The sequence below is a fragment of the Elgaria multicarinata genome, chromosome 5 (genome assembly GCF_023053635.1).
Source record: "Elgaria multicarinata webbii isolate HBS135686 ecotype San Diego chromosome 5, rElgMul1.1.pri, whole genome shotgun sequence".
Lineage (NCBI taxonomy): Eukaryota > Metazoa > Chordata > Lepidosauria > Squamata > Anguidae > Elgaria > Elgaria multicarinata.
Genome location: NC_086175.1, coordinates 65,343,946 through 65,416,034, shown reverse-complemented (window position 1 = coordinate 65,416,034; position 72,089 = coordinate 65,343,946). Strand labels below are relative to the sequence as shown.

The window sequence follows — 72,089 nt, the reverse complement described above, 5'->3', positions numbered from 1 at the left end:
CCATTCTTTCCTTTATGGGGAGAGAAATGCTTATTGCAGGACACCACACTTTACTAGCCAGTCTTTCCTTTATGGGTAGAGAAATGCTTATTGCAGGACACCACACTTTACTAGCCAGTCTTCCCTTCAAGGGGAGAGAAATGCTTACTGCAGGACACCACACTTTACTAGCCATTCTTTCCTTTATGGTAAGAGAAATGCTTATTGCAGGACACCACACTTTACTAGCCATTCTTTCCTTTATGGGGAGAGAAGTGCTTATTGCAGGACACCGCACTTTACTATTCATTCTTCCCTTCAAGGGGAGAGAAGTGCTTATTGTAGGACACCACACTTTACTAGCCATTCTTTCCTTTATGGGGAGAGAAGTGCTTATTGCAGGACACCGCACTTTACCAGCCATTCTTCCCTTCAAGGGGAGAGAAGTGCTTATTGCAGGACACCACACTTTACTAGCCTTTCTTCCCTTCAAGGGGAGAGAAATGCTTACTGCAGGACACCACACTTTACTAGCCATTCTTTCCTTTATGGGGAGAGAAATGCTTATTGCAGGACACCACACTTTACTAGCCATTCTTCCCTTCAAGGGGAGAGAAATGCTTACTGCAGGACACCACACTTTACTAGCCATTCTTCCCTTCAAGGGGAGAGAAATGCTTACTGCAGGACACCACACTTTACTAGCCATTCTTTCCTTTATGGGGAGAGAAATGCTTATTGTAGGACACCACACTTTACTAGCCATTCTTTCCTTTATGGGGAGAGAAGTGCTTATTGCAGGACACCGCACTTTACTAGCCATTCTTCCCTTCAAGGGGAGAGAAGTGCTTATTGTAGGACACCACACTTTACTAGCCATTCTTTCCTTTATGGGGAGAGAAGTGCTTATTGCAGGACACCACACTTTACTAGCCATTCTTCCCTTCAAGGGGAGAGAAGTGCTTATTGTAGGACACCACACTTTACTAGCCATTCTTTCCTTTATGGGGAGAGAAGTGCTTATTGCAGGACACCGCACTTTACTAGCCATTCTTCCCTTCAAGGGGAGAGAAATGCTTACTGCAGGACACCACACTTTACTAGCCATTCTTTCATTTATGGGGAGAGAAATGCTTATTGCAGGACACCACAGTTTACTAGGCAGTCTTCCCTTCAAGGGGTGAGAAATGCTTATTGCAGGACACCACACTTTACTAGCCATTCTTTCCTTCAAGGGGAGAGAAATGCTTATTGCAGGACACCACACTTTACTAGCCATTCTTCCCTTCAAGGGGAGAGAAGTGCTTATTGTAGGACACCACAGTTTACTAGCCATTCTTTCATTTATGGGGAGAGAAGTGCTTATTGTAGGACACCACACTTTACTAGCCATTCTTCCCTTTATGGGTAGAGAAATGCTTATTGCAGGACACCACACCTTACTAGCCATTCTTTCCTTTATGGGGAGAGAAATGCTTATTGCAGGACACCACAGTTTACTAGCCAGTCTTCCCTTCAAGGGGAGAGAAATGCTTACTGCAGGACACCACACTTTACTAGCCATTCTTTCCTTTATGGGGAGAGAAATGCTTATTGCAGGACACCGCACTTTACTAGCCATTCTTTCCTTTATGGGGAGAGAAATGCTTATTGCAGGACACCACACTTTACTAGCCATTCTTTCCTTTATGGGGAGAGAAGTGCTTATTGCAGGACACCGCACTTTACTAGCCATTCTTTCCTTTATGGGGAGAGAAATGCTTATTGCAGGACACCACACTTTACTAGCCATTCTTTCCTTTATGGGGAGAGAAGTGCTTATTGCAGGACACCACACTTTACTAGCCATTCTTTCCTTTATGGGGAGAGAAATGCTTATTGCAGGACACCACACTTTACTAGCCATTCTTTCCTTTATGGGGAGAGAAATGCTTATTGCAGGATACCACACTTTACTAGCCATTCTTTCCTTTATGGGGAGAGAAGTGCTTATTGCAGGACACCACACTTTACTAGCCATTCTTTCCTTTATGAGGAGAGAAATGCTTATTGCAGGACACCACACTTTACTAGCCATTCTTCCCTTCAAGGGGAGAGAAGTGCTTATTGCAGGACACCACAGTTTACTAGCCATTCTTTCCTTTATGGTGAGAGAAATGCTTATTGCAGGACACCGCACTTTACTAGCCATTCTTCCCTTCAAGGGGAGAGAAGTGCTTATTGTAGGACACCACAGTTTACTATCCATTCTTTCCTTTATGGGGAGAGAAGTGCTTATTGTAGGACACCACACTTTACTAGCCATTCTTCCCTTTATGGGTAGAGAAATGCTTATTGCAGGACACCACACTTTACTAGCCATTCTTTCCTTCAAGGGGAGAGAAGTGCTTATTGCAGGACATCACAGTTTACTAGCCAGTCTTCCCTTCAAGGGGAGAGAAATGCTTATTGCAGGTCACCACACTTTACTAGCCATTCTTCCCTTCAAGGGGAGAGAAATGCTTATTGCAGGACACCACACTTTACTAGCCATTCTTTCCTTTATGGGGAGAGAAATGCTTATTGCAGGACACCGCACTTTACTAGCCATTCTTCCCTTCAAGGGGAGAGAAGTACTTATTGCAGGACACCGCACTTTACTTGCCATTCTTCCCTTCAAGGGGAGAGAAATGCTTACTGCAGGACACCACACTTTACTAGCCATTCTTTCATTTATGGGGAGAGAAATGCTTATTGCAGGACACCACAGTTTACTAGGCAGTCTTCCCTTCAAGGGGTGAGAAATGCTTATTGCAGGACACCACACTTTACTAGCCATTCTTTCCTTCAAGGGGAGAGAAATGCTTATTGCAGGACACCACACTTTACTAGCCATTCTTCCCTTCAAGGGGAGAGAAGTGCTTATTGTAGGACACCACAGTTTACTAGCCATTCTTTCATTTATGGGGAGAGAAGTGCTTATTGTAGGACACCACACTTTACTAGCCATTCTTCCCTTTATGGGTAGAGAAATGCTTATTGCAGGACACCACACCTTACTAGCCATTCTTTCCTTTATGGGGAGAGAAATGCTTATTGCAGGACACCACAGTTTACTAGCCAGTCTTCCCTTCAAGGGGAGAGAAATGCTTACTGCAGGACACCACACTTTAATAGCCATTCTTTCCTTTATGGGGAGAGAAATGCTTATTGCAGGACACCGCACTTTACTAGCCATTCTTTCCTTTATGGGGAGAGAAATGCTTATTGCAGGACACCACACTTTACTAGCCATTCTTTCCTTTATGGGGAGAGAAGTGCTTATTGCAGGACACCGCACTTTACTAGCCATTCTTTCCTTTATGGGGAGAGAAATGCTTATTGCAGGACACCACACTTTACTAGCCATTCTTTCCTTTATGGGGAGAGAAGTGCTTATTGCAGGACACCACACTTTACTAGCCATTCTTTCCTTTATGGGGAGAGAAATGCTTATTGCAGGACACCACACTTTACTAGCCATTCTTTCCTTTATGGGGAGAGAAATGCTTATTGCAGGATACCACACTTTACTAGCCATTCTTTCCTTTATGGGGAGAGAAGTGCTTATTGCAGGACACCACACTTTACTAGCCATTCTTTCCTTTATGAGGAGAGAAATGCTTATTGCAGGACACCACACTTTACTAGCCATTCTTCCCTTCAAGGGGAGAGAAGTGCTTATTGCAGGACACCACAGTTTACTAGCCATTCTTTCCTTTATGGTGAGAGAAATGCTTATTGCAGGACACCGCACTTTACTAGCCATTCTTCCCTTCAAGGGGAGAGAAGTGCTTATTGTAGGACACCACAGTTTACTATCCATTCTTTCCTTTATGGGGAGAGAAGTGCTTATTGTAGGACACCACACTTTACTAGCCATTCTTCCCTTTATGGGTAGAGAAATGCTTATTGCAGGACACCACACTTTACTAGCCATTCTTTCCTTCAAGGGGAGAGAAGTGCTTATTGCAGGACACCACACTTTACTAGCCATTCTTCCCTTCAAGGGGAGAGAAATGCTTATTGCAGGTCACCACACTTTACTAGCCATTCTTCCCTTCAAGGGGAGAGAAATGCTTATTGCAGGACACCCCACTTTACTAGCCATTCTTTCCTTTATGGGGAGAGAAATGCTTATTGCAGGACACCGCACTTTACTAGCCATTCTTCCCTTCAAGGGGAGAGAAGTACTTATTGCAGGACACCGCACTTTACTTGCCATTCTTCCCTTCAAGGGGAGAGAAATGCTTACTGCAGGACACCACACTTTACTAGCCATTCTTTCCTTTATGGGGAGAGAAATGCTTACTGCAGGACACCACACTTTACTAGCCATTCTTCCCTTCAAGGGGAGAGAAGTGCTTATTGCAGGACACCACACTTTACTAGCCATTCTTTCCTTTATGGGGAGAGAAGTGCTTATTGCAGGACACCGCACTTTACCAACCATTCTTTCCTTCAAGGGGAGAGAAGTGCTTATTGTAGGACACCACACTTTACTAGCCATTCTTCCCTTCAAGGGGAGAGAAATGCTTACTGCAGGACACCACACTTTACCAACCATTCTTTCCTTTATGGTGAGAGAAATGCTTATTGCAGGACACCGCACTTTACTAGCCATTCTTCCCTTCAAGGGGAGAGAAATGCTTACTGCAGTACACCACACTTTACTAGCCATTCTTTCCTTTATGGGGAGAGAAATGCTTATTGCAGGACACCGCACTTTACTTGCCATTCTTCCCTTCAAGGGGAGAGAAATGCTTACTGCAGGACACCACACTTTACTAGCCATTCTTCCCTTCAAGGGGAGAGAAGTACTTATTGCAGGACACCACACTTTACTAGCCATTCTTTCCTTTATGGGGAGAGAAGTGCTTATTGCAGGACACCGCACTTTACCAACCATTCTTTCCTTTAAGGGGAGAGAAGTGCTTATTGTAGGACACCACACTTTACTAGCCATTCTTCCCTTCAAGGGGAGAGAAATGCTTACTGCAGGACACCACACTTTACTAGCCATTCTTTCCTTTATGGGGAGAGAAATGCTTACTGCAGGACACCACACTTTACTAGCCATTCTTCCCTTCAAGGGGAGAGAAATTCTTATTGCAGGACACCACACTTTACTAGCCATTCTTTCCTTTATGGGGAGAGAAATTCTTATTGCAGGACACCGCACTTTACTAGCCATTCTTTCCTTTATTGGGAGTGAAATGCTTATTGCAGGACACCACACTTTACTAGCCATTCTTCCCTTCAAGGGAAGAGAAGTGCTTATTGCAGGACACCACAGTTTACTAGCCATTCTTTCCTTTATGGTGAGAGAAATGCTTATTGCAGGACACCACACTTTACTAGCCATTCTTTCCTTTATGGGGAGAGAAGTGCTTATTGCAGGACACCGCACTTTACTAGCCATTCTTCCCTTCAAGGGGAGAGAAGTGCTTATTGTAGGCCACCACACTTTACTAGCCATTCTTTCTTTTATGGGGAGAGAAGTGCTTATTGCAGGACACCACACTTTACTAGCCTTCTTCCCTTCAAGGGGAGAGAAATGCTTACTGCAGGACAACACACTTTACTAGCCATTCTTTCCTTTATGGGGAGAGAAATGCTTATTGCAGGACACCACACTTTACTAGCCATTCTTCCCTTCAAGGGGAGAGAAATGCTTACTGCAGGACACCACACTTTACTAGCCATTCTTCCCTTCAAGGGGAGAGAAGTGCTTATTGCAGGACACCACAGTTTACTAGCCATTCTTTCCTTTATGGGGAGAGAAATGCTTATTGCAGGACACCACACTTTACTAGCCATTCTTTCCTTTATGGGGATAGAAGTGCTTATTGCAGGACACCACACTTTACTAGCCATTCTTCCCTTCAAGGGGAGAGAAGTGCTTATTGAAGGACACCACACTTTACTAGCCATTCTTTCCTTTATGGGGAGAGAAGTGCTTATTGAAGGACACCACACTTTACTAGCCATTCTTTCCTTTATGGGGAGAGAAGTGCTTATTGCAGGACACCACACTTTACTAGCCATTCTTCCCTTCAAGGGGAGAGAAGTGCTTATTGAAGGACACCACACTTTACTAGCCATTCTTTCCTTTATGGGGAGAGAAGTGCTTATTGCAGGACACCGCACTTTACTAGCCATTCTTCCCTTCAAGGGGAGAGAAGTGCTTATTGAAGGACACCACACTTTACTAGCCATTCTTTCCTTTATGGGGAGAGAAGTGCTTATTGCAGGACACCGCACTTTACTAGCCATTCTTCCCTTCAAGGGGAGAGAAATGCTTACTGCAGGACACCACACTTTACTAGCCATTCTTTCCTTTATGGCGAGAGAAATGCTTATTGCAGGACACCACACTTTACTAGGCAGTCTTCCCTTCAAGGGGTGAGAAATGCTTATTGCAGGACACCGCACTTTACTAGCCATTCTTTCCTTCAAGGGGAGAGAAATGCTTATTGCAGGACATCACACTTTACTAGCCATTCTTCCCTTCAAGGGGAGAGAAGGGCTTATTGTAGGACACCACAGTTTACTAGCCATTCTTTCCTTTATGGGGAGAGAAGTGCTTATTGCAGGACACCGCACTTTACTAGCCATTCTTCCCTTCAAGGGGAGAGAAGTGCTTATTGCAGGACACCACACTTTACTAGCCATTCTTCCCTTCAAGGGGAGAGAAATGCTTACTGCAGGACACCACACTTTACTAGCCATTCTTTCCTTTATGGGGAGAGAAATGCTTATTGCAGGACACCACACTTTACTAGGCAGTCTTCCCTTCAAGGGGTGAGAAATGCTTATTGCAGGACACCGCACTTTACTAGCCATTCTTTCCTTCAAGGGGAGAGAAATGCTTATTGCAGGACATCACATTTTACTAGCCATTCTTCCCTTCAAGGGGAGAGAAGGGCTTATTGTAGGACACCACAGTTTACTAGCCATTCTTTCCTTTATGTGGATAGAAGTGCTTATTGTAGGACACCACACTTTACTAGCCATTCTTCCCTTTATGGGTAGAGAAATGCTTATTGCAGGACACCACACTTTACTAGCCATTCTTTCCTTCAAGGGGAGAGAAGTGCTTATTGCAGGACACCACAGTTTACTAGCCAGTCTTCCCTTCAAGTGGAGAGAAATGCTTATTGCAGGACACCACACTTTACTAGCCATTCTTCCCTTCAAGGGGAGAGAAATGCTTATTGCAGGACACCACAGTTTACTAGCCATTCTTTCCTTTATGGTGAGAGAAATGCTTATTGCAGGACACCACACTTTACTAGCCATTCTTTCCTTTATGGGGAGAGAAGTGTTTATTGCAGGACACCACACTTTACTAGCCATTCTTCCCTTCAAGGGGAGAGAAGTGCTTATTGTAGGACACCACACTTTACTAGCCATTCTTTCCTTTATGGGGAGAGAAGTGCTTATTGCAGGACACCACACTTTACTAGCCATACTTTCCTTCAAGGGGAGAGAAATGCTTATTGCAGGACATCACACTTTACTAGCCATTCTTTCCTTTATGGGGAGAGAAATGCTTATTGCAGGACACCACACTTTACTAGCCATTCTTCCCTTCAAGGGGAGAGAAATGCTTACTGCAGGACACCACACTTTACTAGCCATTCTTCCCTTCAAGGGGAGAGAAGTGCTTATTGCAGGACACCACAGTTTACTAGCCATTCTTTCCTTTATGGGGAGAGAAATGCTTATTGCAGGACACCACACTTTACTAGCCATTCTTTCCTTTATGGGGATAGAAGTGCTTATTGCAGGACACCGCACTTTACTAGCCATTCTTCCCTTCAAGGGGAGAGAAGTGCTTATTGTAGGACACCACACTTTACTAGCCATTCTTTCCTTTATGGGGAGAGAAGTGCTTATTGCAGGACACCGCACTTTACTAGCCATTCTTCCCTTCAAGGGGAGAGAAGTGCTTATTGCAGGACACCACACTTTAATAGCCATTCTTCCCTTCAAGGGGAGAGAAATGCTTACTGCAGGACACCACACTTTACTAGCCATTCTTTCCTTTATGGGGAGAGAAATGCTTATTGCAGGACACCACACTTTACTAGGCAGTCTTCCCTTCAAGGGGTGAGAAATGCTTATTGCAGGACACCGCACATTACTAGCCATTCTTTCCTTCAAGGGGAGAGAAATGCTTATTGCAGGACATCACACTTTACTAGCCATTCTTCCCTTCAAGGGGAGAGAAGGGCTTATTGTAGGACACCACAGTTTACTAGCCATTCTTCCCTTCAAGGGGAGAGAAATGCTTCTTGAAGGACACCACACTTTACTAGCCAGTCTTCCCTTCAAGGTGAGAGAAATGCTTCTTGAAGGACACCACACTTTACTAGCCATTCTTCCCTTCAAGGGGAGAGAAATGCTTATTGCAGGACACCGCATTTTACTAGCCAGTCTTCCCTTCAAGGAGAGAGAAATGCTTCTTGAAGGACTCCACATTTTACTAGCCAGTCTTCCCTTCAAGGGGAGAGAAGTGCTTCTTGCAGGACTCCACATTTTACTAGCCAGTCTTCCCTTCAAGGGTTAGGGTTAGGGTTCCCAGAGAGGTCCGCCTGGCTCCTACACTGTACTCCTTTCGTCGCCAGCTGAAGACCTTTTTATTCACTCAGTATTTTAACACTTAAGTTTAACTTAAATTTAAATTATACTGTTTTAACTCTGTATTTTAACCTTATATCAATTTTGCTGTGTGGTTTTATCCTGGTTGTGCTTTTTATATTGTATTTTGTATTTGTGTTTTTAACTTGTTGGTTGTTTTATGATGGTTTTAATTTTTGTGAACTGCCCAGAGAGCTTCGGCTATTGGGCGGTATAAAAATGTAATAAATAAATAAATAAATAAATAAAGGGAGAGAGGTGATTTATTTCAGGACACAACACTTTACCAGCCAGTCTTCCCTTCACGGGGAGAGAAGTGCTTATTGCAGGACACCACACTTTACTAGCCGGTCTTGCCTTCAAGGGGAGAGAAGTTCTTATTGATAGCCTTCACACTTTACTGGCCAGATTCCTCTTTATATAGAGATCACTGTTTTATTGCCCATCTGCACACTTCAGTGGCCAGAGACCCCTTCAAAGGGAGAGCACTGTTTCTTGCCGGCCTTCACTCTTTAGGGGCCATTCTCCCCTCCTCTGTCTCCCCTTCATGTGGTGGGCTTTGATTTTTAACACTTCCACGGAATCTGAGGCATCTTACATCGTCATCTTCCTCTCCATCTCATCCTCGAAACAACCCTACAAGGTAGGTAGTCCAACCCTCTAAACATATTACACTGGCTTTGATTGCACTTGTTTTTGTGTTTTCTTTCCTTCTCGTTTGTTGATTGTAAATTTTCACTCCTCTATGCCAGGTTGATTGTCTGCTACACTTTTGAAATCAAGGCCCTCCTGGCTGTCCTGAATGAAGACTTCCCTGGCCATTTCTCTGCTTTCCACCTGCTGGATGGATTGAATGGAAAGGGAATGCAGCTGCCGAAGAAGGGATGCCTGGAAATTCTGCTGTAAAGATGTGAAAGGAAAGCACTGCCTTCAAAGGGAGGGGACCCCTTATTGCCGGACTTCACACTTTACTGGCCAGATGGCCCATCAAGGGGAGAGCAGGGAAGCCTTCGTTTTCAATTGCTTAATTCAGTTCTCCAATGAAAATGTGTATTTTATTATTGTAAGCCTCTGTCTGGGGTCTCTTGCCCTGAAATGTGGCCAATAGATGTTTTAAATAAAATGAAGAAAGAAATAAACATCTGCTTTTTTCCTTCAACCCCACTCACTTCTAGAACCTGGCTTCCAAGAGCTGCTCTGAAATTTAATTTGGGCTCCTGTGCTGAATCAGGTTTGGCACTCCCTTCCACCACAGCCTCAGTTTTGAGGTGTATAGGGGGAGGCCTTCCTTAGTTTTGGGCCCCCAAAACTCTGAGCAGTTGTGTTGACTTAGCCCAAAAAGTAGTGTGTTTTCTTCCAATAGGTCCCACAGTCTTTGCCAGTTGCCAATCACCAGAGAGGTCCCTCAAGTTGCTCACTTGCCGTAGTCCTACATGCATTTCCTGCACCTACCTGACTTTCAATAAGTGCGAGTGAATTAACCCGAACAACCCTTTTACTTGCAAAAATACCCTCTTCAATTATCAGGGTAGATTAAGCAATAACAATTAATAAATAAATTATGATAAATAATAACACCGTGTGTGTGTGTTTTGGGTTTTTATGGTTCTTACAGCCTTCACCCTCCCCACCATGCTAGTGTCCTTGGTGCATGGGAAAAGCCCACCCTAAGAGCTCCCCACCATCCTGACCGCAAGTCCAGCCCCACACCAAGGCAATGCCATTGCAGAAGAACTTCTATCCTGCTGTGCTGTGTTGCTGGGGGATGCAATCCGTCTGCAGCACTATGTTTTCCTTTTGCTACCCCCGTCTCAAGGTGACCAGATACCAAAGAGAACTGGGCTACTGGGCCTTTCACATGTGTGTAGAAAAGGGCATTTCACCAAGTGCCGCTTCTCACGCATTCACCCTCTTGGCAGCTCTCAAAGGTGCAGAACCCCTATCCTTCTTGGCCTCTGGCAACCCTGCTCTCAATTCAGTTCACCAGATCCCTTTAGCAAGAGGAAGTCAAAGTGACAGAAGTGGATTTTCATTCTGGGACTGGGGGCAACCAACCAACTCCCTGTTCACTGTTGTGTGGGAGTTCGGCCTGTTTTCCCCTGATCTCTCCTGGGTCGACGTCAGGAGCATGGGAGAGCAGTCTGGGTCCAACATGGGTGTTGCCGCCTGGCTTGAATGGCCCCCGAACAAGACACATGTCAGGGGGAGGTCACACGCATACTCCTGGGCAGTATTCTCTCCCCCCACCGGCATGTTCCCCACCCCGCCCCCCAGCATAGCTCTCTGTCTAGTCTTTCTCCCACACACACTTACTCTACCTCCTTATCAGGATCTTTTCTCTTTTTTAACTTTTAGAAGAGTTTGGGCACTGCAGAGCACAGCTGCAGTTGTGCTGCGAACCTCTGTCCATGTGGCAACGTGCCCCAACCTGTTTTAAAAGTTAAAAGGAAGTTTTAAAAGGGGAGGGGTAAGGGGGGAGATGGCACGGGGGAGAGTGAGCGCTGAGTGGCAGGGGCAGGGGGGGAGAGACTGTATTTTTGGTCCCGGACCTCTGCCCGGCCTTTCTGGCGTCACTGTTTGACATGTAGGGGAAAGAACTTCGGTTGTCAAAATATGCAGTCAAACCTCAGGTTCTAAATTCAGAAACTTTATGAAGCTCAAGGTTAGAGGGCAAGTTTAAGGGAAGGGGGGAAAGGTACAAGTAGCAGGAAAGCAACAAAACAGTTTACTCTGGTGTCCCACTGATAACTGCAGAGGACATATGTATACCAAAGAATTAAATTGGATCATTAGCTATTCCTTTTCCCTAGAAAATCCTGGGAACTGTAGTTCTACACCCTCACCACACTACTTTTTCCGGTATTCTTTGAGGGAAGCCATGACAATTCAGCATATAAAAATTAATAAAAAATCATGCCGCCTTACCATGGCTTTCTGCATTCGCTCTCTTTTGGGGTTATGACCGTCGCCATTACACAGGCAGCCACGTGGTTTCAAATTGAATATTCCTCCCTCTGCATGCTTCATTCAACTGCTTAATGAGGATGGCAAATTGATAACAGCGATATATGAAGGAAAAGTAACACTGAGCCCAGTTGGTGAATATATCCCCTTAGAAATCACTAAACCAAAGCCGTGTAGCATACTGAAACTGAGCCCTGGTGAAGATTGACAAGACCTAGATAAAAGTTGATGTAACAATCAAATTTCACCTCCTGATCTAACTAAAAGGTTCCATCTGGAAGTGCAAACAGAGTCGCTTAAACTACTGTCTTGGAATATCGCAGGGTTGGAGAACAAGCTGAATGATTTGGAGTTTGTACAATATCTGACCAACTTTCATATATTTAGTCTACAAGAAACCAGGGCACAAAAAATAGAACTACAGGGCTATCAAATATTCTCAGTACCAGCAAAAAAAAATTTTTTTTTCAAGAAAGGGAGGAGCTGTGGGGGCCTCGCTTTGGGTATATCTGCCAGTCTAAACGTTGTGACCCAGGAAATAGTTACTGACTCACCATTTTTGCAAGCCATTCAGTTGACTATCCAAAAGGGGGCAGACTAACATGTATAAACATATATATCCCCCCAGAGGATCCAATTACTATCCTGCTAACATCTGGGACACATTGGAGGCCCTTTTAGATACTGTTATCAACAGTATCTTTTATGCCCAATTATTGTAATGGGAGACTTTAATGCTAGGATATGAGACGAATATACTATTGCATTAAATAACCTATCTCTAAACATGGAAGATTTAGCATACTTGCCACCTAGGAAATCCAGGGATAAGACAATAAACAAGGCGGGTATTTGTCTAATTAGATTAATGTTCAAGTTTATAATGTTCATAACGAATGGTACTGGTTTAGATGAATCAGCCGGAAACTTCCAATTCCTACTTTGGCTCAGTCTTCTCCCAAAAGCGGGTCTATGCCCCCCCCCCTGGAAAAAGTGAAGTACAAGCTGATGGGGCAGAACTGCAGTTTGAGATTGATGAACAAATGGTCAAGTTCAAATGGTCAAATTTCTTTGAACAGGTTCAAATCTCTAGGGCCCGATGAACTGCATCCTAGAATAATAAAGAAGAATTCTCAGAACCACTGTCTATTATCTTTGTGAAATCATTGAAGATGGGTGAAGCACTGGACGACTAGAGGAAGGCTAATTTTATCCTTATCTTCAAAAAGGGCAAAAAGAAGGAACCTGGGAATTACAGACCAGTCAGTCTGACAGCAATCCCTGGGAAAAATTTTGAGCAGATTATAAAGAAGTCAATCTGTAAGCACCATGAAAATAATGCAGTGATTATTAGAAGCCAGCATGGATTTCTCAAGAACAAATCCTGTCAGACTAAACTGATTTCATTTTTTGATCAGGTAACCTCTGTTGTGGGAATGCTGTGGACATAACATATCTTGTCTTCAACAAAGCTTCTGACAAAGTGCCCCTGATATTCTGATTAACAAACTTGCTAATAGTGGGCTAGATGGAACAACTATTAGGTAGATACACAGTTGGCTGCAGAATCAGACTCAAAGAGTGCTTATCAATGGTATCTTCTCAAACCAGGGGGAGGTAACGAGCAGGGTACCACAGGGCTCAGCCCTGGACCCAGTGCTCTTCAACATTTTTATTAATGATTTGGACGAGGAGGTGCAGGGAATGCTTATCAAATTTGCAGATGACACAAAATTGCCTGGTATAAACTTTTTTTAAAGTCATTCATGTAATTTTAAATGGTGTCATGTCTACTTTAGCCTTTAGAGTAGTCTGTTACTCTGTGTGAATTTTTCCAGCATTGGAAGGGGTAGTTCCCATGAAAATACAACCATGTAATATTCTGTCTAGTTCGCATGTCCCTTTCATATGTTATTAGGCACAATCCATTGCTGAAGTACATCTCGGCCATGATCCCACACAGTTAATTAGGCATACTTATGCCCATTGATTTCAGGAGGGTTAAGAGTGCACTGGATTGTGGCATTGATATGTGTGTGTGTATGTGCTGATATTGTATTGTTCCTACTTCTTATATAATTTGCACATATATCTAGTTTATGTACTGAAGGGAGTGAAAAGTTCAAGGATTTTGCTTCCTGTACAAAGTGGTTCTTTTTGGCTTTCATATTTAGAAGTATGTCAACTTTTGACCAAATCCAGTTTGATGAAGAACATGACTGCTCAGAGAGACCTTTTATATTTCCAAGGGCTTTTGTAGCAGCTGTTAACAGGGAAAGAACACATCCAAAGAACACATCCAAAGCGCCAAAAATTGGCCCCAAACCACGTTCCGGGCAAAAACGCGTATTTTGCAAAATGGGCCATAACGGCAGCTTCTCAATGAGATAAGTGAACCAAACTCACCAGATGCACATTACTAGGTGGGACAAATACAGAAAACTCCAAAAGTTGCCCCAAAACCACGTTCAGATACCCGTTCCAGTCAAAAACGCGTATTGCCCAAAATGGGCCGTAATGGCAGCTTCCCAATGACATAAGTGAATCAAACTCATCAGACGCACATAACTAGGTGGGACAAATATAGAAAGCTCCAAAAGTTGCCCCGAAACCACGTTCAGATACCAGTTCTGGGCAAAAAAGTCAACCAAACTCACCAGATGCACATAACTAGGTGGGACAAATATAGAAAGCTCCAAAAGTTGCCCCGAAACCATATTCAGATACACGTTCCGGGCAAAAACTCATATTGCGCAAAACGGGCCGTGACCGCAGATTCCCAATGAGATAAGTGAACCAAACTCACCAGATGCACATGACAAGGTGGGACAAATATAGAAAGCTCCAAAAGTTGCCCTGAAACCACGTTCAGATACCCGTTCCGGGCAGAAACGCCTGTTGCGCAAAATGGGCCGTAATGGCAACTTCCCAATGAGGTGAGTCAACTAAACTCACCAGACACACAATACAAGGTGAGCCTGATGTAATAAGCTCCAAAAATTGCCCCAAAACCACGTTTAGAAACCCGTTCCGGGCAAAAGTCTGTGTTGCGCAAAATGGGCCGTAACAGCAGCTTCCCAATGAGATAAGTGAACCAAACTCACCAGATGCACATAACTAGGTGGGACAAATACAGAAAGCTCCAAAAGTTGCCCCGAAACCACATTCAGGTACCCGTTCTGGGCAAAAACGTGTATTGCGCAAAACTGGTCGTAACGGCAGCTTCCCAATGAGGAAAGTCAACCAAACTCACCAGATGCACATGCCACGGTGGGACAAATATAGAAAGCTCCAAAAGTTGCCCCGAAACCACGTTCAGGTACCCGTTCCGGGCAAAAACACGTATTGCGCAAAAGGGCCGTAACGGCAACTTCCCAAAGAGGTGAGTCAACCAAACTCACCAGACACACATTACTAGGTGAGCCTGATGTAATAACCTCTAAAAATTGGCCCCAAACCACGTTTAGATACCCGTTCGGGCAAAAACGCGTATTGCCCAAAATGGGCCGTAATGGCAGCTTCCCAATGACATAAGTGAACCAAACTCACCAGACGCACATGACAAGGTGGGACAAATATACAAAGCTCCAAAAGTTGCCCCAAAACCACGTTTAGAAACCCGTTCCGGGCAAAAGTCTGTGTTGCGCAAAATGGGCCGTAACAGCAGCTTCCCAATGAGGAAAGTCAACCAAACTCACCAGATGCACATAACTAGGTGGGACAAATATAGAAAGCTCCAAAAGTTGCCCTGAAACCACGTTCAGGTACCCGTTTCGGGCAAAAACACATATTGCACATCAGGCTCACCTAGTAATGTGTGTCTGGTGAGTTTGGTTGACTCACCTCATTGGGAAGTTGCCATTACGGCCCTTTCGTGCAATACGTGTTTTTGCCCGGTACGGGTACCTGAACGTGGTTTTGGGGCAACTTTTGGAGCTTTCTATATTTGTCCCACCGTGACATGTGCATCTGGTGAGTTTGGTTGACTTTCCTCATTGGGAAGCTGCCGTTACGGCCGGTTTTGCGCAATAAGCGTTTTGCCCGGAACGGGTACCTGAACGTGGTTTCGGGGCAACTTTTGGAGCTTTCTGTATTTGTCCCGCCTAGTTATGTGCATCTGGTGAGTTTGGTTCACTTATCTCATTGGGAAGCTGCCGTTACGGCCTGTTTTGCGCAATACAGACTTTTGCCCGGAACGGGTACCTGAACGTGGTTTCGGGGCAACTTTTGGAGCTTTCTATATTTGTCCCACCTAGTTATGTGCATCTGATGAGTTTGGTTGACTTTCCTCATTGGGAAGCTGCCGTTATGGCCCATTTTGTGCAATACGCGTTTTTGCCCGGAACGGGTATCAGAACGTGGTTTGGGGCCAATTTTTGGAGCTTATTACATCAGGCTCACCAAGTAATGTTTGTCTGGTGAGTTTGGTTGACTCACCTCTTTGGGAAGTTGCCGTTACGGCCCTTTTGCGCAATATGTGTTTTTGCCCAGAACGGGTACCTGAACGTGGTTTCGGGGCAACTTTTGGAGCTTTCTATATTTGTCGCATCTTGTCATGTGCATCTGGTGAATTTGGTTGACTTTCCTCATTGGGAAGCTGCCGTTACGGCCCATTTTGGGCAATACGCGTTTTTGCCCGGAACGGGTATCTGAACGTGGTTTGGGGCCAATTTTTGGAGCTTATTACATCAGGCTCACCAAGTAATGTTTGTCTGGTGAGTTTGGTTGACTCACCTCTTTGGGAAGTTGCCGTTACGGCCCTTTTGCGCAATATGTGTTTTTGCCCAGAACGGGTACCTGAACGTGGTTTCGGGGCAACTTTTGGAGCTTTCTATATTTGTCGCATCTTGTCATGTGCATCTGGTGAATTTGGTTGACTTTCCTCATTGGGAAGCTGCCGTTACGGCCCATTTTGGGCAATACACGTTTTTGCCCGGAACGAGTATCTGAACATGGTTTGGGGGCAATTTTTGGAGCTTATTACATCAGGCTCACCTAGTAATGTGTGTCTGGTGAGTTTGATTAACATATTTCACTTGGAAGCTGCTGTCCCTGTCCGTTCTGCGCAATATGCGCTTTGCACGGAACGGTTATCGCAACAGTTTCTTTGCACCTTTTGTGGCTTATTGCATCCCTGCCATGGAGTTATGCATGACTGGTGAGTTTGGTTGATATCGCTTGTTCAGTAGTGGCCGTTCTGGCCATCCCATTCTGTTCCGGACGTTGTTTTGGGAGTTCTGGGGTTAATAGTGATATAATATTGGCATAGTTTTAGTCCTAAAATATTGTTCCCAAGTGTTGCTAACACATGCCACTGTTTTTAGTATGGTTTTTTTTAATATAATGGGGTCGTTCCGGCCTGTTCCGTTCCGTTCCGGCTTTTACACCGTCCCCAGAAAACACATTTCTTGCCGTGGCTGTATTAGAATTTAAAATGGAAAATCTGCTTTAAAAGCAGCATCTAGGTCAAAGAACGACTGTGAGGGAGCAGCACAGCTTCCAGCCACCATGGGGCTTCCCTTCGATGCTGCAATATGAAAAAGTTGAGGATTTACCCCAACTTTTTCAAAGGGAGCAACGTCAACACAGGTCTTCCACTGTGTGACATCACTCTGGGGCCAATCCGGGGATGGATTCTGGTGGAAGGCGACCAAAGATTGGTTGCCTTCCACTAGGAAGGGGGGGACGGGCAGCTCCAGGACCCAGATGGCCACCCAGAAACCCTGCACTCCCTCCTCAGGGTTGGGATTACCCAATGCCACCCCAAGAGAGGGAAAGCGCAGGGTTGAAGAGGGAAGCGGTGCCAACCCGGAGCCGTGAAGTCAGCCCCTGGGAATAATGAAAAAGAGCGATTCAACGATTTGTCTCAATTAGTGAAGAATCCACAATTCTCTATTTTCCAAAGAAATACAAGGGAGACATCTGATGGCAGGATAAAGTAATGCTACTGAGAAGCACAAATGCATTTACAGTGCAATCCCATAGACGTCTACTCAGAAATAAGTCCTATTGAGTTCAGTTGTGTTTACTCTCAACTAAGGGGGCTTAGGATTGCAGTCCTAAACTACCTGAACATGCACACTCGTCTCCCCCCCCCCCAAACACTACACCCGAAATCAAGTCCCAGCTGGAAACCTACAGACCGGCTGGTAGCTCAAACTGAGGAGAGCAGGAGTCAACTGTATAAGAACAGGTGAAACCAGAACCCCGCTGGCTCCCTGGCTACTGGAGCTTTGCTAGGCTGAAAGGTGCAGTAACCTGTCGGCCATCTGCAGTGGTGGCACTTGTACTATCACATGGTTCAGACCAAAGATTCCCTCTGCTTGCAAGTTGCCCTGGTGGCTCAGGTAGCGAAGACACCTTTTACCAATGTGGTCCCCTCCAAGAAGTACTGGACTACAACTCCCATAATAGTTGGCTGGGAGTTATGGGAATTGTAGTCCAACACATCTAGATGATGCCAGGTTGGAAAAGTAAGGCATCTGGTACACCGACACCACCACCTTGTGCATTATATGCACTGATTTGAAATTAAAAGAGGTGTTTGTTTATCTGGACTCATCTGGCAAGGACCGAAAGGCGCAGGGAAGGGAAGCTAAACTTTAAATGGACTCTTTAAAACTGTGAAACAGGAGGGCAGAGTAACGAAATGGGAATATTATATTCTGGGCTGGAAAATGGAAAAGCTGAAAATGGAACAGATGCTCTTAGGTGACTTCATACCAAATTAAACATGGTTTGAAACATTCATAATGCTTGCATTAGACTGTTCTAACTTTCTATATACATACACAAAGTAATGTAAGCAGGTAAGAAATGGATGTGTTACAACTTCTGCTTACCAGTTCTTTCTTCAAAACATGATGCATGTTTTCCCCACTTTCAGGCATTTTTCAAAAATCTGCCTACCACAAGCATTTGCTTTCAGCCTTCGTTTTAGGAGTGTAAAACACACTTGAGTACCTCTATCTTAAAAACTTACTCTGACCTATTTTATTTCTATTCAAACTTTAAATATGTGACCAATGGCAAGGGAATAGAGACTATTACACAGACAGATAAAATGTGTCAGAGCCAAATAACTGATTCAAGAGTTCTGGTGATCTGAAGCTGGTTCACATAGTTGGCGTGGAACTTTTCAGATTTCATTTGAAACAAAGATATATGGGATAGTTTGCATTCAGTGAGTTATTTGAAATGCTTTCTTGTTTTGTGGCCTTGAACAATGGATTGGTTCTATTTCTGACTACTGCCCTATGTTTTGCTTCACTGCACTCTGTTTCCATGACATCCAGATTTTTCTTCAATGGCTATTTTGTGGATGGTTTTAGAAGGAGCACATGACTCCCTTGTACAGTTTTGGTAGGTACCAGTCTGTTTCTGGGCACAACTCAGAGTGCTGGTTATGACCAATAAAGCCCCTCTGCATCTCGGGACCAGGCTACTTGAAAGAATGCTTTCTTCTATATGAGACTGCCTGGTTTTTCAGCTTTTCGGGGGAGGCCCTTCTCTCAATACTGCAGCCATCAGACACATTTGGTGGTGATGCAAGAGAGCCTTCTCAGTGGCTGCTCAGAGGATCTGGAACTCCTTGCCAAAGGAAGTTGGCCCTTTCTGTTGTCCTTCAAATGCAGCCGGCAAAGACATTTTAATTTAGGAAAGCTTTCGGTATATTAGCTAGTCTGTTGTTGACAGGGTTTTTAATTGGTTGGCACCGTTTCTTTTATTGTTGTGTTTTAACTAAGAATTGCTTTTTAATCTGGATTTTATTTTTTGGCAGAAAGATTATATATATATATATATATATATATATATATATATATATATATATATATAGCTTTGTGCACTATGCTTGGGTACAAAATGCAGACAAGAACACCCTCTGCATCACTCTCATGGTGAGGTGCACAAGAAGTGGCAAGAAATTAACTTCCCAATGCATCCATTTCTGATCGTTTTCTGTAGTGCTAAGTCTGCTGTATTTGTTCTCAACTCTTTTCCTTTCAATAAGGAAATAGTGACTTGGAATTGGTTACAGGAGCATTTGAGGTATATAATATGCGTCGGATTTATGAACCTAGTTAGTGTTATTTCCTGTTACCTTATTCCAGCTAGAGAAGGCAAACCCTTTGAAGATCAAATGCATGATGGAATGAGAGATACGCATATAATAATTGACTGCCTTCTTTGAAGGATGTTAGGCTTCCCAAGGTCTCTCATGAGTTGCGATCCTTAGAAACTGAAGATCAAGCATTTAATAGCTACTGCAAAGTTAATTTTATTGTTTTAATCACAAGCCAAATAGTTACGTCTTTAAGAGAAAGCTATTGTAGTAAGCTGTTTTGTTTATTGTCATATTTTTCCTGCTCTTTCATGTAACACTAATTAGTGTGATAGCTGAAGGAGTTTCCATGATAACCAAGTTGTTTAGTGTTAGCCATATTCAGCATCACAATTCTTATGAACTTTTGAGGGCAATGCAGTATTTTCCATTTCTGACATATCCTTTGGTTAACAAATATGGCACAGTGAATTACACTGATACAGCCGACGTTTCTTACAGAGTTGTGCTTCTGCATTGATATACTGGGTCATGTGTTTATCACTTCAATGCACAACAGGAAGGGAAGCAATTCTTCACATATTTTGTTCATCCAAACTATGAAAAAAGTGGAACATCCGAATAATTCAGAGAAGTCAAAATAGAAAAGGTTCTGCAGAGGCTTTTAAACAAGAACGAGTGTCCAGTTTCCCTCACTTGGGATGTCAGCTGTTTCCAACCACAAACTCTTCCCAGACTTTTACCAACCTTCATTTTATTCCCTAGAAACACACTGCACAGTCTATCAAACACATTGTTGGCCATCAGACAACACAGTAAACCATGCCGCTTAACCACAAAATGGTTAACGGAGTGCATTAACCTTAATGCATTCCATTAACCATTTTGTGGTTAAGCGGCATGGTTTAGTGTGTTGTCTGAATGGGGCCATTGTCACTATATAAACAAATCTATGCACAAGAATTGTAATGTGGGAAGCAGCCCATGTGATTCTTTATGTGAAGATAATAGCAGATGGCAACAATGAAAGTCACAACTCCTCTTTGCACTGATGCAGCAGTCCTGATGAATTAAAAGCCATGACTCGTATCTCATGAGCTTCACTCATTTAAAAGGATATTATTTTTAGTAGTGACAGACAGTCTATTGTTTACAGGACAAATCCAGTTCATGATTCATTTTCAAACCTAGCTATTCTGACAATGGTCTTATGTGATTTGGGAACTGACACAAAAGGGTCAGATGGATTTGGTAGCTTGATGGTCGACAGAGGTGGAACATGTTTTTGTGCCCAAATAAGATCCCATACAATTCCAAAACAGCATCCAAACATGCCAGCAGCACATTAATATGTGTGTGCGTGTGCGTGTGTGTGTGTGTGTGAGAGAGAGAGAGAGAGAGAAAGAGAGAAAGAGAATACCCATTACAGCAGCCAAAAACTAGTTCTAAAGGGTTTTCTACAGCATATTTTAATGTGGTCTCTGTTTCATAAATTGCTCTCCATCTAAAATTGAAGTGTTATAACTCCTCAGGGTATAGTTGTTGTTATTAGTATCCCGCCTTTTGTCCAGTACTGGGCCTCAAGGCGGCCTATCCATTTTTTAAAAAGACCCTGGTTAGTTATTTCCACTGTAGACTCCCATGTAAACATTAAGATGATGTCAAATATTAATTGAAAATATATTGCCTCTGTGGATGTTACCTTTATTAGAAGTGACAAAAATCCAACATATGTATTTTGCTAGAAAATATATCCTCCTCCACCACTTTGAGATATACACAATGAATCAACCTCCGTTCATAAGAAAAAGATGACAATGGTGCCTAAGCTGGCTCCTCTCTACCTGAACTGTCATCTATCAGCAGCCACTTCACTTGGCTTCAGGAGGGATAGATGGGACAGAAAGGCCCATTCTATTGGCTCAGCTAAGATAGGGGTGGGCAGAAGGTAGATCTCCAGAAGTTTGGGACCTCAGCTCCCAGGTTCAGGAATGCTGGGAGTTGAAAACCAAAACATCTGGACCAAGGTTTGCTTCTTTTCCTCATCCCTTCCCAACTTTTTCCTTTTTATGTCATGTGGAAAAGAATTGTATTTTTTTAAACTTCTGTACAGGATCTAGAAAGAAAAAAAAAGGTTCTTTACACATTATAATAATGGTAAGTGACATCTTCGTTAGCACTTATATGATTGAATACAGCCTCTACAAAAACACACCATCTCAGATGGGAGAAAGATACACCAAGGACACATTTTCTTTCTCTGCCCAGTTAGCAGAAAAAGGAACAGATAAGAAAACCACTTCTGTTTAATTAGTCAAATACAAATCATGACAGACTTTTAAAGAATTAACATTATTTTCACACCCTTTTTGTCTTCAGACTCAGTTATCACCTTGGTTCCTTTATAAACCTGTAAAAACATAAGCCACTGTTTTCTCTGTATGGAATGTTATAATAGTAATTTCTAAACATTGTAATTGAAGTCACAACTCAGCAATTTCAGTCCTATAGCGACTATTCAAATACAGAACATATGTTTGCATAGCCAAAAGATCCAGCTAACAGAAGTTATTTCTTCTCGGAAAGGAAGATGAAATTATATATGAGTGTTTCCAGCTGTGCCTGTAAATGAAATTACCAATGAATAAAAAACACTTAAAAAAATATTGTGTTAAGTTGGCGTCTTATTAAGAGGGTGAGTTTCTGTTCATCTCAACTGCTACTTTTATATTCATTTCAGCAACAGTGTATTGTTCGCACTAAGTGTTAAACCAGAATTGAAGGAACAAGCCAATTCAGAGGAAATGGATGAATCTGAATTGTTATTCCCATTAGAAACATGTAAAAAAATTAAAACTTATGCTTGTGGTGGTGAACCAGAAGTTCCTTCTCATAGCACTGGAAGTATTACAGCTGATTGCAATCACCACCAGCATTGCTTGGGACTCAGAAGTCAGGAAGTGGTGCTTGGAGCTTTCCTTGTAATCCGCTAAATACTCAAGGAGGGATCACTTTATTCTGGATTCCCCTAGATCCTAATGAAGAGCTCTCCCCCCCCCCACTTCAATTTGCAACTTAGGCTGTAATCCTATGCATGTTAAAACAGAAAAAGGTCCTACCTGGCTGAGCAATGCTGGGAGCTGTAGGACCTTTTTCTGTCTAAGCATGCATAGCTTTGGACCCTGAAATGCTTAAATATCTTTACAAGTTGTTTTCTGCTTTCAACCAACAAAAGTGTAAGACTGGGTTCAAACAAGACAATAATCAATAGTGGTTTAAATAGTTGATGGTTGGTTATTTGGCCAAAATAACCAATGCTATGCAGAGATGGCTATTTGAACCACCGTTCGTTATCGTGTTGTGTGGAAGGCACCATTATTTATTTCCTTGGCCACCGTTGGTTATTTCATCAGCCACAGAGTCACAACGCAAGAGCGGTCAAAGCAGCAACTGCTCCTCTAGTCCAGCCGGCAGGATAGATTTTTGGCAGCAATGGCTCATGGTAGAGGGGGTGGAAGATGAGTGAGTCAACTCAATGATGATCCTAATCCACACCAGTTTGTTATTGTCATGTGTAGGGAGTACCCCCTAGATAAACAATTGTCGAGTTGATTATTACTCCACCAGTAACTACAGCCACTATCTTGAGCTTAGGGAAAATACACAATTAATACTAATATATACAAATGCTCCAGAAATTCTGCTTGATATAAGGTACTTTGTATGTAGTAGGATATGGTGTAACTTCTGTTTGATATAAGGTACTTCGTATGTTTGTATGTGATATCTATGTTTGTATGTGATACCTGCTTTGTATGTTTGTATGTGATATCTGCTTGATATAAGGTACTTTGTATGTAGTAGGATATGGTGTGAGTTAAGAATGTTCACATGGGAGTTTGGAAGGTGGTAGATGAGTATCCAACACAATACTGAACCTCAGTTTGCCCACAAAACATCTGACTCTCTTCCACATGACACATGAGGGTGATGGAAAGAGCCAGCACAGGCTTTCATGTCTACATTGGCAGTCTTTGAGAATAGTCTGGAAAATATGATCTGCCTTTTTAAAAGAAGTTTCCTACACTTCCAACACGCTGTGGTTCTGCAGATTGAAAACTAGTCTACTGGTTACATGCATTTAAGTATGTTGATTATAGCATGAGCATTCAGAGCAATAAACCATTGCTGCTGTTTTTAAAAGGTCAGTCAGTGCATTAGTTGAGTGGAAGAACGTACGACTTACTATTTGAGGGAAACAATGGAACACTGAAGAAGGAATATAATGATTTTGCATTCTTGAATTAAAATATACCAAACTTCAATTTTTTGTTGTCCATAGTTTCCTTTGACTACATCTTGAGAGGGGTTGGGGTATTGAGGAATATGTTGTTTAGGGATTGCAGTTTTCGGGCACATAAAACATAGAGGAAGATTCAATTGTCATGGACTCGATGGCCTTATAGGCCACTTCCAACTCTACTATTCCATGATTCTATGATTTCCCTGCTCCTGAACAGTTTTTTTCAGCTTTCAGAAGTTGGGAGAGATTAGGAAGAACCCCACCCCCCTCATCAGGATATGGCTTTGATGAAATAACTTCCTCCTGTCATAAATTAACAACTTGGAATATGGGTAATTTTCCCAATTTAATTTAGATACATCGATTCATGACATCCCTGTAAGTTCTTTGTATAAAAAGAACGTATTGGGTATACAATTTCTGTGGTGGTGCATAATGCAGTATAAAAATATAGAGTTCAAGTGACGGCTCCCAAAAGCCAATCACAGCCACATCTTTCCAGACTAAGAATGAATGATCTCAGGGGGATGTTATGAGAATAAAACAGCCTGCTCTGAAATCCCTGAAGTAAGGGTAGAGTAAAAAAAGTAATAAACAATGGCTTCCTAGTGTCCACATATATGGTTTACACATAGTGGATTAGTATACAGTACAGTAATTTTAAAAGGTGTGTCCCACACTTCCTCAAGCATGTTCTGTCTTTCACCCCTAAGAAATGTACTCCAAATGTGTTTTGCATTCTTGTCTGGACTCACAGGATTTGCCCAACTGAAACTGATAAATCAATAAATTGATGTAATTACTGGCTCAAGGTCCTGAAGCAATCTGAGATTAATGAAGGGACATTTTCTATGTTTCCGTCAAATAAGGTCTCTGGCTTCTGGGAAAGTTATAGTTAAGTAATGTTATCTGATAACTCTGGCCTTGCTGTGTCAGTGTTGTTTTTTTGGTGGTATTCTCAAATTCAACAAAGTATAATGTGCAGTCTAGTGAAAAGTTTAGTGCTATCTTGAAAAGCTGTTAAAATGGTGTAATTTAACATTACACACTAGAGCAAGTTTTGATATTTCATATTTTTATTAATTTTATACTGCAATATATCAAACTTGTCATAATCTCTGCTCCATTGGCTTGCATCAAGCAGAATCCAGAGGCACCAGTTTTAAAAATAGCTTTATTTAGCATAGCAAGACTTCCCCACAGTGTTTTAAAATAGCATAATTTAAATGTAAACCATATATTTAAAAATATTTAATACTGCAATCAAACTGAGGTTATTTACATGCTCTTAAGACTGAACAAATTGTCACAGGAGTCAAACAGTTATGGTCAAAACAATGGCCTCTACATTCTTACTGGTCTTTAGTAATACAGAAGTATTTAGAGCTTCATAAGATAATGGCATTGTTATATTCCATGTACAGGATACAGCACCTTGCCTATATTTAATAGTAAAACAAACAAACAAACAAACAAACAAAAATACTCTTAACTTCTAGAACATTGAGATGTGAGGTTGTGTTACAGGGCAATGATCCTGTTTAAAAATAGTTAAGTATATTATGAAAAAATAAAGCTCTGTATAAATCACTTTTAAGTTGGATTAAATGTTTGGTCAAATCAGAACAGCAAAGCACAACTAAAAAGCTAAAGGGGAGACTCAATTTCAACAGTTTGCAGAACTGGAATCACTGCAATGCAGGAAAACTGTATCTATATAAGATGGGGAAAATCTGAGCTATTCTATTAAAACAGAAGATCTCTTATTTCATTGAAAAAATCATACTGTGTGTGTCTTTGATGGCAGCAACAGAGAGGCCAACAGCAGAATTAGGCTGAACACTAGATTTATCTCTGTTCCACTCCAGGTGATTTTCTGTAGGTCAGGTACGAGGCACTTTGGCAGATGAACAAACTAAATCTGGCTGTGCATTCAGGCGTTTTGTGTTAAAATAGAAATATCAGCATCTAGAGAATTCATATTAAGACCACCCATATGCATAGAAGAGTGTGGCCTGAAAGTCATCAACTTACATCATGATGTGCACACTCTCATTGCGTTTATCTAAGACAGACAAGATGTTAAAATGAGCCTTTTGGAACAAGGTTTAGGAGACTTTTTAATCGGAGTGTACTAACTTACAACCCACATAAGCAAAGTGAAGTTCCTTGCTAGAGAATACAAGTACTATATGCTTTGCCAAAAAGAGTTAAGTACACCACTTCCACCCAGCTTACTGAACTGGCTCTGTTGCCTATGTTTATAATGATTTCAGAGTTTATTATGGGGTCAGGGAAGAACTGATGCATGACCATGACTCTGATAAATTAGGAGGCAGGGCTGGCCTTACCTACTCGGATACCTGAAGATGAAAAGTAAAAATATTGCCCCCTTGCGCTACAGCAGCACTACATAAAATACAAACGGACTCAAAAGGGTGCTCCTGGGTATTGGATGCATGATTACTAATATTGACTAGAATCCCTAGGCCCAACTAACAGGAAAACATGTTGGAGACAAACAAGAACACACAAGGGTTGCAAGAAAGAAGGCAGAGAAGGGAAGTGGATAGTGGGGAATGTGCACAAGGGTCGGCAATCTAACATCACATTTTTTTAATACGCTTGGAATGACTATCACCTGGTTCTAATCTCACCGTAATCAGTGCCCTCCAGAACTCAAGACAACCCCCACCCCAACACGATAGCTTAAGTGAGTCACACAGCAAACCCAAAACCTGTTCTATATTGTAACAGCTTCACTGAGCGTCAGAGGAAGAAGACATTCGACTGAACCAACAGAACAAACATTTTCAGAGCTTAAGTTAAGCTGTTATCTTGAATCTCCACAGAGAGAACAAACATATTCCCTTACCACCACCACCACCCCCTCCAATGTCTGAGAAATGATTTCTCCATAAGAATGTACCAACAGAGTGTCACTGAAACAATATACAACTTCAATAGTGCCACAACAACGCAACAGTCTAGATACTTGGATTGGTATTTATGCTGCTTCACTAAAACCCAACAATTTAGAACTAGCTTCTAAACTAATTTGAGAATATTTAAGTTTTCCTCCCATTCATATAATATATTTCATACAAATTAAGGGTGCCTACACAGTTTAAACTTAAACAATACATAGACCAGTCATTCCCAAACTGTATGTCAGGGCCTTAAAGGGATCACTAGTGTGCTGTGAGCAAAAAATTATTAAACGTTGGCCCACCTCCTTGCCAAGCAGCCTCCTCTGGAGGCAGGTAGTTCTCAAGGGTTTCTGCACTGGGTGTGAGACATGGATCGTTAAGCCACTCTTATCCACAGTGGTATCTCTGTGTATATTTGTTTGAATGATTCAAATCACACCCACACCCACTGCAGATACACATGGAAACGATCTGCCCTCAGAAGAGATTATTCAGTGAAATCAGCACTCTGGTGTGAATCCAGTTTCAATTTAGAAAAATGTGGTGCCCTTAACTATTAGATGTACGGGAAGCCACACCTGACTCCTCGTTAATCTTGTCTAGCAGACCAGACAAATGGCTTAGGATATGGAGAGGAAAGGAATAAGTATGAGCACAAGATTTGGGTTTCTTCCTCTCCTTACCTTCACACACTGTTTCAGCATTGTCTTCCCTTCAGCCTGATCAAGAGTGGCTCAGAGCTACTGGTTTTGAGAGAGAAAAGTACACACAGGCAGAAGCCCCCCCCCCCATTTCTCTCATTACCTTCCTTCTTAGAATCTCAGGCATAAACTGCTGTTCCTACAAAATAAAAGCTTTAGCAGGGGCTTCTCAACACACTTTATAGCTCAGGTTTTATCAGTTGCCAACCCCTGAAGCAAACGTTTGTTTAATAGGAACAAGCATCACTAACCCAGGAACAAGCTCTGATACCAATCAACAATCGCTGAAAAACTCACTTGTACGTTTCTTGCCATACATGTAGGCCTCTTATCTGCTTTTGAAAGCCAGCATGCATAAATACTGAGAATAGCCAGCTTTAACAGAAGCTCTTTGTTGAAGTAAAAAATGCCCACACTATCAGAAATTACTATTGTAACCCAGAACAGTAGGCCATTTCATAACCTGCAATGCAAGAAACAAATATAAATTGGTACAAGTTGCTGAGAAGCAATCAAATATCGGTACACTCCCGTCTGTCATCAGATAAGTAGCACACTGGGGCTACCAAGTAGAAACATTTCTCTCAGAAAAGCAAGGATTTTTTTTAACTTGGAAAACCACTTGATAACTGCATACTCATTAAGTATACCAAAATAAATAAATAAATCCATAGGATCCTTTATGCAGCACTAATTTTTATCATGTGTCTATCACAAATTGCTCCCTTCCCATGCATTCTAATGCCAAACTATAGTTTTTTATTCTGGCACATGGGCAGAATTCTGAAGACAAGAACAAAATTAATTTTGACTATGAGTATGTGTTTCCAGGTCCCATTGTCAGAAAATCGTTTCATTTTCCCTAGGAGCAGAATTTGCTTTCTTTCTTGGCTGAACTTACAGCTGATCACCAATATATTCCATTTCTCACTACAACAATGAGTTTCGTGAGTCAAAAGGTTTCAGCCTTACTCACTGCAACTTGCTCTGTTTGGCAAAGATATGAGTATCACTACTGGTGCCAGTTTAACTGCTTGTTTCTGTTCTGTATGGCTTTTAATGCACAACAAGCCAAAAAACAATCCCACCTCACCCCCCAAAAAATATCCCAGCTGAAAATGAGAATCTGAATATATTTTTTTACCCTTTTTGGCATAAATCCCTTTCTGTAACTTTGTTATTATTGATCCCTTTATGTGTACCACAAAACCACTTTCAGCAATAATCCCACCAACTGACTGAAATGGCATCTCTGGAGGTATGCACAACCATACTGGCGAATGTTTCACAGAGCAAACCAAATTTTGGATAGAGGAAGAGGAAGTGGTGTAATACGGTCAGAATGTTTGAAATGTATAAACATCAAGCTGCAGTAAAGTGCTAAAAAGTCTTAGAGTCCCCACACACCCCTCTTAGGAAAGGAGTTAGTATTTTTCCTGCTTCATTTGGTGATAACAGGAGGTACTGAAATGCTATTCACAATGTCTTCATATTGAGGAGGTGGATCCAAGTGATTTGTAGTTTCGTTTCTTCTCATGCTACTTTCACCAGCAACTTCTTCATATGACGGTGGTGGGTCACAGCTTGACAGCCTTATTGATATGGAGTCTGCATGCCCGTCTGTGTAGCTCAGATAACCTGGAGATTGTCCATTGCCTTCAAACATTTCTTCTTGTGGGGAATGAAGGATGCTGAGAGGCTGAGGAAGGGGTCTTCTACCATCAGCAATGTTGCGATCACCTGTAGCTTCTCTGTTTCTGTTCCGAGCATACATGGAACGTCTACGCATTTTCTTTTTGAACAGGCATCTCCATGTGACAAATACGATAAGAATGACAATGAAAAGGCCAATAATTAATGGAAACACAAGGTAAAATGGGTACCAGTTATGTACTGTGGTACTTTCTCCATGACGTCCATTTGTGTACTCTTTCCAAAACTCCATCTAAAAACAAGGCCGAAGAAAGAAAAAGATTTTCTGAGAGGCTATTTTCTTCCAGGTAAAAGTTAAATGGAGACAGAAGATTTGTATTGCCATTTCCAACAAAAGACTTAGCTTGATACAGGTGTGATCAAAGACATTTTCAGACAGACTTCTGATATGATCTCTTACCAAAACATTTTGATTTAGGGCTACATCTAAAGCTTATGTGTACAGACTTAATAGCAGCCACATCAGTTTTTCAAAATCACAGGCGGATGAGGTGAGAGAAAATCTGTTAGTCTTACAGTCGTAAAATCTTCCCCATTAGTTTACATGTTCAGCACAGTTCAGAGAAGCATTGTTTCCAAACAGCAAAGAATTTGGCATACTATAGTTGTGCTGCCTCTTAGCTTGGATATCCCCAAAGCCAACGTCTTGACTTGAAATGTGAAGTTACAATTTACAGCCCCAATGGCTTTGCTCCCTAATGCTTGAACATAAAACTGACAATGAGTGAAACCATGTGAGAAACAAGGATAGAAAGACTCTATTAGCCCAATCTCATGCTTGCTGTTTTCAGAAGTCAGTCTCGAGTTCAATGGGATTCACTCACAAGAGAGTCAGTGTGGTATAGTGGCTAAAGTGTTGGACTGGGAGTCAGGAGATCCAGGTTCTAGTCCCCACTTGGCCATGGAAACCCACTGGGTGACTTTAGGCCAGTCACAGACTCTCAGCCCAACCTACCTCACATGACTGTTGTTGTGAGGATAAAATTGGAGAGGAGGATGATTATGTATGTTGCCTTGGGTTCCTTGGAGGAAAAAAGACAGGATATAAATGCAACAATAAAATAAATAAAGTGTACTTAGTGGTAGGCTGCAAGAATGATTCCATTCTACACAGAATTACATGAGATGATATATGAGCCCTAATCATGCATTACTTGCATTTAGGGCAGCCCCATGGTGAAGTAGGAGCACACCTGTATTTTTCATCCTGACCTGATATCACATCACTATATCTCCGGCCTCTGATGCTGGTGCATTAAGCACGGATGTCTGCAAAGGAACTCTGCTCACAGGAACAGCTGTTTGCACATAAGGACTACATACAATTGGGACACCTCGTTAGAACTGTGGGGAGCTATGTGTGAGGGGCTCCTTTACAGAAAATTGCACGTGGCATGCGGATGAAGCCACCACAAGGATGTGAGGTTGGGGTCTGGGCAGAGCCTGCTCCAGCTTCACCACAGGACTGCCCTACATGTGAGGCAAGAGTTTCTAGTTACTCAGGTTTTCTTTTCTCTTGCTTTTAGTTTGTTACAGCTTTGAATTGGCATCTTGTTCAAAGATTAAAACTTTTGTTATGCCAGCATAGGATGTCCAGTAAGTAAATACTACACTGACAGAAATACCTATTCTATCTCCATTTCAGGTAAAACATTAGGTGTACTACAATTCCATCCTGTCATACGATTTATTAAATTTTGTTGTACCTTGTGAGACACATTTCAGCCATTTAAGTCTGGCATCTTTGAGTCATAAAACTCTGTAGCCACAGGTTTTGGCAGTTCAATTTATGTACGTTAATCAAATGTGCATGCATGCATGAGCTATAGAACAGCAATGAAAGCAAGTTAGCTCATGTAGGCTGCTGGAAGCCAGCTCTTGACTGATTCAGCAGAAAAGAGATGACTCAGAGCAACGACCAGCCAGATCAAAGACTCAAAACTCTTATATTTCTCTAGTTATTCTCAACTTAGTGAACTTGTTTTTATCTGGCTTCATTTTTAAGCTGACAACAAAAATGCATGAATGAAGCACACCTTCCAATGTGCAGTAACTAACTTACCGTCTTCTCATCATTTTCAAAAGCTTCTCTTGCCTCTTCTTTATTACAACGTTCCTCAAAGCATTCGCGTTCAATGTTTCCTTGCTTAAGCTCTTCCCAAAGTCCATTAGCCCGTGGATATCTTTTTAAGACAGAATTGGCTTTAGCCTCTGTGAAGAACACTGGAAAAAAGGGGGGATTATAGCACTTTAAAATTGAAACATTTAGATTTTCAAATGAATGTTCTAGGGAGGGGTGGAGAACTGGCAGGCCAAAACATCTGGAGGGTCACAAATCCCATGATCTATCATGGCTAGGTCTATGCTGACAAGGGCTGATGGGAGTGGTAGGCCCATCTGGGGGGGACGGGACATGTTGTTCAACCCTGTTCTACAGCAGGAAGAAATTTGTGTCTATTAACTCACTATCCATAGTTAAAATGAACTTGTTTTGTTTATCGTTTAACTCTTCCCATTATAAGGATGTGGAATAGGTGGCAACTTTTAAAACAGTGCCAAGATAAATACAAAGCTTCCAATATTTTAAATACCAACATCATCAAGACACCTGTAAGTTTTGAACCTCTTGAACTGTGCAAGTACAAACAATTCACGTCCATAAAGTATGTGCTGGAATGAAACAGCAGAAGAAGATATTTGTGGCACTAACAAATGAAATGAATTGTTTACTGCAACTTTATTAGATTGTAAGCCTATGCGGCAGGGTCTTGCTATTTACTGTGTATAATCTGTACAGCACCATGTACATTGATGGTGCTATATAAATAAATAAATAAATAAATAATAATAATAACTCCAATTTTTTGAATAAAAAACTAACATTCCAGATCATATTACAAAAATGATACTGTCTTTTTCTTACAGAAAGGCCTCCTTCAGCATCAGGGATTCAGAAAATAATGTGGAAAATGGTGCTTAAATACGTGAAGAGACCATGTCTACTATTTGCTTTTGGACCAATATATTTCCCAAGTTCCTGCACAGCCTCCATGGTTATTAACACACTGTTCAATAGTGCCAGGTCTGGGAATCTATGGTTGTAATATCCCCACCAAACAATCATTTTAGCACTAGAATAACAATTTGATCCCAGTCAGGCTGGTAGGAAAGATTATTAGGTGGGGTGGAGTAAGACAGGAATATTTTGGATGATATAACTGGGGAAATGTGCATGGGAAGAAACAAAACACTCCCGCCCACATACAGGAACCAGAAATACTGGTCGGATATGACATATTCTCAAAAGTAAATGGTAACTCTATAAAGTATATGTGCGTGCACACACAAAGACTTACCACCATCCATATTTAGCACTGCCCCCTAGAAATTCCTGTAACACAAAAAGGAAAGTGATCATTGTTAATGTGAGAAAAGGTTCCCAGTCAAGAAGTAAATGAAAATGATTAAGTACTGTCAAATTATAGGCTAACCCATTTTGAAAAGACAGGAAGCCAGTTGTTATACTCCAGCATTTCATTTAATATTACTAAACATATAAAATTACATTTTGTTTCTTAGACTAAGAAACTGACCTAGAAAGTCATCCAGATAGAGAACATGCACAGGAGTGCTAATGCAACCACATTGTTGCCAAGTCCTTTGGCCCTCCACCACCCAATGAAAGTGAAAAATGAATTCCGTAGTCTCTGTGTAACTGTTCATTATAAAAAACATTTTATAGTATTTTTGTACTCCACAGATATTACTTACACAGTATTAACAAACTGGGCATGATCAGTTCTGTAAAGCACTTCCACATGGGGATGTAGAAGCAAAAGAGATGAGAAGATTATTTGTGGCACTTAAGAATAAATGAAATCACCATTATATGGTCGGCCACTGTGCGAACAGAGCACTGGACCAGATGGACCCTTGGTCTGATCCAACATAGCACTTCTTATGTTCTTAATTTTTTCAATAAAAAATTAACATGCCAGTAAAGTGCATAAAATGCTCTCTCTCTTTTTAAAGAAGTATCAGTTGACTTTGTAGAATTCATCATGCCCAATTTTTTTATTACATATTACCATGGGTTACAACGCTGAGTTTTCCACCCCTAACCCACAATTCAGGGTTTGAATGCTAAACAAACTGAAATATTTGTTTAGGAAAAAATATAAAGCACACTTGTAGTTTAAATCAGCAATACAGGGACTTTTCTGCAGAAAAATAAAGCACTGGAAATTTTTCCACTTCAGACATTTTTCTGCCCAACATCAGCACTATTCACCACTAGCCATAGAACACTCAGCACAAACAGAGTTTGCAAACAAATCTAGAGTCAACTGTGCCCCTCCTGGAAATGCTATTACTCCACCTGATAACAGTAGTCTATAGGATATCAGTGGGTGTGTAGATGAGTCATAGCCATTGTATCAACAAACCAGCAATGTCCTTTATATATTTACAATACAAAACAAGAAAGTTCCTAAATAAGAACTTCAAATGGCTACATCCAAGAACAAAAAATGAAGTTTGTTTGTTTTTATCTCTTTGGGAACTTACTCATTTGAGTTTATAGTCACTAGAAAGAGGGAAGTTGGATGAATGTTGATTTCTTACCAAGTGTCTAATAAGTAAAGCCCTCACTAAACATATTACAAGTTTACTTCCATTAATTGCTTTGCAAGAATACTTTAGTATGAAGTTCCAGAGATTGGTACTAAAAAGCTCCTTTTTTGTTTTAAACCTAGCTTATTATTTTAATCAGAGCCCTCCCTATTCCTAGCACTAGGAGAAATAGGGGAAATTCCCATGCACTCTTTCCTCAAAAAGGTTAGCAACGGCACACTTCCGTGATAGTGGAAGAGTTTGCCTGAACCAAGGAGTTTAAAAGACTTGCACACAACAGGACATAAACCTGCATACCTTTCTCTTCCACATTTCCTTCCTTCCCCCTTACTTTCTTAGTGGTGAGATAAAAGGCAAAAGGAAGTTTCATCCATTCACTCCATCATCGTGCAGAGTAATATTCTGGTGACATCTGGGAAGGGTAGTTCCCCCCTTCCAACTTCCATTCTGCCTCACTTCACTCTGGCAAGCAATAGAGAGGGGAAAGGGACAGAGAGAGACAGAGGGAAAGGAAAATCCCATTTGCCTTTCCCATCTTATTGCAACTTGTTCTGAGAAGGTAAAAGAGAAGGGATGTGTTTGGTGCTGGAGGAAATGGGAGGGGGGGGGGGCAAGACGACACCTTCCAAATGCTGGTTTAGCTCCAGTCCTTCTCCAGGTTTTTCCTGATCAAAGTGTGGGAGAGAAGCTTTGGGAGAAAGATTTCAAACCGAGGAGCACCTAGGAGAATATGATCCCCCAAAATAAACCATCCTCCAACAATTGGTTTTTATTTTAACAGGTGTTTTCCCCCATAGCTTAAAAATGCACCATTTTAGAGATTTATATGCTGCCCTTCAATATAAATATTTCCATGACAGCTTAAAATAGGAAAGAACAAACGTAAATAAACACACACACAAGGATAACACAACATTAAATTCCTTTCGCGCCTCCTGAAAACGTTATTGTTCCAGGAAGCCTTTCCTTAATGACCAGCCACCTTTCACAGTTCACCTTTCATTTTGCTTTTAAAAATCTATTTTAAGGTGTTTTATTCTGTTTTTATTGTATTTTACCTTGTACACCGCTTCAAAATTTTAAATGGGGAGTGGTATATAAAAATTGTAAACAAATAAATTTGCAAACACTACAGCATCAGAACAATTACAAAGGTGTGGGGGAATATGAAATTTCTTTCATCTGGGCCTCAAAAGACAACAGAGTAGATGCCAGCCAAACCTCTTTGGTGAGGGAAGTTTTAATCTCCATCCAGACTCTCAAATGTCTCAAATTCAGCTGGAGGACCAGAGTTCCAGAGGTATGGCAATCATTTGCCATACCTCTGGAACCCTGGTCCTCCAGCTGAATTGCCAGAAGGACTGTAAATACTGCTGCTTGTGCTAAATGCCTGCAGAAGGCAACTGAAAATGTTGTCTTGTTCATACCTCTTGTTTTCAAAGCACAATCTTATCTAGTCTCTGTAAGGATTGCTCAGGCAACTACTGGCTTGACCAGTTCTGTAAGTTTGTCTAGCTTGATAGTCATATCTTTAGTCTTTCCATACAATTTAGTTCATTTTAAACTTTATCCCTAGTGCTACTGAAACATTTGAAGTCCACGAAGTACAGGAAAAGGATTTTTATGGAATGGTGCTTAGGTAAACTGTCTAGGCCATAAAAACCCATGTTGTAATCTGTATCAGCATCTCATTAATAGTCAGGGCCTGTTTCTATTCTTTGTACCAAATTTAAACCTAGTCATAACCTTTAGAAGGTCAATATTTGATTTGTACAGTTCCCAAATTCTTTGGTTTGTGCTACAAATCATGTGGATCTATGTCATGGATAAGCAACCTTCTGGTGCCATGGGCATATTTGGCAATTTGAGAAGCTTTCCTGGGCACCACCACAAAATAGCTACTATGGGGGATATGGCAAAATAACTAACTTGCCCAGAAGACTGGGTACAAGGCCGTGGCAGGGGACTGAGCTCCAACACATTAAACTCACTGGAACCCAGTTTCCAGCTCAAACAGAAACCTATTTTACAGAAATCCCAGCATCCAGTTTAAAAATGGGTCAATGCTTTGTGGAGGTTGGGGACCTTGACAGGCATCAAGAAAGCTGACTGCAGACACATAGACTCTAGGCTTTTCCCTTTTCTTCATTCTAGTAAAAAATATGCTGTTGTTTTTCATATATAAAATTTCTTCTGGATATTAAGGAAAAATCTAAGTTTCAATTATCTGCACTATAAAACTCAACCGTATTAAATTTTTACTTCTTTACCTGCTGAGTGAAAAACAAAGCTGAGTGAACTCTCTTATGTAATCTGCTACATGAGCAATGCAATACGACTACAAATCCTGGTTTCTATCTTCCCCAGCTCTTTGCTGGTATCAACATTCAAAGCCCTAAACGGCTTGGGGCCAGGCTATCTGAAAGATGGCTTAGCATGCTGTCTGAACAGGCCCAATAATAATGTATTGGCTGCATTCACACATCAAAGTAAGCCAACAGTCTGGCTTAGTAAACCATGATGTGCACAAGCAATTTGATAGCACACAGAGGCCCAATCACTCCCAGTTCTTTCTTGCCTTCATATTAATGTCTAAATGAATTGGGATGCCACATGTAAGTATAGCTTTCTGCTACAGCCAAACTGGAGCCAACAGTTAATGGTTCCAAACAAGACAGGATTGAAAGGTTTAAAGCTGGCCAAAGCTGGCTTGCTTGGCAGCGATTAACTATAGACCTTCGTTCAGATGTAACAGAACACTATGCTTAACTGTGGATTGCTGGCTTCTTTACTAGCTTGTGCAAAGAAAGGAGCAATTGGGTGGGATGCACCAGCTCATGCACACCATGGATATTAAACCAGGATAGACAGCTTACCATGATATGCAAATACAACCAGCAGGTCTGGTTTAAGTGCAGTTGTCTAAGAAAGTTAAGTTCTTGGTCCCTCTGTCAACAGAATTCACTGAGGTCAATAATGCAAACCGAAAAATAGCTAGCTAGGCAGAATGTTAAAGCCATAGCCAGGAAGCAGATATTTCCTGCCCCGAGCTATCCACAGGGACTTTGTGTTAAACAACGATGGTCTGTCAAAGACAATCCTACTCTATTTGTCAGTGTTGCAGCTGTCAGGCAGCAATTGTTAAACACAAGAGCAAATAATGCAATTGAGCATAAAGTACATTATTAGATCGTTTATATATCACTTTTCAACATGAAGTTTTTGAAGCAGTTTAGACAGTAATATCGGGCAACAGTTTGAAGACACTCTACACATCTTAATTCTAAAGGACAGAATCCAAGAGGGTGCTTATGCCCCCGCTGATTCTTACACCCCGCCAATTCTGTTGCACAAGCAGTCCCCTATTGCTTGGCGACAGCGATTTAGCACTTTCAAGACAACCCAAAATGAGAGGAAAGGCTCATTTCTGAAGGAGGCTTGTCAGTGGAGTTCACATAAGGGAGCTCTTCTGACCTGCCTTTTTTCAGAAATGGGCATTTTCGCTCCTTTCAGGACTTCTCCTAGGAAGTGCTAAACCTTCCTTGTGTAAGCAATGGGTCCTGCTAGTATAATGGAACTGCTGGGACTCACAGCTTGTGGAAGGGAATTGGTAGGGCAGAAAGGACTTAGCAGGGGCATAATTGCCCTGCTGCATTCAGCTCAAAGTTTCCATTACAGTTTCATCAGTACTCTTCTGAGTCTCTTGTACCCTTATTGGATAGATGGTAATAGCAACTCCTGACTTTTGAATGCTCTGTTCTGAAGGCTCTGGAAAAGCAGCAATGTAAAATGTCTTCTTCCCAGATCTCCTGTTCCTTCGTTGGGCCTAGTTCTGGATGCATATTCCTGAGCACTAGGCCCACATAACACAACATGTTAGTGTCCAAAGAGGCAAGGGGTATTAGATGAAAGGGGCTGCATAATACGCTCCTAATGTTCATCAAGGATGGTGGAGGCCACAATACTATAACCATTTAAATTTTATTTCAGTTATACCTGCTTGTTTTAGTAAGGGTCAAGGATAATCTTTAGCCTCATTCCCACATAACGCTAACCCATGTTAACAAACCATGATTCGTTGACAACAAACAACCCAGAAAAAGAATCCTTTGTTACTGGGTTGTGAACTCTGTGTTGTTTAAACTAGAGATGTAAAATTTCCAGAAATGTTGAAGCCATGGAAAAAACTGGTTTTTTTCCGGGGGGAGGGGTGTTCCCGGAAAAAAAGGATTCCCCCCCCCCAGAAAATTGAAATAATGCAATATAAGCACTTTTTACAGATTGAAAGTCACTTTAGGAACATAAAATGTAATTATGTTCCAAGTTGGTTTGGCATAAAATTATTAGATTTGGTATATTAAAAGTACAGTGCATTCAAACAATTATTACAAATTGAATTTACTTTTTTTTTAAAAAAAAATTGGTAACAAATGGAGCAACAAACTCCTGAACTGTTAGGAACACCTGAACTGTAAGGAACCTCTTTGGTTTTGCAGTTTATGAGGAGCACACAATTTCTTCTATTTGAAAAAGCATTATTATGTGGTAAACTGCCCAGAAAGCTTTGGCTGTGGGGCGGTATATAAATGTAATAAATAAATAAATAAAAAATAAATATTTGTAAATTATCACTTGGCTACCTGTGGTGGGCAAGAATAGATACCAGCCAAGGTATTCTTAAAAACAGATAGATGGGGGACAAGGTACTCTTTCAGACCATCCACTCTGCAATGAACTATGCAAATGCTCTAAAACACAAGACTCTATCCAACATGGAAGAACTACTGGTTGAAGCAGTTAGAAAGAAACTCACAAATCTCAAGATCCAGAGGGTTAGCCATTTATTTATTTATTACATTTATATATCGCCCCATAGCTGAAGCTCTCTGGGCAGTTTACAAACGTTAAAAACAGTGAACAATAAAAACAAATATACAAAATTTAAAACCATAAAAACAGCAATAGCCATGTAATCTGTTGCAGCAAAAACAACAAAGAGTCTTGTGGTGCCTTTAAGTCTAGCGCTTTTATTCTGGCATACACTTTCGTGGACTAAAGTCCCCTTCATCAGATGCATCAAATGTCAAGACGAATCTGTAGAGACACGCTGTAACGTGGAGGTCATTCAAAGAACATGCCAGCCCAGAAGTACAGCTGCAGTGCAAACTGGAGTACAACTGGATTCAGAATAAGTACATTCCCATCTATCAGAACTGGCACAATTATCATGCTTTATTTCCTCCTCCTTCACAATCCCTTTCCTTGTGCCTCTTGTCTTTTAGTTTTCAAGCCTGAAAACAGGGACTGTCAAACTGATTTTTTGTAAATTGTACCAGGAGCCATCTTTGGCTGAAGAGTGGGGTAAAAATGCTTGAAATAAATAAATAAATAAATAAACGTGGAATCTTTACTAAAGTTTTTTTTTTAAGGCCAGAAAGCCAGAAATGACTAACCCAGGAATATGTAGGTAGGAGGGTCATAAAAGATGTTGTGGCAGGTTAGTAACTCTCACTCTCCTCAAGCCTTTGGAATAAGGTGGGCTATAAAGCCTAACAAACAAACTCAGGAATACCAAACATTGCACTAGAACTATCTCTTAAATGGCGTGGTTGGCAATAGAACTCAAAAGGAGAAATAGTCATCCACCTGATTTCTTAGGAAATGACTGGCAAAACATGTGGCCTTGATTTCTACCCCAATACATTGCAACAGAAAGCAATCTTATGGAAAAGCAGCTCACATTTGTTCTCTCTTCCGCTTTCTAGAACTATTTAGAACCCCCCTTCAAAAATGAAATGGTTGGAAAATACTCAGGAAAAGCATTTTTACTGTTTGCCCAAATAATTTTAACTGCAAAAAATGAAGTAATTCATTATTCAAATTACAAAGCCAGGTTGGATTTGAGTAATTCTACAGAAGCTGGAAAATTTATGGGTGAACTCAGTGTTAATTTACTGTTGTGGCATACAACCATGGGGGAAATCCAGTTGTTTGCAGCATATGAGAACAATTTCTAACAGGGTGCGGATTTGTAGGAAAGCTGTCCTCACTACTTAAGAGATAATTTATAATTAATTGAATCCCAATGTTATTGTATGCCTATTGCAACAAGTTACCACCCATTTATTTATTTATTGCATTTCTATACTACCCAATAGCAGAAGCTCTCTGGACGGTTCACAAAAATTAAAACCATTCAAAGTATAAAACAACAGCATAAAACCGTAATATAAAATACAATATAAAAGCACAACCAGGATAAAAACAGCAGCAGTGCAAAACAAACAAACAAACAAATTTAAAACAGCAAAGTTAAAATTAAATTATAGACTGTTAAAATACTGAGAGAATAAAAAAGGTCTTCACCTGGTATCTAAAAGAATATAGTGTAGGTGCCAGGTGAACCTGCTTAGGGAGCTCATTCCACAGCCAGGGTGCCACAGCAGTGAAGGCCGTCCTCCTGGTAGCCACCTGCCTCACTTCCTTTGCCAGGGGCTAATGGAGAAGGACCCCTGAGTATGACCTTAGGGTCCGGGCAGGTACATATTCACCTAGTGAATAAAGGCATTTTACTATCCACACAATATCAGGACCTAATTAAGAGAAGTTATGGAATATAACTATCACAAAAAACCCTCAAGCATTTGAAAAATCAAAATAAATTGGCTTTGATTTGAGAGACTAGGGCCGTTGCTAGACGAGGATTACGCACAGGGGATCCCAGGGTCAGGACGGGCTAAATCCTCCCTTGACTCGAGATACCCAGATCTGCTTGTGGCGCGGTTTTTGCTGCAGAAGGTCTAGCTACCTTTGTGGCTTTTCCCGGCTGCTTGCTTATTCGTGAGTAGCTGGGAGAAGCTGCACTGTGCCCATCAGGCCAGGTGGAGGGTAAAATCATGGGGGGGGGAGATGGGGGCCAGGGGGTGGAAAAGAGCGGACCCAGCAGGAGAGATGGGGGGGAGAGTGGAGCCAGGGTGGGGAGATCACAGACGGGGGGCACGGAGGGGGTATCAGACATGGCGGGCGGGTGATCGGGCAGGCGAGCGGGCAGGGGGGGCATCAGACATAGCAGACGGGGGGAAGAAGAACGGGGCCAGGGCAAGGAGACCGGGGACGGGCGAGTGAGTGGGGGCCAGGGCAAGGAGATCGGGGACGGGTGAGTGAGTGGGGGGCGGACATGGCGAGCGGGGGGAGGACGGGCAAGCGAGCGGGCAGGGGGGCATCAGACATTGTGTGTGGGGGAAATCGGGGACAGGGGGCGTGGGGAACCCTTTATTTTTTTAAAAAAAAAAGCCTTACCTTTTCGTTAGTGCTCTCCTGTGCACATGGCCCCTTTAATTAAAAAAAAATGGCCGACGCGACGGGGCTTTTCCTTACCCTGTCGCGTGTTACGTCTAGCTATGGGCGATGACCCGTGCTAGCTGCAGCACGGCCTCGCCCCGACTCCCCACCAGATTATCAGGTAGGTCTAGCAAGGCCCTAAGTTATTATTATTATTATTTATTTATTTATATAGCACCATCAATGTACATGGTGCTGTACAGAGTAAAACAGTAAATAGCAAGACCCTGCCGCATAGGCTTACATTCTACTAAAATCATAGTAATGCAATAAGGAGGGGAAGGGAATGCAAACAGGCACTGGGTAGGGAAAACAGGCACAGGGTAGGGTAAAACTAACAGTATAAAGTCAGAGCAACATCAAGTTTTAAAAGCTTTAGGAAAAAGAAAAGTTTTTAGCTGAGCTTTAAAAGTTGCGGGGAGTTTCTCAAGGCCTCTACTTAGGCTTTCATTTAAAGTTTCCCTTTTCAATCTCTAGCTGCCAAGAAAAGTTTCAAATGAGATTCACATTTCTTTTGAATCTGTAGTTGCAATTCACAGCTTTTACCAAGCAGCAGGAGAGCAAGTGAAAAAAGCCCAGCCAATTTCACTGCTACTATTCAGTACAAAATGTCAGGCAGCAGCAAACCTTTCTTCAATAATTTTTCTACAAGGATAAAAGAGTCCATATCTGTTGGGGATGACTTTTCAGAAAACCAGAGTTATGTAGAGAGAGGCACGAAATAGTGTAGAAGACTCTATGCTTGAAAGTGGGAACATATTACAAATGCTTTACTGTAACTTGAGCCTATTATTCCGTGTCCTGCACTCTGGGATGATTGAGAAGAGTTCCTGGCCCTCCTCAGTGTGACTACCTTTCAAGTATTTGAAGAGTGCTATCAAGTCTCCCCTCAATCTTTTCTTATCCAGGCTAAACATGCCCAGTTCTTTCAGTCTCTCTTCATAGGACTTTGTTTCCAGACCCCTGATCGTCCTCGTTGCCCTCCTCTGAACATGCTCCTGAATCTTTCTTTAAGTGTGGTCCCCAGAACTGGATGCAATACTCAAGATGAGGCCTAACCAGGGTCAAATACAGGGGAACCAGTACCTTGTGCAATTTGGAAGCTATATTTCTATGAATGCAGCCCAAAATAGCATTTGCTTTTTTTGCAGCCACATCATACTGTTGGCTCATATTCAGCTTGTGATCTACAACAATTCCAAGATTCTTCTTGTTTGTAGTATTGCTGAGCCAAGTATCCCCCATCTTGTAGCTGTGCATTTGGTTTCTTTTTCCTAGTTGTAGAACTTGGCATTTATTCCTATTAAATTTCATTCTCTTGTTTTCAGTCCAGCCTATCAAGATCACTTTGAAGTTTGTTTCTGTCTTCCAGAGTATTAGCTATCCCACCCAATTTTGTGTCATCGGCAAATTTGGTAAGCATTCCCAGCACCAGAGAGACAACTACTACAGAAGCTTCCATGGGGGCTGGCAGGGAGTTTAATGAAGTCAGATCACCGTCTCTGAAGTTAGAACTCTCTGCCACTGGAGATTTGAAACATGCTATGCCTCTACGAGGCCCTTCCAGAGAGCATAGGATTGCACCTTAATGGCCACTTTTTATCTTGTATTCAGCTTTTTGAAACTTGGTTTTGTTTTTAAGTTATTGTTAGCAATGTAGAGCTTTTAAAAAGGTGGGATATAAGCGCTTTACACAAATAATGGAGCAATCCTAGGCTTCTGGAAAGTGCCGTGTGTGTGTTACAGAATACTTCATATTCCTGGGTTTAAAGTCAGAGACAGCGCTCTAAATCAAATCTGGGAATCTGCGCTTCAACCCTCCCCCCTCACAGCTGGCGCAGAAAGAACCATGCCGGCTGCCTCAGAGAAGGGGAAAAGGGGTTGTTCTGGTGAGTGGGGAGGGGACTGGAGAGGCTGGGATACAAGCCATCTTGAGACCTCTCCAGCCCCCTTCCCTCCCCCTCTGGAACGCTCCAACTAGACAGGCAAAGAGTCCATCAAGTGAAAATGCAGAGCAGGAGGAGCTGTGGAGGGGAAGGTTGTCTACACTGCTCCTCCCACTCTGCAATAGAAGATCATAAGTCTCCGAGTTCAGAGGCTTTTAAGCAATGAAGGCAGAAGTCATAGGACTGCACCCTAAGTAGACTTCACTGCCAGGGTAGAATTCTCATTTCAGACTACAGTATTGATTTAATCTGTCAGGTGTTTTCTTGGCCCGTAGCATCACTAAATTTATGATATGCCAATTTCAAAGTGCACACATTTCAGACAAGATGTTCTTCCATTTCAGCAGAGTAGGACTATGTATAAGTGAATGGATCCTACTGAAAATATAATTAAATTTTTACTTGCTAAATTGATTCTTAAAACCAGACTGAGCAAGATAATTTATTAAAATGGCCATTCAACGGCACTTATAAGCTTGGAAAATGATCAATGCATTTATCAAGGAGTAGGAAAGCACTTAATATGCCAAAAACTAGAAGATTTTTTTCCTTATGTGTAATGGAAGTGTGGGGAGGCATTTATTTATTGAAGAATGTTCACTCATTTATTAAATATATTTTTCAGCTTAATGTGACAGACTGGATCCTTTGATGGTTTCACTAAATTTAGCTCTGGGCCTGTTCAGATGTCACATTAAGCCATTGTGGATCGTTCAAAAATGTCCCATCCCCCCAACGGTGGAAGTACCCATCTCTCATACCCACCTTCTGCAGTGGGGGATAGTTCCCATGTAATCTGTTGGGCTCCCCGTAGTCCGCGCGAATGAAAAAGCAGCTAAACATAGAGATGACCAGCTCTAGCCAGCACACATAATCCTTACTGTCACATGGTGCCTACTTGGATACACGGGCACAGCAGTGGGAGACTGTGAAGTTATCCTCAGAGCACAAAGGGGCAAGTAAACCAAGGTAATTCATGGGGGACGGGAGCGACTGGTCATGTGTCAGGAGCACATTGTGGTTTGCCTCCCCTTCCCACTCTGTGGATAATTTATCCACCCCCCATGACCATGTGAATAGGGCCGCTTTGTCCCTTCAGATAAACAGAACTAAAAATTATATTTTCTCACTACAGCTTGAAACATGTTTGGAAACAAAGTCACAGAATAGTAGAGTTGGAAGGGGCCTATAAGGCCATCAAGTCCAACCCCCTGCTCAATGCAGGAATCCACCCTACAGCATACCTGACAGATAGCTGTCCAGCTGCCTCTTGAAGGCGTCTAGTATGGGAGAGTCCACTACCTCCCTAGGTAATTGGTTCCATTGTAGTACTGCTCTAACAGTCAGGAAGTTTTTTCTGATGTCCAGCCGGAATCTGCCTTCCTGTAACTTGAGCCCATTATTCCTGTGACAACCTTTCAAGTACTTGAAATATTATTGAAGTCCAAGCAAAAGAGTTAATGAAGAAAGTTTGGGAACAATTAGATGTGGTTAGATTAGCAGGATTTTTGAGAAATTAAAGAAAATTGTAATTTAACTTGGAAGAATGGAAGCCAAACAATTCAGTATGTTGACAAAGCAATCCTACCAGCAGAGGGGTGTGTGTGTGTGTGTGTGTGCGTGTGTGTGTGCGTGAGAGAGAGAGAGAGAGCGATATCCTAAGGCAAAGGACCCACCTAACAGCTTCCCTCTTGTTGATTCCAATGAGAGGAAAATAAATTATGCCTGCTCCACAACTGCCACAGTTCTTTTCCCATTCCAGAGTTGTGTCAGAGACACAAGAGGGCTTTGGACCATTCAGATCCACAACCTCACCTGAAATGCCTCCTTTGTGCTCTCTTAGGATTTCAATGCAACATAAAGTTGAGGATTGAACCATGGATAATGAATGTTATGAATGGTATAACAGTAGGGTTTGTTTTTAAAAGGTATCACTGTGTGCATAGTTTTAAATATATTGAAAGAAGTATAATTAGGTTTGATATTTTGTGTGATGTGCTTTACGTGATGTAAACTGAAAAATTTCATAATATAAAAAAGGACAAAATATAGATATGAATGGTGAGAGAGTAAGCCTGTTTTGATCAACAATACACAGCCTCCTATAATTGCAAAGCTGATTAGATTTACAGATTTTTCTAGGAATTTACTTGCCTGAAACCACAATAGTGTTTGTAGAGATTTTAATATGTTTGCTTTAAAAAAAATTACACATTTAATGTGTAAAACTGAGGCCAAAAGAAGGGTGAAGAACATCAAGAGTATTGATTAGATCATCACCTTCATCAAAAAAGCTTTTTTTAAAGCAAAGTTAAGATGTTTAAAAACAGACATTCCTCAAATTAATATAAACATGTTTCCTTGCACTTGCATGTGACATATATGAAGGCTTGTGCCTACAAAAATGTATGTGCTTGCATATAAATAATCACACATTTGTGTTCCATTTTATGCTAAAATACATGAAAACAAGCTCAGTCCACGTATGTGCAAACTCAGAGGAATTAATGCATGTACATGTCCCTCATATTTGATGCAGGGTGTGGATTTGTAGTGGGACACTCACATAAATAAGTCAAGTCATAACTTGCAGCAATTGGTGCCATCTAGTAATAAACCCTGCGGTCCCTCAGGAGAACTTTATAAATGCATATTTAATTTGGCAAGATATAGATAGCAGAGATAAATTAAATGCCAAGTAATTGAATGCAGCCATTTGGCAATGGACATATATTCTGCAGCAAACTTTGAAATACAATGCCTTCTCTCTCTCAAAGTAAAGACAACGACAATACAGAAAAGGTTTGAAGAGGTCAAGGCTCAGAGTCTGAAGAAACCAGACATCATGGAGAACAGTTTCCTGGTAAACTCAACATGGATTGAATTGCCAGGAGAATGAGTGAGTTAACACTGCGAAAAGCAGGGAGGTGGAGGAGGACAAGAGAAGCCATTGCTTAAGGTCACTTCATTCAGAGAAGCCATTTAACTGGAAGAAAGGACACCGATGTCAAGGAGTAGAAAATAAATTAAAGCAAGTACCTCCTTGAAATCCCTCCACCTCTTGATTAATTTTAAAACTACTATTTACATTCCTTCGGGTGTACATCCTGTCAACTTCCTCCTCCTCGGAGTAAAGCTGAAGCGTAACCTCCAGATGAACTGTTTGCTTTCTAAGTAATGTGACAACCACAGACACCGACGTGATAGGGGCACGGTGCGGGAGGGCGTTTCCTGATCGCTCGAAGTATCGGGATGGTTTCCCCGAACTCCAGTTTGCCATCCGCGCGTCGGCTTCCTGAAACTCAACTCAATCCGGAGAACTGCGGTCTCTCACAACATAGTGATCTATCAATCCCCCAAAGAACCGCCAACAGCAAACTAAACTACCGACACTCGGGACTAGTATCTAGCATTACTCCTACTTAGAGTAAGCCCATTGAAATGAACAGGACTCAAGTTAGTCGCGACTAAACTACGTCCCATTCACGTCAATGGGTCCACGCTACGCACGATTTACACTGGACACTGCCCGTTTCTCAGCGGGGGTCCACGCAAGGCCACTGCTGCAGCTTCCTAGGGCAGGAAAGGGAGTTGCCCAGAAAGCTGGCCAAACTGCCTGGCCTTTTGTTGTGGGCCGCAAGCCCCACGGCCCGCAGGAGTCCGCGTGAGACCTCCTCGCCCAGGTCAATCCGCTGCCCGGCTGACCTGCTGCCCCTGGACGCGATTCCGCCGTTCCAAGCCCCGCCAGGGGACTTCCCAAAGCCGCTCCAAAGTCACACAGTCCGCTCTGTTTACCGAGAAACCCGCAGCCCCGTCGGGGAGGGGGTGGCCCTTTCTCCCGCCGTCTCCAGCATCCCCCTCGCCGTCCCAGCCCACCGCCGGGCGCCCATGACGACCCCAAAACACACAAACCTCGCCAAGCCAGGGACGGCCGGTTCCAACGGCTTGGAAGTCGCCCAGCCTCTTCCACTCCAGCAGCTTAGACGCCCGGGCTTCGCGCAAGCGCTATTGCGCGCTCCAACTCCACCCCCGGGATTCCTGAAGCTGGGAAAAAAAGCGAACGAGCGCGCCGAGGGCGGGAATGGAATGAGCGAGCCCCGCGCGGCTCCGCCCGCCTCCCACTGCGGCTCTTTACTAATCCCGCGCTGTAACGGTTTGCGTTTCCAATTCACTTCGGGGCAGGGAGGCTGGGTCTAGTGTTGAGGGCGCTTCTTTTGAGTTATCCTCGCGTAAGGAAGGACTTTCCGACAAGAAAATAGTGATAATAGTCCACGCACGGAACACGGAGTTCCGGGGTCGTAGATTTGTGAATTTTTCGGAGGAGGAGGGGAATGGGGCGGGCAAAACATGGAAAAGGGGCTAGGCTTATTTGTTTACATTTCTATTTCTGGAAAACATCCTTCACCAATAATGGATCCTAGAGACTTTAAAGCCACATCTTAAAATAACAAGTACTCAACAAAAATAATTACATTTTAATTATATTTTGATCGTTTACACACTACCCCACCATATTCCTATACAATATACCATCCAGATTGAAGCCCAAGATAAAAAAAAATCTTTTTATGAATTAAAACAAGTTTATTATAGCTAACAAGGGGAAGCACTGAAGGTGCTAAGTAAACAAAGCACCAAGGAGAAGAAATACATTCTGGATATGCATTGCTAGGATTCTTCCACACTGAATGTATTTCTTCTGATTGGTGCTGCCTAGATGAACTCATTAGCTATAATGGTAAAATCCAACTCCAAACTGATCTCTTTATGTTCATATAGAACAGCTATGCAAAGGATAGAAAACTTGTTATATATTCATTCATTGAGACAATAAAAATATTCCCTTTGTGTATGAAAATTTACTTCTTTTCCCTCCCCCTTCAAATGGGTAGTCGCCGTCCCCCACACCATTTCTCCCACATGGCTAAATATAAAATAGAGATGGGATAAAAATGGGCCCAGGGGGAGGCAGTATGTTGCAGTGGTTCCACTCCTACTTGGATGGCCGATTCCAGAAGGTGGTGCTGGGGGATTATTGCTCTGTGCCATTGCTTTTGGCCATGGGGTTCCACAGGGCTCTATTTCATCCCCTATGCGGTTCAACATTTACATGAAACCGTTGGGAGAGGTTATCCAGAGATGTGGGTTGAGGTGTCAATATGCGGATGACACCCAGCTCTACCTCTCCTTTTCATGAAACCCAGGTGAGGCAGTGGCTGTTCTGAATCAGTGCCTGAGCACGGTAATGGACTGGATGAGGGCCAACAAACTGAGACTCAGTCCAGACAAGACGAAGGTACTGTTAGCGGGTGGTTTCCTGTCCGGCTAGGTGATGTTCATCCTGTTCTGGAGGGGGTTGCACTATCCCTAAAGGATCAGGTTTATAGTTTGGGGGTGCTCTTGGATCCAGAACTGTCACTTGATGGTTTTAAATTTCTGTATATTTGTTTTTACTGTTCACTGTTTTTAATTTGTGTAAACCACTCAGAGAGCTTTGGCTGTTGGGCGGTATAATTTTTTTTTGCAAATAAATAAATAATTAAATAAATAAATAATTTTCTTTGTTACTAATGTAGATGGTTTTCTCTGTTGTTGTTTTATATTATTTTTTTACTGCTCCTCATAAACTGGCAAAACCAAAGAGGTTCCTTACAGTTCAGATGTTGCTAACAGTTCAGGAGCTTGTAGCTCCATTTGTTACAAAAATAATTAAAAAATTAATTCAATTTGTAATAGTTGAATAATAATAATTGTTTGAATACACTGTACTTTTAATATACCAAACGTAATAATTTTATGCTAAACCAACTTGGACTTAATTACATTTTATGTTCCTAAAGTAACAAAGTGACTTTCAATCTGTAAAAAGTGCTCATATTGCATTATTTCAATTTTTGCGAAAATTCCCATTTTCCGTGAAAAAACTTAGAAAAAAACCAGGTTTTTTTCCCATAGCTTCAAAATTTCCAGAAATTGTACATCTCTACATTGAACTCAATAGACTTTTGAGTACACATGTTTAGAATTGCGCTGCTGCCTCTTAAATCATAAGAACATAAGAAGAGCTATGTTGGATCAGAACCAAGGGGCCATCTAGTCCAGCACTCTGTTCACACAGTGGCCAACCAGCCATCGGCCAGGGATAAACAAAGCAGGACATGGTGCAACAGCACCCTCCCACCCATGTTCCCCAGCAACTGGTGCACCCAGGTTTACTGCCTCGAATACTGGAGATAGCACACATTCTTGTAAATAAGTGCTCACAGGAGAGCCCTGCGTGCGCCTATAAACAGGCCCAATTATTTTTTAGTGTGAACTAGATATAATAAAGTAATCCTGAGCATGTCTACTCAAATGTAAACCTTACTAAATTGGACAAGACTTACTGTCTTGCAAGTGGCTTAAGGACTGCCTTGTACACATTTCCTAGTGAGTAAGTCTCATTGAACTTAGTGGAGCTTGTGTATTAAAAATACATGGCCTTGCAGAAAAGCAAGGATGCTGGTCTCCACGTTGCATTGGTGCAGCAAGATGTCCAGTTTTTTGCACCCATGTAACAATTTAGGCTGTAGTAGTAGTAGGCCACTACAATATACATAAAAGAATAACAGTACAATACAATCACGTATTTTATATACATATATACACACATCAGCCATAAATCTGTGCATGTGTACTCATGAGCAAACTACACTGAGTTCACAATGACCTGAGAAAATACAGGATCAGGCAGTAAGGTGAGCTAGCTGCACTTGTGCAGCAGAATGGATTTGGTACATCCATGCAAAATGTTATATGGAGCCGAAGTGGGTGGAGACAACATAGTAAAGGTGATACTGGAAAGAAGTGACGTTAGTTGGCATTCTATCCAAAGTATCAGAGCTGGAATTCTCTCCCCTCATAGTACCTATGCAAAAGATCACCCTTAAAATGTTTATTAATTTAGTATATTTCTACACCGTCCCATAGCTGCAACTCTCTGGGCGGTTTACCAAAATGTGCAACAGCATTGCACAGTCCCTGCACACAGCACAAACGTCTCCCAGCAGCCCTGACATGTGGCAAGAAACAAATAGGTCACAAAACACCCCCCTCCCCAAATTGTATCCTGACCAGAACTCCAGTTTTGATAACTGCTATCACACTACTTTCTTAACTCTAAGTCAATGTCATTTGTTTCCTGTCCAAAACTCATTACATGGAAGTTTATGAGCCTGTTGTTAAATAACTTTAGACATTTTAGACTAGATGCATTTATGCTCTGATTGTGCTGCAGATATTCCCCACCTCCTTAGATCTTCCATGAAAAACATTTTTTTTTTTGGCTTTAGATCTGTAGCAGCTGTTTTCTTTGTTGTCCCATGGTGCATAGATATAAGACCTCAAACAAACCAGGATGCAATACAGAAAGATTTGTCCCCTTCTACTGCCAGATCCTCAGGGTTGTATACAATGGTGTCATTCTGCTAGTCCAAAGCTTCTTCATCTATGCGCAAGTGCAAAATCCAAAACTTAGATTCTGCTTGAGTAAGTTAATGCACAAAGCGTTGCAAAACTCATTACCTCATTAGACTAGGTGTTCCTTGGGCTAATTGTGCTAATTCTGGGTTATATCCTACCTTATGCTACAGGGAAAATTACAGACTTGGCATTGTTCTGCTAGCTGTTACACAACCACTATCAGAACTAGCACAACTAGTGCAAGCAACACTGAGGCCTTAGCTAGACCTAAGGTTTATCCCGGGATCGTCCCGGGGTCGTCCCTGCCTGCTCCCGGGATATCCTGTGTGTTATTTACATGAACAGGGATGACCCTGGGACGATCCCGGGATAAACCTTAGGTCTAGCTAAGGCCCTAGTCTAGTGAAGTTTGATGAGTTCTGCACTGCCTTGTGAAATGATTTGCATAACAGCTTTTGCAATGAGGAAATTGTACAACAGGTTGTACAAAGGCTTGTACAACAGCTTTTGTAACACATGCTCAACAGCTTGTGAAACACATGTGCAACAGCTCGTGCAACACATCCGCAACAGTTTGTGCAAGCAAAATCAGAATGTTGGATATGAGCTTGTGAAACACATGCGTAACAGCTTGTGCAAAGCATCCGCAACAGTTTGTGCAAGCAAAATCAGAATGTTGGATATGAGCTTGTGAAACACATGCGTAACAGCTTGTGCAAAGCATCCGCAACAGTTTGTGCAAGCAAAATCAGAATGTTGGATATGAGACTTTCACAAGGATAAAAACATGACACCATTGGACACACAGTTCTAAGGTTTGTTCCTACTTCATTTGCTGTGTGAAAAGACACTCAAGTTAATTACATGTTTATTAACATAGAGTTAAAGATGGTAACTTTTTTTCTCAGTAGAAAAAGTGGTGCCCTGTATCAACATGTTGCAGCGTCTGAAGTATTACTGTTCAGTGTCCCACCCACTGCATACTCCCTTGTGTTCCTTTTTGTAAATCTCCATCTGTCAGTTAGCATTCTGTGCCCACTGAGTATGCTCAGTCGTCAATGCCATGTTTTAGCATTTTTTTCTCTCCATTTTACAATCTGCTGGGGTGGGGGTGTTAGACATTCTTCTGCCCAATTCCAGCTAAATTCAAGTATTTAATTTCTCCATTGATTTTTGTGGACAGTACAGTGTTCTGTCCCTAGGAACATTTTACAATAGCTTCTCATTTTGAACCAGAAACTGACCTATCCAGAAAATGATATAGTTCTTTCTGCCCTTTTTGCATATGTGTATGACTACTTGTCCCATTCTATCCACTCCTCCATTCTATTCCACCTCCCACCCACTGTTAGTTCCCCCCCTCAGTGAAACTAGGCTACTAAGTTATTATGGGGCTGTACCACCACACACTCTGAGTCCCCTCCCCCAAGATGTTTTGGATTTTTGCAAACCTCAGGATTTTTTTAGGCTAGCCAAGTCTGTTGATATCTCTTTCTTTTGCATGGGTGGTGCAGGGGGAGGGAAGTTTGGTTTACAGAGCTAAAGAGGCCAACTTTGGCCTAATTGCAGGCAATTTTTCTGGCTCTAAGCTAATTGAAGCCAATGGCAAAGCCCTTATTAACTTAAAGAGACTGAGGATTTCAACACTTTAGGCATAAGAACATAAGAAGAGCCATGCTGGTTCAGACCAAAGGTCCATCTAGTCCAGCACTCTGTTCGCATAGTGGCCAACCAGCTGTCGACCAGGAACCCACACACAGGACATGGTGCACCAGAACCCTCCCACCCCTGTTCCCCAACAACTACTGTATACAGGCTTACTGCCTCTGATACTAGAGATTGCACTAACCATCAAGATTAGTAGCCATTGAGAGCCTTCTCTTCCAGGAATTTATCCAACCCCCTTTTAAAGCCATTCAAATTGGTGGCCATCACCACAACTTGTGGTAGTGAATTCCATAGTTTAACTGCGTGAAGCATACTAGTACAGGATAACAAAACTAGTATCCTTACAGGTGGAGATTGAGTGGTATGAGCTACCTTATCTTGACTAAGCACAATCCCTCTTAAACAGGATCTAGCTTAGTGTTATATGTTAGATATTTATCATGCTGCTGACTGTGCTGCAGTTGTCATTACAATTTCTTTTTCTAGGGCTACTAGTTATTAATTTGACCTGATTTATTTTGGCCTGACAATGATATGTTAAAGGTATGCATTATTTGCATTTAAATTCACAAGGAAAGGAAAGATATGTAGCCCAACCCAATCCTCAGATGTTAATTCTTACTTTGTTCATTGGGGTTTCCTCCAAAGTAAGTGTACATAGGATTGCAGTTCTATGCACTCTGTCACTTTCGATCAAGCAGTGCCCACTCCACACATACACATTCAAAACTTCCCTATAAGGGATGGAGAGAAGGAAGCAAAGGAAGTGCTAAAGGTATGGTTGGGAAGAAAGCAGAAGGAACTTATTCTCTCCCTCTCTAAGGCCATAGCTAGACCTAAGGTTTATCCCAGGATCATCCTGGGTTCGTCCCTGCCTGAGCGCTGGATGCCCTGTGTGGCACTTAGATGAACAGGTTTGACCCCAGGACAATCCTGGGATAAACCTTAGGTCTAGCTACGGCCTATGTCTCTGACCTACAAACCTGTATAGGAGCCTACTCTACTCTCTTTACCAAAAATTAACTGGCAGGTATCTGACCTCATTCCTGGGCAGGGCCAGCAATTCAGAATTAGCATACTTTAAGTGCTACAGTTCAGCTTCTTTATAGGGTAAGCTGTGTGGCCATCTTTGACAAATAAAATTCTTCTTGTTTAATGAAATTAATTCCAAGGCTAGTACAATATAATATATGTACAGAATTTTCTTTTTAAAAAAGAGCTCAGTTGTCAGAAATAGAGATAGAAAGATTTAGTTTATTTCTACACTTAATCACAGTTATAGCTTGGATGACAGTCTCAGGTAGCCCATGGCAGTGTGACTAAAATGACCTGATAGGTGAAATGTCCGCAGCCTGGGGCAATTGTGTGAAAAGTATTTTATTTTTGCTGTAATATAAGAGAAAAAGCTGCAGCTCTGCCATTTAAAGTGCAATATTGAAAGATAGTTCCAAGAGGAGGGTGTTTTTTTTCTTTTCAAAAAGAGAATGTTCATAAAAATATAGGTGTCTTTGCAAAAATCTGTGTTTATATATATAAAAATTAATCGTATTTAAGAAGATTTTTCTTATGATTTGATAGCCTGTGACACCCTATGCTGTCTCCACCATCTCTTGATAGATAATTTATTGAAATATTTTAAATATCTGTTTATAGTCCAAATCTGTTATACTTGATAAACAGGACTTCTGTTGTTTAAAAGATACTGATATGTAAAGCCAATAGCTACATCCAATGTTACACAAGCAGACTTCTTCTCATGCAATGGGAAGTTCCCTTTCTGTCCACTTCCCCCACCACCAGATCTTCTCCAGGGGGTCCTCCAATCATGCAGAGCAGATGTGTGGGGTGTTGTGGGGGTGTTGAGAGAAGGCTGCAGGGAGCAGAGGGTATCTAGTAAACCAGTGTGCATTCTGCTGGCAGAAGGACACTGTTAGATATAACACAATACTGTGATTTTATACGTGGATTTGTGTTTCATATCAACCTGATGTGAAGTTGTCCTGCTGCCAATGTGACTTTGCTTAGATGTCTTTGCTTAGACTTTGCTTTCAACTGAGTTAAAAAAAGAAGACAACTGAGTTTGAAAAGACGCTACTTGACAGGAATCCAGAATTTAGGAATTTGGAGTAGGAGTCTGCACATACTATTGCAAGTTTGCCCCACATCTGATGACCAAAGGGATATATGTATCTTTAAGAAAAGGTTGCTCTTTACTTAGGGTGCAGTCCTATTGGGATGCCCATCAGCCTCCGTATTCAGAGGCTGACAGGAATCCTATGCAGAGTGGGAGGAGAATGGAAGCCATAGTCATCCCTACACTCCTCAAGCTCTATTTCAGCTAGATGGGCATTTTCACCCACCTAGCAGATGCATCAGGGAGGGAAGGAGGCTGGGGATAGCTTATACCCCCATTTCCCCAGTCTTTCCCCCTCCCTGCCCATTGATACATCCCCTTTTTGTCCTCTCTAAGGTCACAATTGTGATCTCAGAGAGGCAGCCAGCATGATTCCATGCCAGATGGGCAGGGAGCTCAAACTCCTGGGTTCAATGTCAAAGTACCTTGGATCCAGAAATCCGAAGTATCCCATGGTGCTGTCAGTAGACCTGGGTGCTGTCTATATATGACAAAAGCCCCAGGGTGGTTGTGCGGTGGCACAGGGTCGATTATATGACGCAGAAGCCACCTCACATGCATCCTGGGGCTTTCTCCTGAAGCTCCGAAGCAAAAAAGTTGGGGATTTATCCTGACTTTTTTGTCTGGAGCACAGTGAGGACGGTGTATCGCCGTCTGTCGCCACTGCTCCGGGGTCGTGTTGGAGGTGTCGCCGAGTGGATGGCGACCCCTTATTTGTTGCCGTCTACCTGGGGAGGGGGCGAGCCGAATGGCTTCTGGAATGTCCCTGCGCTGCCTCCGTGGGGAGAAGAGTCTCCCTTTTGCTGGGAGGAAGGTTCCCCCATTCCCTGGCTTCAATCCCCTCAAGATAAGGGGGGGGAAGCCAGGGAGGGACAGCAGTGGCAGCTTTCCCCTCCTAGATCGATATTAGCCCCACACTCGCTCCTTTTCATGGGGATAACAGGGTACAACCCTGCAGGAGCAAAAGCACGGGGGTTTGGGGGGAACGTGGTGCCAACTGGTCTCCATGAAGACACCTCCCTGTAAATGAACAGGCCTTTTCTGACATAGTTGGTTTAGCTAGCATTTTCAGTTCAGAAAAGCTAGCTTAAAATGTAGAGTACACAAAACGTAATATATTATGCAACACTTGGTTCAAGATACTGATTTTCCTAACATTTCTGGTACGCATATTATGTGGAAGCAAGAAAGCATAAATAGCACATCGTTATAGCTTTACGTTGGTTACAACAATATAATTCTTCAGCAACATTGACAGTGCATTCCGATACATGTATACTCAGAGGTAAGCCTCACTCAATTCAATGAGACTTACCTCCATTCAAGTAAGTAGGATTGCAGCCTAGATGAAAAGAATTTACTATCAAGGTCTAAAGGTGTCTCCATAGCAAACCAGACCAAGGCAGCAGTTTTCCTCTCACTAAACACACATACACTTTCTCCTGCTTCTCCTCTCTTTCAGTGAGAGTTAAAGCACATTCAGTTTAACAAACACTTAACTTTTCCCCCCTGAGCTCCACTATGGCCTTTGACAGGTCAACAAGATATGAATTGAATGTTTGTCTACCATTATTACAAAATATAGTAATTTCATTTTTTTTTACAGTTATAAATTTATTATTTATTTACTATCAATATCTGAAGAAATTGTGCCTCAGGAGCATTTATGCTACAGCTCCACATTATTGTAGTTCTGCCTCACTGAATACAGAACAATGATTCATGTCCTTTTGAACAATGCCAGGTATGAGCAAATATGAATAGAATTCATCGATCTAAAGTATATTTAATACATAAGTGACCCCTTATAACCCTCTTTAAATATTGCCCTTCTGAACATATTGCTATTAGAAACCCCTTTCAATAGCTGGTGTGTTGTAAAAACAACTTAAAGTGAACCAACATTCATTTCAAAGAGCAGCAATATTCCAGCACCGCAGTGGAAATGAAATCATAAGAAAATACACTGACATGTTAATTTTTGACACATCTTCAAAGCAACTAATTAGCATGTGTAAGCCAAGCATAAACTGGCCAAAATGAATGTAGTAATTTGCAAAAACACAGACAAATGCTGGAATGAATTTTCTTTTTCAATAACATGTGGCATGCTGCTTCACAAATTAGTGCTACCCAAAAAGACAACCACTGGAAGAAAGTTCCATAGTGTTTACTGAGCAAATGTAGTACATTATTAATCTACCAACAGGTGTGTTGGAAGAGCAGAAATAAGATAAATACCCAGAACGATATTTCATGGAAAAAGGCAAACTGTATTAGGCATTCTAATAGTCCTTATTCATAGTATGTGCACCTTGCTTCTATGATGTTCATACACCCTTCATGTATGAACAGGAATATATTCCTCACAAAGAAAATTGTGTTGAAATGCATCATGAGAGTTTATTCAAGTATTTTCCTTTGTCTTATTATCTACAGAAGATTGGTAGATAGAGCCATCCTATGAGGGAGTGAATTAGTTTCTACTAATAATCAAATAATTCTGAAATGCAAGCTTTGCTGTACTTCAATAGTACATTCTCCACTTTAAATCTGGTCTGGTAGAAGAGTTAATCATGACACTGTGAGGAAGAAGAACTTCCCTGTGTGCTATTGCACACGCTCAGTGCCTTCTTTAAACTGCATCAGATCACATGTGCATGCACTATTAGCATGTCAGAGATATATAACCTAGGTGGATGCTCACTAGCATGCTCACATTACACGTGTAATAGCTGAGAGCTCATTTTAAAATAAATACTGGACATGTGAAATACCACACTCCTAAGTTCTTGCCCACCAGGCATCACATGTAAAATCATGCTACAGTGATAATAGTATAGGAGTTTCTTAAACTGCAAGTAACAGCCTACAGCCCATTCTATTCCATGGAACCTGGGTTCTGTGTGAATAATGATTTAGAGAAGTTTCACTTTCTAGGCTGGTCCAAAGCCTCTTTTTCTCCACAATAACTTGAGTTAACTTTTATTTATTTATTTTATTATTGCATTTATATCCCGCCATTTTTCCTCCAAGGAACCCAAAGCGGCATATATAATCCTTCTCCTCTCCATTTTATCCTCACAACAACAAGCCTGTGGTAGGTTGGGCTGAGAGTCTGTGACTGGCCAAAAGTCACTCAGTGGGTTTCCATGGCCAAGTGGGGACTAGTACCCAGACCTCCCAATTCCCAGTCCAACGCTTTAGCCACGACACCACACTGGCTTTTGTGACGAAATACTAGAATGCAAGTTTGCTAAAGAAAAAAATTCTCTGGGAATTTATCTGCAGCCCTCCATTTTAGATGAGCACGTCTGTGAAACTGTTAGCCCTCAAACCCAAGGGCTGGACAGGCCACTCCCTCAGTGTATACTTTGCCAATAAACACACCGGGTTGGAGATTGCAAGTTAAAGTTTATTTGTAAATGTTGCAACATTGGAGCTCCAGCGGGAAATGCAAATTAAGAGCTCCCCGAACAAAGGGATCCTCTAGAATATATAGACTCTGATTACATCACTTGTTAGAAGACATAATTGGTCAGTTTGCTTATCTCTAATGGACTTTACTGGCCCATGCTCTGTTAATCAAACTAGGTTACATTGCCAATACAAGGTAAGGTGAATACAATTCATACATCATAGCTTACATTCGACACTGATTGGTTGAAAGTTTTTCCTTTGTCTAAGATGCACTTAGCATCCGCCATGAAGGAATGTTGGGGGCAGGGCAGTTCTTAACCTTTCACCTGGAGCATAGACTTATTTCACAGAATGACATTCCCTTTTACACACATCAAAACTGTGACAAATCTCAGTGTAGGTGACCACAAACAGTTGGGGTCCAATTACATTTGTTTCAAAGCTCTTTGAGACTATTATATTACTCCCAGTTGTGGTTTGTCAACAAATGCATTCTTATGTTCTAATGTCGTTGTATGAGATCCCTCAATATGCAGCCCATGAACAACGTGGGCACAGTATAAATTACACAGACTAATTCTTTCACTGGCACAAAATTGATGGTTACGTGATTTGTGTTGGTTTTGTGACAGCAATAACTAGTGGTTTTTAGAATGTGCTCATCTCCCATGTCAATCTAAATTTATATATAAACCTTAATATTGTGGCAAGTGTTTTGATCTGTACAATATAAACTTGCTAAATCAGAGAATGTGAGATGCTTTTTACTATTAGCTGAATGATTTGCTTATTATTATTATTATTATTATTATTATTATTATTATTATTATTATTCCTCTCCACAATTGCTTCAAAAGCAAAAGATACACACACATCTTTCATAATGTTAGGCTTATCCAGTAGGTCACCTCTGAACTGACTTTCTCTCTGATATAAGATTCCAAGCTACTGCAAAATCAATAAAGCCATGAAATAAATGCATTCAGCATCCAAGTGTCACTGGAATTGTCTTCAGTAAGAGCAAACCTAACAGATCCAGTTGCAAATATGAGAGTTGCAGTCAATAGTCACTTGGCTCTTGTACAAGTAGAAAGACTGTGGACAAACTGAGAAATTCTGTCCTAAGAAGTGTAATATGCACACACACAAGATATTCTTGTGATTCTTTATTAAATGAATTAGCAAACATACACTATTTCTAAATATTTATTTGTAGAAGTTACTAATTTAATTTGGCCATTATAAGTTATGCTTTCTCTAAATAGACATATAATGTGTTTTGGAAAGGTCCTAAGCTGCATTTCAGAAAGCCCCATCAGGCACACCCTGTAGGCTTGCTTAAAACAGTTTGACTGATTCTTTTTATAGACCAACAGCTTCTCTGTTTTGTAAGTCCCCCATCACATTTTAAAAGCAGATTGTGCCACAGCACAAAGGGGTGTTTGAAAACAACAACTCTGTAACCTTGCTTGTGATGCCTTTTATGATTTATGAACGTCTAAATATTTTGGCAGAGATCAAGGTTGCGAATCTGTAAGTGTGCAATGGCAAGGATGCAGTGAGATACCGCAGTGCAACGGCACCTGAGAATTTAAAAAGGATTTAAAAGGATTTTAAAACGCAGTCAAAGAAAACTATGTGAACTTCCATGATCTTCCATGTTTTCCGACATGCAAGGGAGTCTTAAGGCCCTTTCATGCATTAATTGGGTGGATGGTCTCCTTATTTATTTATTTATTTATTAAATTTATATACCGCCCCATAGCCGAAGCTCTTTAGGTGGTTTAAAAGGACCACAGGCTTGCCCTGCAGCTCCTGTTCCTGATGTCACACGGGTTCCCAGACTCCACACCAGATGTCTTCAAGACAAGTGTGGATGTCTGCATAGGGGAAGTGAATACATTTGCAAATAAGTACCCCTTCCCAATTTTGAATAAACCAACGACTGTTCCTACAAGGGACAGCATTATTTAAAAGCATCTGGAATATTATCTAGCCTACTTCTGGGCAATGGGTTCCGAGTGGACAGTATGGATTCTATCTCTCTTAAGTTTTTTGTGCACATGAGTGATAAATGGAGAGAAGAGCACATGCTAAGACATGGCAGAAACAAAATGCTATGCTTTAGAGCAAGGATGGCGTGTGGCTCTCCAGTTCTTTTGGCCTATAACTCCCATCAGTCGTAGCCAGCATAGCCAATGATGACGAATGATGGGAATTGCAGGCCAAAACATCTGGAGGGCCACCAGCTCCTCACTCCTCCTTTAGAGTATCAATACATGTATGGCATTTGGGAGGTGGCCCCCTGAGCCAATGGGACCTGGGCTGTAGCCCAGTTACCCTATGCCTTGCTAGTTGGTATATTGATCTAATCTGTATTCCTCCCAGGATTGTAGCATTTGTTATTTAAATCACTGGATTACTGAAGCCACAGATATTACAATCCTAACATACTTACTATAAGGGCCTTGCTAGAACCTGCCGGATAAGCCGGCAGGGAGGCAGGGCGACGGTGCGCTAACTTTAGCGCGCCCCGCCCCGCCTCCTAGACAGCCGACGCGCAGGGACTACGGAAGCCCTGCAGCGTCGGCCATTTTTTTTTTTTTTTTTTTGTTAAAGGGGCCACGTGCGCCCCGAAGACTGCGGACAAGGTAGGAGCCTTTTTTAAAAAATTAAGCCCCCCACCCTTTTTTAAATTAAGCCCCCTGCCCCCTGCCCACTCTTTCCCCACCCTCCCTCCCCATCCCGTCCCCTGTGTCGCCGTTCGCCATCTCCCTCCCCATCCCGTCCCCTGTGTCGCCGTTTGCCATCTCCCTCCCCGTCCCATTCCCTGTGTCGCCGTTCGCCATCTCCCTCCCTGTCCCGTGTCGCCGTTCGCCATCCCCCTCCCTGACCCGTGTCGCCGTTCGCCATCTCCCTCCCCGTCCCGTCCCCTGTGTCGCCCTTCGCCATCTCCCTCCCTGTCCCTTGTCGCCCTTTGCCAGCCCCCTCTCCTGCCGGTCTGGCCTTCCCCCCCTATGTCCCACCCCCGGGATCCCCCCCTGGCCTGATGGGCACAGCGCTGTGCCAGTCCATGGCTTTTCCCGGCTACTCATAAGCGAGTAGCCACAAAAAGCCACGGACCTTGTTAGACGTTTCGCAGCCCCGGCCTCAGGCCGGGGCTGCGGAAAAGGTGCGCCATAAGCGACTTCGCTTATGGTGCGTTAGGGGAGGCTTTAGTGCGGCCTGGGCCCGGATTCCCCTGTGCGTCATGTGGACGCACAGCAGGGAAACTGGGCCTCAAAGCGCGCTAACGCCTCGTCTAGCAAGGCCCTAAGTCTCCATGACCATGGTGGGTCTTTTCTTTCTGATTAAACTTGACACAGAATTGAACTCCAAGACAATGAGCAGTATTAAACTTGCTGATAATTAGCTACCTCTATATTCTGAACTGTTGTGGATTTCCTTATTCTATTGGCCAAATATTGACACAACACAGGTACGTTCTCAAGCCGAAAAGGGCTTTTAATTGTATGTCAGATACACACACTGCAGCGGAGTTCTCTTCTCAAAAGGAGAAAAGAGAAACTGAGTCTCCGCCTCAAGGGTCACTGTATTTATAGTATTATGCAAATAGCTTCTATCCCCCAATGACCCCCCTTTATTTCTGTCTTCGAAGGTATATTCTAGTGGTTTAAGTTTCTAGAAAGAGTAACCCTTATCTCTCTCATAAGCCATAAATTCATTGTGTCCTTCGTTGCCACGGTTACACACATTCTTCCAACTTGTAGGAAGGGGCCTCCAACATTCCAGAGATTCTAACTACAAATCCCATCTTAGGAATTCTACTACAATTGTTGGTAACAAACACTTCAACATACAACAGTAGATTAAAATCCATTAAACATATTAAAATCCATTATAGACTCATGAAGAGTTTTGTAAAACTTAACAGTTTGGATACAAATAAATTACCATATTTGATTGTCATATTCCTCTTCAACTTCATTAAGATAGTATGTCATGATACTTGCCTTTCCTTTGTGCTGTGTCCTATTGTTTTGTGTGGATGTTTGTGTGAATTTTGTAGATGTTTCTAACAAGAACACACTCATGAAAGATCAGTGATAGTCATATTTTATTGATGTATCTAGTACATTGATGCAAATAATTCTTGATTATGTATTTATGCATAATACCTGTATTTAATCACTATATTTGTGGACAACTTCATTAAGATCCCAAGACCCTATCAGGTTATCCCTTCCCTCCTACTTTGTTTATGTTGTTACTGAAATTATGTTTATACCCTTTCCACCAGTAATTAGGTTGTCATCATTTTATAACATCTTCCACCCATACAAATTAATTTCATTCAATTTTGTATGTGGCAATTTGCTATGGTTATATTTCTTATATTGCCCAGATGCTTCCCATTGTTGTCTGATCTCCCAATCACTGGGTAATTAGTGCACTAAATAGCATCTCCCCGAGAGAGCATGAATCATTATTACAAGAAAATATATCAGTGCCCTACTATGGACTCCCAGGGATTAATTTCTCTCCTGTAGGAATTAGGTTTAATTAAGGGATATAACTTATACTGTAGACCACAAGTGTTGGAGACCGATAAGAGAAGGTGATGCTAAAATTACATATTTGGTATTCAGGGAGTTCTGGTCTGAGCTGTAGCCTGAGTTAAGAGAGCCTGAATAGGATGAAGAACAGCTAAATCTTGCTGAAATTGGGTATCTAATAGATTCTGCAACTGGAGATGTCACGTACTGGGTATATAAAGGCTCTTCCTGTTTTACCATGCTCATTATAGGTGGTTAGCTGCTTATAGTGTTTGAATAAGAAAAAGAGATTGCGTTATAGAAGCTGGCAAACTGCCTGTTTGGGTTTTGGTATCGGAATATTGTGTCTATGTAGATAAATGGCCAAACACCATTTCAAGTTCTGATGTTCTCATAAACATGATTTTTAAAAATCATAGGATTTTTATTCATTTACAATTTTATTGAATACATGTAAGAGTGGGGTTTTAAGAGTTTGTTGGCATAGCACAGAGTAAGAAGTTTTTTGGGGGGGCACAGAATGGGTTCAAGTGGATGTACAAGTGATGCTTTACTATTAAGAGGGCAAATAGGAGTGCAAACATTGTATCAAGGTGCTTTGGTTTAGATAAGGCCTGATGAAATATGATTTGATATTGCTCAGACATTAGTCATAAGAACTTGAGATATGTACCAACTGTATGTATTCCTGTTAAAGGAACTAGGTGAATGGTCCAGGATGATAGAAAAGTAGAGTTGCAGTTTAGAATATCCCCATGTTCAAAAGAACAGAGAAGTAAACCAGTTGACCACATGAAATTCAGAAGTAATTTGCAGTTTTAGGATAAATAAGTACGTCAAAAGGAATGGAACATACTGGGAAGAGGATGGTCTAAACTGATGATGTGGACCAATAGACTTAAATGCTTTAGAATAAATTAATATGTATTAGAGGGAGGTCCTTGTCTTTGAGAAGGGTATTTAAGTTTGAACACAGAGGAAAAAGAGGTCTTTCTTTTCCCTCAGGCATAACATCCAGGATGTTGCTCAGAGCCTAGCATGTAGGCCTCAGTGACTCCTTGGTCTTGCCTGGGAGAAATGGAAGTCCCTCTGCGGAGAAGAGCTCTTTTGCTAAGTCAGTATGAGTGATGCAGAATTTGTGGGTATACAGATACTCTTCTTTATTCTCTCAAACCATCAAGACTTAAGCTGACTTTTCAGCATTGGCTTGAGACTAGTTGCTGGGCCTAAGACTATGGTCTTTCTCGAAAAGGGAGAAGAGTCCAACACTGGTGTTGTCATTAGGGGTGTGATTGGCTGTGTTTGTGTTTGTCTTAGCAAAGATCTTGTTCTCCAGAAACCTGTCAGACTGTGAATATATTTTTTAATTTGCTTTGTGTGTCTGTTTAACTTCCTTAAATTGTTTTAATGTTTTAAAGTTATAACTGTTTCATTGAGTTTGCGAGTCTGAGTGAAGTCAATCTTTCTACTCTAGAGGTTTCATCTACTATTGTGGGTGGGGAGCAATCTTGAGGGGTATTGATGAAAGGTATTGCAAGAATCTATACTTCCAGGCAGCCTATGTTCAGTAACCTCTAAACAAAAAGGTTATCAATATTTTCCCCTATGCTATGCATGCCCTGGCCTCTTTCCTTCCTGCTTGGAAGCCTCACAGCTAGATGGGAGAAATGGTCTGTCTAGCAAAAATGCAGGGCAACTGGATAACGGAGGCACCCCTACATTTGATACTTGGCAGCCTCTTGTCTTTGGTGATTGCTGACTATCCCCATAGGATTGTGACCTAATTTATTATATGTAAGTAGACAAAGGCTGGAGTTAAAATCGCAGGAAGAAACATTAACAATCTCAGATATGCAGATGACACCACTTTGATGGCTGAAAGCGAGGAGGAGCTGAGGAGCCTTATGACAAAGGTGAAAGTAGAAAGTGCAAAAGCGGGGTTGCAGTTAAACCTCAAAAAAAACCAAGATTATGGCAACCAGCTTGATTGATAACTGGCAAATAGAGGGAGAAAATGTGGAGGCAGTGACAGACTTTGTATTTCTGGGCGCAAAGATTACTGCAGACACTGACTGCAGCCAGGAAATCAGAAGATGTTTACTTCTTGGGAGGAGAGCAATGACAAATCTTGATAAAATAGTTAAGAGCAGAGACACCACACTGACAACAAAGGTCCGCATAGTTAAAGCAATGGTATTCCCCGTAGTAACCTATGGCTGCGAGAGCTGGACCATAAGGAAAGCTGAGCGAAGGAAGATAGATGCTTTTGAACTGTGGTGTTGGAGGAAAATTCTGAGAGTGCCGTGGACTGCAAGAAGATCAAACCAGTCCATACTCCAGGAAATAAAGCCAGACTGCTCACTTGAGGGAATGGTATTAAAGGCAAAACTGAAGTACTTTGGCCACATAATGAGAAGACAGGATACCCTGGAGAAGAGGCTGATGCTAGGGAAAGTGGAAGGCAAAAGGAAGAGGGGCCGACCAAGAGCAAGATGGATGGATGATATTCTGGAGGTGACAGACTTGACCTTGGGGGAGCTGGGGGTGGCAACGGCCGACAGAAAGCTCTGGCGTGGGCTGGTCCATGAAGTCACGAAGAGTCGGAAATGACTGAACGAATAAACAACAACAAAGACAAAGGAGAAATCATATAAACCAGGTTATCTGCCTTATGTTTGTAGATACATGTTGAGCTGAGCTATGGCACTCAGACTGTGGGACAGTGTAGTTTATATATTAATTTATTACATTTCTATTCTACCCAATAGTCAAAGCTCTCTGGGCAATTCACAACACTACCCAACCAATAACCATCTTTAATTCATCAGGAATGGGCCATAGGACCAGGCATCCCTCCCCATGCAAAGATCTTGTCCATATCCATTAACTGGTTTGCTCTACACCTTCACTGACATTATCCGTGGCTGAACTTGGAAGCTTATTAAGCTAAACTTTAGGCTAAGATCAGAAGGTTCTTGGATTCCCTAACACGGACTGAAAATTTCACTGGTTGAGCTTGTCTCACAGTGCCATAATTGTACATTCTACATGAGGGATGGCTTCCAGTTGTCTACTCCCCCCCCCCCGACTCGAGTTGTAGCTCCACGCAAATTCAAATATACACCTTCCAGGGGTAATAAATATGCATGTGTGCATGTATGTATTTGACAAAGTATTGGATGACTCAGCAATGGCTCTTTACTTCTGCTGAAATGCCAAAAGTCTTGCTGTTCAGATAGCTTGCTCCTGCAGCATACTGTAGAGTAGCTGAGGAGCTATGACGCCCCCCCCCCCCGTAGGCTGCTGCTGTCAATCAGTGGGAGCAGGCCAGAGACACATGCATCTGATTGTGTCCTCCCCCGCTAGTGATAATCTGGCTTGATGTGCTTTGCTGTGTAAAGCTCCAGGCACAGGGCCAATGAGAAGCTGAAAGGGCATCAGTCTCACTGATTGTCTTTTCATCTACCACTTTGGAAACATTTATCATTATTTCAAGCCAAAAATAAAATACTACATAACTCAATTGTATATTATGCATTAAATGAACTTTGAGGGCCTAGGGAGAATGCTTTCTAAAATTGAAGAGCAAGGCTAAACTATAAAACAATTTGTTACAGCTATGGTTATAGACATCAATAATAAGAAACCAAAACTATGTATGCTACACTTAGTGGCTTATAAGAAAAGTTAGCACAAGTATGCCAAAGTTTCATATAGTTTGTTCATAATATAATATTGTGTGCTTATAAGTGATAACATTTCTTTCAATACATAGAGTCAATATGGTTTTTAGTTACTTGAGTGAAAACATTTACTCTACTTAGTGAAATTGATTTTGATGCCAAAGGAAAAACTTGATGTAGAGTTGAAACATCCATATCATTAACAGCTTGTCTAGTCAACTCTGTCTCACTTGAGTGTGCCTGCTTTGTTACAGCTCAGCTTGTCTTTTAAGAATTTAATTTTTCAGGCTTTTGATCTCTCTGAGCCAACCATGGATTTTCTTTCCATGAAATTCAAAGGAATGACTATGAAATTAACAAGAACCTTTCATATTTTTTGACTGAATGCCCCAGACTACTGCCAGGTGGTTGGCACTTTTACTTGTTTAGTAAGAAGTAGCACTAATGGGGAAATATTTGTAATGTAACCACAATACATGTATGAAATCCAACAGCATGATAACAACGATGATAAATCTTTGCAATTGTGGATCTAGTGGGGCATCAGATCCTGCCATCTCTGAGCAATCTATGCTTGTTCTTTCTCGATACTATTACAAGACTCAACTGTCACTGAATGTTGACCATGAGAATCCATGAAAAAGGAACAAAGAAACAAGGCAGTTTAAAACATTGGGAAAGACCCACACGCCGTGAAGCCACCCCCAACTGACACACTGGGTGAATATCCATCCAGTACATCAGCTGGGGCTGTTGTCTGCCACACACATCCTCCTATTGGGGAAAGTAGCTCAAAAGAAAGGCAGGGGAGTGGAAGCTGAGGACTGAGTTTATTTATTTATTTATTACATTTTTATACCGCCCAATAGCCGAAGCTCTCTGGGCAGTTCACAAAAATTAAAACCATCATAAAACAACCAACATGTTAAAAGCACAATTACAAAAGACAGTATAAAAAGCACAACCAGGATAAAACCACGCAGCAAAATTGATATAAGATTAAAATACAGAGTTAGAACAGTAAAATTTAAATTTAAGTTAAAATTAAGTGTTAAAATACTGAGAGAATAAAAAGGTCTTCAGCTGGCAACGAAAGCAGTACAGTGTAGGCGCCAGGCGGACCTCTCTGGGGAGCTCATTCCACAACCGGGGTGCCACAGCGGAGAAAGTTTTATTTATTCCGTCTCATTGGGTTGTTTTTACTGATTTTGTTTTTAGTTTCATTTGATTAGTTGTAGTAGGGAAAAGCAGGGCTGCCTCTTTCCTGCTGCCACTTATTCCTCTTTAAAACAGCAGGCTTCTGAGTTGAGTCAAGCTGCACTCAGCTCCGCAAAATCAGACTCCTGAGTGCTGCGAAACTGTGTTATCACTGACTGATAAATACACTGAAAGTAAAGGACGCCTCTACGTTCTCTCTCTCTCTTTGTGGGATGAACGGGTAGAATTCCTGGCACAAAACTTGCAACAACTAGTTTTATTAGTACTTCATGATTTTATGTTGCAAACCACTTTGTAAACAGCCACTGAAAATCAGTAAATACATTTTGTAAACAATGAAAGAAAGAATCCACTGATAATACCAAACAAGGATGTATGAAAAATATGTACGGTATTACTTTCTGTACATCTAAGCCAGCTAAGAAATATAAACTCAAAAGTCAGACATGGCATTGATAGCCATTACATGAAGTATTGGCCAGTTTGTGCTTAAGGGGCACAGGAAGAGGAACTCTGTTGGTTGGTGGTTCCCGAGTCCAGGAATTGGGTAAGCGACCTGTTCTGGATGGGGTTGCACTATCTCTCTGAAAGAGCAGGTGCATAATTTGGGAGTACTCCTAGATCCATTCTTGTCACTGGAGGCCCAGGTGGACGGCCATTCCTGGACAGGGATAACCTAGCCACAGTAGAGCACGTACTGGTAACTTCCTGATTAGACTACTGCAATGCACTCTGCACGGGGCTGCCTTTGAAGACAACTCGGAAGGTGCAGCTAGTGCAAAATGCAGCAATTAGATTGCTGACTGGAACACCTCGTAGAGACCATATAATAAAGGAATTGCACTGGCTGCCAATACGTTTCCGGTCGGAATTCAAGTTATTGGTAATGACGTTTAAAGCCCTAAACGGCTTGGGACCTCTCCCTATATCTTCCTGCCCAAGACCTGAGATCTGTCCAAGGAGCCCTTCTCTGTGCCCCACCAATGTGAGATATATACTATGGTGGGACATGGGAGAGGGCTTTCTCTGTTGTGGCACCCTGGCTGTGGAATGCCCTCCCCCTGGAGGCCTGACTGGTGCTGGCACTGGCTTCATTTCAGTGCCAGGTTAAGACATGGCTTCTTAACAAATAATAATAATAATAATAATAATAATAATAATAATAATAATAATTTTATTTCTTACACACCTCTCCATATTGATCAAGGCGGGGAACAACAATAAATGATAAAATACATAAAACATAATATACATTGTTAAAAACATCCTTAAAAACATCCTAAAAACATTTTATAAACAAAGCCTTTGATGGCTAAATCCACCAGCCTTCACACTGTCTTGTTTTAATTGGATTTTACTGTTTTAAAATTTCAAATCGGTTTTAACATATTAATGGTTTGATTTGTTTTAGAACTGTATATTTATTGTTCTATGTTCTATGTATGATTTTATCTGTATGCCACCCTGAGATCCTTGTGATATAGGGTGGGATATAAATGTTTAAATAAATAAATAAATAAATAAAATGTGTAGACTAAGTGATAGACACCAACTTTGTCATCATGGGGGTATCTACACAGAGCTTTTACTGAAGTTCTACTCCACCTCTAAGTCCATCGAGTCAGTTGATGCATGCCCCTCTCCGTAGCTAGCGCGGTGTTTCATGCCCTTAATCCAGTTTTCCCCGCAAGCTCATTTCATGATGGATTTTCCCTTCATTGCGGATTCATTGTGGTTTGGGAGTCTGTGTGACCTCAGCTTGCTTTGGTGGAAGCCGCGCTGATTGTCTGAAGGGAAAGTTGCGTGGGGTGGGATGAGAGCTGTGGGCTAAACATGGCTACCTGGAAGTAACTCATTGCTTTCTGATGCACTTTTCAGGGTACAGGAGTGGGGAGGGGAGTCAGCTGTGCAACTTTGAAGCACTGTTGCGATTGTGGGATCAATTGCTGCCTTTCCACTCTTTATTGCTGCACTATTTCACAGTCGTGTAGTTGTGCAATTGTCCATTTAGGGTTGCCCCTTCCACCACAGGAAGAGAGAGGGACGTGAGGGTGGATGTTTGCATGTCTACGCAGAAGTCACTTCTCCATTTCACTTTATGAGCATGCAAGTTGTTGGGAGGGGAGGGGCAGCCTGTTGATTCAAATATTCACAGCCATGAAGGGCCACAGCTGAGAGTGGTTGGGTGCCTGTTGATTGAAGCTGCGTAGGTGCATGGAGGCAAAATGCAATGGAAGGTGATGAGTTACTTTCTGGTAGCCATCATTAGCCCTCTGCTCCCCATGCAACTTTCCCTTCAGCCAATCAGTGCTGCTTCCACCAGCCCAAACTGAAGCCAGCTGAGGTCACATGGACTCCCAAACTGCAATGAATCTGCAGTGACGGGAACATCTGTTGATTCAAAGCTGTGTAAGTGTGTGGAGGCATCCTGTCATCACTACGGAATTGAGTAGCAGAAGAAAAAACTTTCAGAGCCTCATCATTAGGTACTGTTTGCTGCACATTATGGCCGTGCAACCAATCCTGCAAAGTTTGGGGGCAGGATACTTCATGTTGAATCCTGTCCATAAATTGCAGTGGTTGTCACTTTGCAACTGCGATGCTGCGGGTTCAGCAGTGAAAGTGATGCCGTGTAGACAGCCTCCATCTCCTTTGGGTGACATATGCTGTGGCGTTGGTGCAGGACCTGGGTAGGATGGAAATTTTGTTCTCTGGTCTGTTTGCTATGGTGCTACTGCAGTAGGCAGGGACTTTGAATTAGAAGTGGAAAAATGGTAAGGTGAACCTGGGGTCCTCCTCAGGGAAACATTTACAAAGTCCAAATCAGATTTCTTGCAACTGTAGGTCTCTAAAAAATTACAGAGGATGTGGGAACATGCAAAAAGGGGAGTGAGTAACAAAAATAGAAAATGTGAATCTGAAAGATGCCAGATCCAGAAGGCAGGAAAGCAGTAAATCATGAAAGCAACAAAAAGTAAAGCCAGTCAGAGGCAATCATAAAAAAGTGAGAACAAAGTCAGACAAATAAATAATAATAAAAAAGATGAGAGACAAAGTGAATCAAAGTAGAAGATACAGAACAACTTAACGGTAAAAAAGGATGTAATCTTGACAGAAATGGAAGCTGAAGTGATTTATAGAAGGAAAGGCATAAAGATGGAATTCATCTGATGCAGAGAGAGTTGTAACTGAAACAAAGAATGAATTTCCCAAGAGCCATATGAAAACCAGCAGAGTTGGGAAAGATAAGACAGTGCAGGTGAAAAGTAGAAGTAAGGTGTTCATTATTATTTTTTGTATCTGTTTGAATTCAGTTCAGTTGTCTGCAGAAGCACTCAAAATAATTTGTGCTTGAATGACAGCAAATGCTTTCTCTCTTAAGGACCACAACCTTTCAAAAAGAAACAAGTATTACCATTTTAAGAAGGGGGCAAGTTAAAAGGTTGAAATTTGCTTATGTTGGCTTTGGTGAACAATTTGCATATCACGTAGGCATTTTTCCTGACAGATTTGACGTTTCTCCTCTGTACTCTTTTCTCCCCTTCAGTTTTAACATTAACTCCTAGATGTTTTGTGTTGATGTAGTATTGTAATTACTTAATCTAGTACCATTTCTTGTTTTCACCTACAGTATTTTATAAACAGACAGAAGCTATCTGTTCTTTATAAAATACAGGGAGGTGGAAATCACCCTGTTGTCATGGTCATACCACTTCCTGGTGAAATTTGGTCTCATGTTGCCACTCCCTTCCTGCAAAGAGGGGAAGGTATTAAAATGGTCTTCCCCCAGAAGCTTATGGAATCTGAGCGATTCTTGAATTCTCTGGGAGATTTTTCAGTAGTTAGAACCGGCAATTCTGTCACGATGCACTATTGTCATGGTCACTCCTGAGGGCTCTCTTTGATATTATGGAGCTCAGAAGGCTTCCTGATTTACTGGGGAGGTCCAGAGAATGAAAAAGGTCAGAAGACAGCTGGAGCATAAATGGCATAAGAGGTGTCATAAAGTTGACTGAGCACATGTAAGAGTGAAAAATCATGCCTACCGTGTGGCGGTGAAAGCAGCAAAGACAGCTTACTTTTCCACCTCCATCGCATCTTTGAGTAGCCATCTAGCTGAGCTTTTCTGAGTGGTTTGAGGGTTGTTTTCATCAAACCCAGTAAACTCAGTTCTGGAATCTTTGGAGACGCACTGTGATGAGTTTGCAAGACACTCCAAGGATAAAATAGCTCACTTTCATGCTGACTAGAACACAGATATTGATGCAGTGTCTGTTGAGGTGACCAGTGCTTGTCCTATCTGGTTTGTGGGATCAAGTACAGTTTTTGGAGACTGAGGACGTGGACAAGACACCTGCATCTGTATAACCCAGCACATGTTCTCTTGACCCTTGTCATGAATGCATCATTGTGTAATGGTGTGGTACCTAGTGCAGTGGTGTGACTGCTACTGAAACAGCCCTCCTTAGATCTAAAGATCTATGCTAACTATTATCTGGTCACAAACACCTGTTTCTGAGTAAGGTGCTTGAGAGAGTGGTGGTGTCCCAGCTGCATCTTTCAAACACCTCCTCAAAACACCCTTGTTCACCCAGGCTTGTAATTTAATTAACCATGCTCATCCATTTTACGGCTCCTTGTATTGCTCTTATTGTCATTGGAAGTGTTTTTAATAATGTATTTTAAATACGATTTTCATATTTATATCTAAACT

The 72,089-nt window shown here is 41.8% G+C and overlaps 1 protein-coding gene across 2 annotated transcripts; it reads right to left on the bottom strand.

Annotated features, from left to right (window-relative positions):
• Positions 1-25,864: 25,864 nt before the first annotated feature.
• PRRG1 (proline rich and Gla domain 1) lies at positions 25,865-47,251 on the bottom strand. 2 transcript variants are annotated; one of them, XM_063126521.1, is made up of 4 exons: positions 47,148-47,251; positions 32,673-32,707; positions 31,379-31,539; positions 25,865-29,548 (listed from the first exon to the last, which is right to left on the bottom strand). In XM_063126521.1, exons 2-4 carry the CDS (start codon positions 32,680-32,682, stop codon positions 29,045-29,047), a joined length of 675 nt encoding a protein of 224 aa, XP_062982591.1. In that variant the 5' UTR covers positions 32,683-32,707; positions 47,148-47,251; the 3' UTR covers positions 25,865-29,044. The 2 variants fall into 2 exon arrangements, with proteins under 2 accessions (XP_062982591.1, XP_062982592.1); XM_063126522.1 differs by lacking the exon at positions 47,148-47,251 and adding an exon at positions 40,315-40,380.
• Positions 47,252-72,089: the final 24,838 nt, after the last annotated feature.

Coding starts and splice junctions, on each gene's coding strand:
- PRRG1 (XM_063126521.1), bottom strand. Junction 29,549..31,378: donor TTGAAAATGATGAGAAGACG/GTAAGTTAGTTA, acceptor CCTTGTTTTTAG/ATGGAGTTTTGGAAAGAGTA.